Consider the following 72,089-nt stretch of genomic DNA (forward strand, 5'->3'; position numbering starts at 1 on the left):
ATTTGGTTTTTCTGTGTAAGTTATAACATCTTTCGGCTGTAAATGTTTTTTATAATGTGTCATTGTAGTGGAAAAGTCATGTTACTTCGTCATTGTTTTAAGTTGTTTTTTTTATCTGTGTCAAGACTTAGACCTAAACGTAATGAATCATTTAATCATTGTGTTAAATGTAGAACTAGACTTACAATAATGGATAATAGCACCAATATTTTTAAAAGGGATGTATCGAAAAACCGATATATCGATATTTTGAAAAGTTTTGCCATCACTACAACATCGTGTATCAATCTCAGTTTCTTCTTTATGTCGAGGACCATTGGAACCGGTTGTCCTTTCTCATCTTCTGTCAGATTAAAGAGCCATAATACCTCTGTATTCTGGTTGATTATGACAAACCGTTCATAATCATGTTATTGGCTTTACGACCCACTAACTACTGTTACGGTTTTCGGAGACGCCGAGGTGCCGGAATTTAGTCCCGCAGGAGTTCTTTTACGCGCCAGTAAACCTTCAAATACCACTGGACTAAGCCAGGATCGAACCTGCCAAGTTGGTGTCAGAAGGCCAGCGCCTCAACCGTCAGTCCCACTCAGCCCAGCGACAAACTGTTCAGACAGACATTTGGAATAGCTTCATTTTAGGAAGTAGGGACGTCATGCAACTCAAACCACATGCGTTAGTGCTTGTGAATTGTCATTTTGAAGTTCATTGTTACTGGAGAGGTATTGTTTTGATGATGATAATAATAATCATGTTATTGGTTTTGCGTTCTGCTATCTACTTTTATGGTTTTCGGAGAACCCGAAGTACAGGAAGTTTGTTACGCAGAAATTCTTTAACGCCCTGTTAAATCTACTGGCACGAGACTGGCGTCTTTGAGCACCCTCAGATATAACCGGACCGAATCAGGATCGTACTCGCCAACTTCAAGTCAGAAGGCCGGCGCTCTACGGTCTGAGCTACTCAGCCCAGCAGGTGTTATTTTCACTACAACTTAGCGTACTGTTTGTGCATGGATATTGATTTTAGTAAGTTAGTTGTAGGATTTTTTGACAATTTCCATTGTTTGCGATAGTCCGGGAATTATAAATTTTCGAGGCGTTTGGACTCCGAACAAGTCCTCATCCTCAAGGTCTTGCGCTAATATTATCTAAGAAAATCACGTTAAGTACCTCCTTCACCACATACTATTACTGTCTGTCACAGCACTCTCACTATTTTTTCAGGGAAGTATGCGTTCAATTTGTCACCAGTCTTCTCACGCTCCGAACATTTGAAATTTCTTCTTTCCAGGCGTTAAGAAAGAAAGCTTTACGATCTCCGCAGAAAGAGTTTGTTCTCGTCAACCGCTCTTACTCTTTTTCTCTCTCTCTACGACGAAGATGAATAACTCTTTGCAAGAATTTTTATGTTGCCTCATTCAAACTCTGTTTGATGGATAGGCCAGGGTGAGAGCAGAAATGGCGAACTTCTACAGCGCGTCCTCCATGAAGACAGCTCCATAAAGTGAAGCTTGTCTGATGCTCCTACATTGTACAGTGAAACAGCAATAGCAGTAGCAGTTTATTACAAAGTAACTATAGTCCAAACACCTATTGCCATGGCCGGACGAGCTAAGACGCGCACCATGATTCTACAAGGATATTTATAGGCGCACTATTCTCATAACGACCAGCAGGTTTTCAGTAACAGCAAGTAAAGATGTTAAGGGAGAAGCGGAATTTGTTTCTCCCCCCCCCCCGCCCCCGTAATTATAAGCTGCGTTAATGTGTATCATACTCCAACAGAAGTAATGGGGCAGCGTTCTGAAGTTTGCATGTCTACTACACGTGGAGAGAGCGTTGCAGTATTTCGGGGTCATTGGATAGCTTATAGCAGTGTTCGGGACTACTGCTCCTGGTATTTCATTATATCCTTTTAGATTTCTGGTTAACAACCGCATGACAACACGAGCGTATAAGCCATAAGGAAAAGTTCCAACGAGGCAGTCTTTGGATGACTTGAAGTGCCGCTTATTCACGAAGACAGCGCGCGAGTAATGTTGAAGTTGGAGACTTTTGTCGTGGGAGTGACTTTAGGCTCCTGTCCTACAAAGCACAGTTTACACCCTTGGGGGACGACCAACACTTTTTTTTTCTGAGTTGCCGTATTGTGAACCATATAATTTTGCCGTGGTGGGGATGTTTGTGCGTCTCGATGAAACATGTTGCATAGTCGTAAGTGCAGCCATATCGGATGGGATCTGTGGAGATATTGACGAAACGTTCATTAGGGATAGGTTTTAAGGGCTGTAGTCTGGTTGATTGGCGTTGTAATCATACCTAATATGGCTTAGCTATGTTGATATTACTGTAACAGGAACCCGCTTCCTCATGTCGAACCACAAAGGTTGAATGAAGTTCATATTGGGGCTATTTGGAACCACGGCATTAAAGCAAATTCACTAACATTTTACTTGAATCGGTCCTTCACAATCGTGGCAGTGTCGTATGGCGCAGTGTCTGTTTGGAAGTGGCCGTCACCACCAGGGAACACTGTTGACATAAACTGTTGGACTTGGTTCCCAATAATATCCAGATACCGGATAGCTGGTAGGGATTGGTGTACCGGAATAGTGGGCCTCAGTATGTCCCATACAAATATTGCCCAGATCATCACATCTCTTCCACTAACATGTCTCCGTGCGATCATGCAGCCACGTGCCATAGCCTCCAGTGGAAATCGGCGTACACGTCTTCGGCCGTCGACGTGATGAACCAGGAATCTGGATTCATGGAAGGATGTGACGTTTTTCCAGTCATCGACAGTCCAGTGGCGACGATTTTGTGATCACCTCATGCACTGCATTCGGTGGTGAGCAGTCGGCATTGGCGTACGAATCGGTCGTCGACTCTGCTGTTCCTTACAATGTGTTCGATGAAACATGTGCTGGGAAATAGATGCCTGGTCATCTCTGTTGTACGTATTTCGATCTGGGGCACCGCGGTCAATCCGGACAATGTGCGATAGCTTCTCCTGGCCTCTGACTTCATTACTTAGCCGCTGCCGACACACGCCTGGACGACGCGTCATTTTTTGCTCATCGTTGCTCCACTTCGAATACGTGCTCACAACACCGGCACGGGAGCAGCCCACAAACTCCGCAGTTTCATAAATACTGGTACCAAGGCGCCGTGGGCCGATGGCCTAGATGTTAGGGCCCTTTAAACAACAAGCATCATCGTCATCACCAAGGCGCCGTGCCAGCATGTGCCTTCTATCAAAGACGGAGAGATCAGCCGCTTTTCCCATTTTCACGCCGGAGACAATACTAACAGCAAGCTTGTAGATTGCCTTATATGTACCATGCTTCCAGCGTATCACGTGTTACTCTTCCTACTTCATTCGCGCTAAATATTCCTGGTTCGGGGTGGTCATAATGCAATGGTTCACAAATGTAAATGCCTACTAGTTCAGCCGATGGTGAAGAAATCTAAACAGTATACGAACAGGTACAAGATTTAATACAATACGTAATAGGAGACAAGAATCTAATTGTGGTGGGAGACTGGAATGCAGTGATAGGCCAAGAAAGAGAGGGTAATGTAGTAGAATAGCATGTACGTGGACAAAGGAATGAAAGAGGAAGTTGTCCTGTAGAACTCTGCACCGATTATAATTTAGTCTCAACTAATACTTGGTTCAAAACCCACAAACGGCAACTGTATACGTAGATAACAGATAGACACTGAAAGATATCTAATAAACTTCATTATGGTCAGGCAGAGATTCAGAAACCAGGTATTGGATTATAAGACATTCCCAGAGGCAGATGTGGACTGTGACCACAACTTGGTGATCGTGAAATGCCGTCTGAAGTTGAAGAAATTCAAGGAAGGAACACAGAGATGGGATGCGGACAAGTTGAGGGAGAGCGAGAGAGAAATTGTTTCATGAAACAATTTGCACAGAGACTAAATTAAAAGACTAAAAGAAACGCAATATATGAATGGTGGACAGTCCTAAAGAGTGAGATCAGTAGGGTTGCTGGAGAAAGGTTAGGACGAAAGGCAAGATCACGAAAGGTTCAATAGATAACTCGGATGATATTAGACCTGTTTGATGGACGGTAGAAATATAAGAATGCAAAAATGTGGAGGGGAGAAATTTAAGCGACTGAAGTAGATAGAAATTGCAAGACAGCTTGGGAAGAACGGCTGAAGGAGGAATGCAAGCGCAATGCATGTTGTTTGGTTGTAGGGTAGTTAGGGCCTAGATGCTGCATATAGAAAAATCAAATAATCCGAGTTCAGATGGAAAACCACTGGTGGAGAAAGGAGACTAGGCCGGAAGATGCCAGGATAATCTTCAACAGTTGTATCAGGGGAAAGAAGTTGACGATCTGGTTCTGGAAAAAGAAGCGTCTTTTGATGCTGGTGAAACAGGGCACCTAGTTGTGAGTTCAAAATTCGACAGAGCTTTGGCAGATCTATGTAGGAATAAGGCACTTGAATTTGATGATATACTATAAGACTTACTGTCTAAGGAGAAACCGACATAACGAGCTTATTCCATTTAGTGTGTAAGAAGTATAATACAGGAAGGGTTATCCGATTTAAATATGAATGCTGTTATACCTGTTCCAAACAAAGCAAGTGCCGACAAATGTGAAAACTACCGCACCATTATATTATCATGTCACGCTTGTTAAATTTCAATGCGTGTTATGTACAGAAGAACGGAGAGACAAGTTGAAGCTTAGGGGTAGTTGGGAAGATCAGTTTGACTTTAAAAGTACACACAAAGCCATATTGACTTTACGTCTGATCTTAAAGAATCGAATTAAGGAGGACAAAAGCTACATACACGGCATTCGTAGATCTACAAAACGTCATTCGGTAATGTTCATTGGACCAAGCTATTTGAGATTTTGGCTATTTAAGCAAGGTGCCTGTAAGAGTGGAATGAGTGATTGTGTGTGAAAATGATGTTATGAGATTATTGTACATAAAAATAAAATATTGGGTTAATATGATAATGGAAATTAAGTTTAGTTATCGGGTAGTAGTAAATCAGTTAAATTTAAAAAAAATCAGTGTTTACCAATTAGAAGTAAACATAGCTAGTAGTAATTACAGTATTTAATTTAGATCTAATACTACAAGAACAAAATTAGTTAAAGTTCATTTAATATTTTTATTAAGCTTATTAGTAGGTTTACTTTTGCATTTCTTTGAGTTGTTTTATTGAAATCAGTGTTTTCCAAATCTGTGTTATGTAGGCAGTTCCTTATTATTTCTTTCTTCTTTGTGTATGTTTATTCATATTTTTGTCGTAAACATGAGTGTTATTTGTAGTTCTTAGTATTTTAAGTTTGTCAGTTTCGTAGTATTAATAAGTAATAAGTTAATATGTGTGTGGTTAAGTGTAAGAAACGACCAGGATCGCTAACTTCGCCACAGATTATCTATCTATCTATCTATCTATCTATCTATCTATCTATCTATCTATCTATCTATCTATCTATCTATCTGTAGAAACATCGGTCAGCAGTGATAAGAATCAAACGCTATGAAAAGAACAGAAATCCAGAAAGGAGTGTGGCAACACTGCAGTTTACCCCTTTCTCCTTGTCGGAGTTTATATAGAACATGCGGCAAAGGAAATCGAGTAGGAATGTGAACGAGGATTCGGAATTCAAGGAGAGGAAATCAACACTGTGGGATTTGTCGATGATATTGTTCCTTTATCTTAGTCTGCAGAATGTCCGGCTCCTTAGCTGAATGGTCAGCGTACTGGCCTGTGGTTGAGGTGGCCCCGAGCTCGATTCCTGACTGGAGCGGAGATATTTTAAATTGCATATGGTTAATTCCTACACCTCGGGGACTGGGTATTTGTCTTTGTCCCGACACATTCGCCGTTCATATTTACACTACCAACCACTACACAAACACGCAGTAGTGAATATATCCCTCCACATTGGGTTGGCATTAGGAAGAGCAACCGGCCGTACAATCAGGCCCGATCCACATGTTCGCCTCCGTTCGCACCTGCGGCGCCACCACTGTAGTAGTAGTAGTAGTAGTAGTAGTAGTAGTAGTAATCTGAGCCTGCAGAAGATCTGGAGAAATTACTGAATGGTATCGAGAAGGGTACAAGATGAAAATACATTCAAAACGAAGGTAATGGAATGCAGTCGAACGAAGTCAGATGATGTAGGAAATATTAGCTTAGGAAATGAACTTTTAAAAGTATATTGTTACTTGGTTAGCCGGTCTGAATGGCGCAGACGGTTGAGACGTTGGATTTCTGACCCCTGCTTTGCAGGTTCGATCCTGGCTCAGTCCCATGGTATTTGAAGGTGCTCAAATACGCCAGTCTCATGTCGGTAGGTTTACTGGCACATACAAGAACTTCTGTAGGACTAAATTCCGGCACCTTGGCGTCTTCGAAAAACCGTATAAGTTGTTAGTGGGACGTAAAGCAAATATCATTGTTGCTTGGGTAGTAGAATGACTAACGATGTCAGAAGCAAGGACAAGTGCAAGCAAGGAAGGCCTTTCGAAGAACGGAAATATTGAAGACTTGTCTGTGGAACGTAGGCATTGTATGGAAGTGAAACGTAGGCAGAATAGCTAGCTCAGGAAGAAAGAGAATAGAATATTTTGAAATGTAGTGACACAGAAAAATGCTGAAGTTGAGGTGGGTAGATCGAAAAGAGATACTGAATCAGGTTACTGGGAGGAACGATTTGCCGACATGTGACCAGAAGATACGAAGATGAACCACATCTTGATACAACCAGAACTGGTTCAGTTCGTTTCTGAGGGATTATGTTGTAAGAACAGTAGTAGAGACCACGGCGTGAATATTACGAATAGATTAGTGTAGATGTATGATGTAGTCTGCGGACAGATGACACAAACAACAATGCTATATTTTTCATTCTTCTCATATGAGAATAAAACGACTTAATAGTGATACATACCATAGTTTTCTTCGTGTGCATACGTTTCTTTCTGAACTCTTAAAAACACGCGTCATGCTGTAAATGATCTCTTGCGATGCTTGGTTTCATTCATTAATAACTTCCCTTCAAGCTTGCAAACATTTTATCGTGAATGTATTGGGTCAGAGCCGTGGGTCGATGCTTAAGTTCGACGGTATTCTTTTGGGTTGGTAACAATGCGGCGTGAAGGGATTGCTTATCGTTATTCCGTTGTTGTAACTGAGTTTGGAGTTTGTGTGTTGTGAATCACTGGTTTTCTTAATTGTGAACGTATTATTCGGTATGGAATGTCAAGTTGAGAAAAGTGAGCATTTCCGACACATTGTACTGTTTGAGTTTAACAGAGGATCCAGTGCAGCAAAAGGTGCGAGAACAATTTGGGAGGTGTGCGGGAATTGAGCAATTGGTGAAAGAACAACACAAAAATGGTTTTCCCGCTTTCGAGCAGCACGGTTTGACTTGTCTGATGATCCACGTTCTGGAAGACCTTCAGATTTTGACGAAAATCGCTTGAATGAGTTGCTTCATGAGAATCCTCGTCAAACAACATGGGAAATGGCGTACATTTTTAAATGTGATCAGTCAACTATTGTACGCCATTTGCATTCGATGGGTAAAGTGCAGAAATTGGGTATATGGGTACCACATGTGCTAAGTGACACTAACAAAAATCAACGAGATAAACATCTGTTCGTCATCGCTTGCCCGACACTGGTTGGCTTGTGATAGGTACGAAGCATTCCTTTCGAACATTGTCACCGGTGACGAGAAATGGTGCCTGTATGTCAACATGAAGAAGAGGAAAGAGTGGCTCAGCCCATCAAAAAAAAAAAAAAAAAAAAAAAAAAACTACTACCCGTGCCAAGGATAGTGCCCATCCACAGAAAATCATGTTATGTGTTTGGAAGAAAGATGGCATTGTTCACCATTAACTTCTTCCGAAAAATGTAACGATTACCTCTGCTGTGTATAGTGACCAGCTAAAATTACTTGCCGTTGCTATTGACAACAAAAGACAAAGACAACAACCAGTCTTATTGCTCCATGATAACGCTCGTCCGCATACAGTGCAATTGACCAAAGGTGTGACTGCTGAACTTGGCTGGGAACCTCTTTCTCATCCTCCGTATAATCCTGACCTTGCTCCCTCACATTTCCGTATTTTCCGCTCTCTTTCAAATAACATTCAGGGGCAAGTGTTTCCTGACGAAGCTTCTCTTGACCAATGGCTAACAGATTTCTTCCAGTCAAAACCAAAACAGTTCTACAGGCGAGGCATTCAGCTGCAGGTCATAGAGCGTGTAGGTGAATTAATCACTGAGTGATTGTGAGTTACAGTGCGTGACAGTGACAGTAAAATAAAATACAATATAAGAACCGCGCAAACTTATGCATCGACCCAATACTTCATACACGTTGCTTTGGATCCATTTTGTCATTCTGTGTTGAAAGTTTCGTTGCGATTCTCGTGAGTAGCTGCGTGACAATCCCTTGTGAGTGGATGAGACTTCTATGGTCCAACTACATGAACTAGCTGGTTTGATGTATCTTGTGTGCTGTCCTTCCCTAGGTAGAAGCCAGATTTCCCGCCCGCGGCGCAAATCTGAACTTTACTGTAGTAGTCTACCACAAAGAATGAAGAGGAAGGGAAGAATAAAGAGACCATTCCACTGTCGGCTCATCTTCCTTGTGAAATTTTACGTTCACTTCTCGTAGTATTAGTATTAAAAATTCTAATAGAAGATATATGGCCAAACCTTCAAGATATATTTCTCACACGTAGAAGAAACTACGTTTTTATGGACATGTGTCCGGAAATGCTTTATTTTCATGTTAGAACTCGTTTCCTACAACTGTTCATATTACTTCAATCGCGGGCAACACACAGGAACGGAACGTATCAGCATGTCACATGAAATGTTCAAAATAGAATCACCCCAGTCCTTAGAGATAAATTCAGCAAGGAGTAAGCAGGTTCCAGAGCTGAAAAATATTGCTGCAGCCGAATTCTTAATCAAACACAGTACATCGAAGGTGGATTTGAGAATAAATTAACTGGAGTAGTATTTGTTGATTTATCTGCAGTTTGTGGCACTATAGAATATCGATTTCTTTTGCAGAAGATTTCTTAGCTAAGGACTTCCTCATTATGTCTCTTACTAAGATCTTTCTCCAGAACAGGCGTTTCATAGGCGCTCTTCAAGGCAAGAACAGTGATGGTGGACACAGAAGAACGGGCTTCCACAATGAAGTATATTATCACATGCATTCTATACAATTTAGATTTTCACAAACTACTAGCCAATCTTGGAATGCGCGCGGCACTTCATCTATGCCGATGACACGACTCTAACAGCGCAGGGAAAGAGTTTCAAGAAAGTGGAAGAGAAACTTGAAAATAATCTGAAATAACTTGCTTTCTTCTACAAAAGAAACTACCTGAAACCAAAGTCTTCCAAAACTCGTGTATGTACCTTTCATCTGCACAGCAGGGAAGCTAACAGGAAATAGGCTGTGCCATTGTGCAATCAAAAGCTTCTGCATAGTTCAACACCAGCCTACCATGATATCACGTTACACCGCACACAATCCTTCAAAGGCCACTGTTTCAAGATATAGCAAAACGTGTGCGCTCGTGATAACATTATTCACAAGCTGACAGGTAGTGGACGGGGTGCTCTGCCATCTACGCTCAGGCCATTTTCTCCTCAGTGACTGCTTTTCAGCGCGAAAATATGTAGCGCCTGTTTGGAATGCATTTTGCCATGCCAAACAAGTAGCTACTGCCTTCAATGAAACTGTCAGAATAGTAACTGGATGTCTGGAACCAACTTCTGTAAGCAAACGCTTTCTACTGTTAAGCGTGTCTCCGTAGGTGCGTGACTGCCGATGTAGAAGGAACAAAGCAGCACTACAACGATCATCTACTGGTGTACGGACACCAACCTGTTCCTCGGAGGCTTCGCTCATGTAACAGGTTCCTCAGAAGAACAATTCCATTGCCTTGCTGTCCAGAAAGAGCAACGCTTACGGGGCGGGAGGAAGAACTACATTGCCACCGACTGAGCTAAGGGAAGACCTGCCACCATGATCTGACTTGTATACCACTTCTTTTTCTCTCTCTCTCTCTCTCTCTCTCTTTCTCTCTCTCTCTCTCTCTCTCTCTCTCTCTCTCTCTCTCTCGCGCGCGCGCGTTCTTGAATAAAACAGAATATGCTGTTAAACAGTACAGGTAGCTCACGGCGGTGTAAAAATGCTTAGTTTTCTGTTGTTGAACGTCAACTAAAGGAATTTAAATACGGTTGTGTTTAAGTACTGCATGTTGTTTAAGAAGTGTTTAAACGGTATCAGGTTGTTACACGTGAAATGACGGATCGAGCTAATGGCCACACTGTACGGATAAGTTTACATTCGGAAAATGGCGGGATCGAACGCCACCATCGGTAGCCCTGAATATAGTTTTCCGCTGTTTTCTACTTTTCCAACCAGGCAAATGCCAGCCGGGCTATACCTTAATACTTCGCCCTTCGCAGTCCCTTCTCTTTAACACTTCAGTGTCGCGGGAAACCTTTGTATGCCACTGTGATAGTAAACCACTATCAGAATGATTTTTCGCTTAGGTATTTTCATATTAAAAATACCACAAGATAGTGCCGAATGTTTTCTGTCTACGGAGTACACTTAAGGATTATGTGTGTAACTTCAAACTGCCGCCCTCTTCCCGTCTCTTCCTCTTGCAGGGCACATCAAAGTAATTGAGTTCACGATGTGTGGTTATATTATATCTCAGATTAATCAAGTTCATAAGAAAATAGCATTTTGACCAGAAAATCGCTGTTGGTACATTTTGGCAGGACATAACTTGAGATATGAAAGAATCATTTACTTGGTTTTAAAAGAAATTGTGGACAAGAAAAGTAAGGGGAAGAATGTGTAAGGTGTGTAAGGTAGATACGTTGAGCAAATGGACCGAACTTCGGCTCCGCCCTTAAAGCGCTGGCTATGAGGGAACACATCACAATAATTTGCGAACTTTCCTTCTTGGCAATAAGTACTGACGACATCCAGAAGTCCTGCCACGTTCTTATAAATTTTTAACTATCTCTACTTCTGTCTTTCACCATCGATAATGATGTATTACAGCACGTTGGTTAAACTGAACCACGACTTACGAAAATATGGTAACTTGTTTGGTAACTTGAGTTAATCAAGAGTTACTTCTAACTTCCAGTGGCGCATGTCGAACTGTCTGCTGTAATTGGGAAGTGCAGTTTCTGTTCGACAGACACTTGCTGACAATGGTGGTTTCCCAGAGCGACCCAATCCAATTAGAGAAACTCCAACAGCAGATCTCTCTTCTATCACAGCAACTCACAGGAACACCGCATTCATCAACCGTAGGGAGGTGTGGACACGTCATCTCCTACTTGACTACTGGGTGCCAAAATATCACTTTGGAACGTACGTAGGCCTACTATACATTTTCGTTGTAAGCTGGCGGGTCTTGCTGCGTTCGATCAGCAGCCTCTAGTAAGTGAACTGAGTGCCTCTGCTCAGTACCCTGCTATACTCCGTTAACAACTGTCTGAAAGGCTTTTCTTTCTTCTGCACGTCTTACCCCGGAATAATTGTAACTGATTCACGGAGCGAGGTGGCTTCGCGGTTCGAGGAGATAGTGGGTTCGAATCCCACTGTTGACAGCCCTGAAGATAGTTTTCCGTAGCTTTCCCTGTCATATCCCATCGTCGCCAGAAGATTTATCGGAGTCGATGTGACGTGAAACAGTGAAACCAGCATGTCCTAGACTTCTTTCTTTGTCTCGAATGTTCAAACATATCAATTACAAACATGACCCTTGTATTAAAGTGAGCGACATGCTCATTTTCGAGGCCTACCGCTAGGCCTATGTACAGTTTTTTTTTCTGTTTTCAGGTACTGAATTTCAAATATGTGTTTATTTATAGATATTTTTGTTAGTAGTGTATTTTTCAGTCTGGTAAAGGTTCTCTATATTTCATTTTTTATGTGCGTCACCTGGAGACTATCCAAAAGATTTGTGTAGATTGTTCAGTACAGTGCAAAATGTGTTCAGTTTTATACATAGGCCTAAGTAGGCTATATTTTAATTTTACTACAATCTTGATATTATGCATGTTGATTGCCTCTGTATACGGTAATCGGTGTAGGCTGTCATTTATTTGCTAGGTCGGGTGTTTTCATAAGTGCGAAATATAAGTTAATGCTCGAATTCTACAACATGGCGGTACGCGTTTGGACATGTCTTCACCAGTCACACGCTTCTGTGCAGCCAGCGGTGTGGGGCCTTGGGTCCGACAGCACCGCACTCCGACTGGCCAACCGAGTAGAGGAGGGGTGGCCACTGCCAAGGCCGCACTAGATAGACAGGCCACAAGGCTTGGACCGTGACGTCACGAGAGTGGCTGGCGTTCAGCATGCCAGTGTAGGGCCCGCTCTGATTTTCACCATGATATTGTTCATTTATTCAACCTTAACGATATAATTGAACACTCCTTCAATTGTAGCTTTATTTAGGCTTGTATACTACACGATTTTTATGCGGGGAGAAAACTGACGGGGCAGTTTATGTACATTTCCTTACGTAAAATTAAGCTGACATCTATCATTTGTATCGGAACACGGTATCATATAAAAGATTGCAACCCATAATACGTATAAAAATAGTTCTAATGTTACTAGACAAATACATTATGGCAATTCACAACAATAGTCTGGAACCTTTCTTAGAAATTAAGCTTCAATTTAAAACTTACCTAACAATTCGTAAGGTTTCAGTTTATACATTTTTCTTTTCTTGAGGATTCCTTCTTCTTAGCCATGAGTTTGTCTACGATAACTTTTCTGGTGATATTCAATAATATATTACAGAAGATGTATAGGCTATACATTTTTCAACGAAATGTTTAAAACTACGGTACTTGTACAATCTTCACTTGTTTTAAACATGGCGTTTTCGTTTTCCAGAACATTGTTGACAAGCGAAATCAGAACATTCCTGTGAGAGTCCTCATGTAAAAACATTAGTATACCGGTACAGGTTTACATTTTGTAGCTCTAAAGGAGTTGGGTACTGGTACAACACGTTTTGGTTCAGGGCAGGAGCAAGCCAAGGCCACACTAAATAGACTCTGACATTTTTTTGTCTGACTCAGGGTTGTAAAAGTCAGGGTAAGTTGTCAGCTTGCTGAAGCCAGTTATTTCTTAAGCTTTTAAATAAATGAACAGTATCATACATTTATTTATTTTTTGTGTTTCGTCAAATGGGTTTTGAAAAGTCGTTTGTAAATTGCTTTTGCACAGCTTTTTCAAACATTTTCCTACTAACACTGTTATCAGAAATTATGCATGCTACCTTATAACCTATAGGCCTATCTGTTATTACTTTAAAGATTGCAAAGTAAGTTCTTCTAAGAAACGTCACGTTAGGTTCTTACATCGAAACAAATCAACAACGTCTTGTCCGGCTCCATGGCTAAATGGTTAGCCTGCTGGCCTTTGGTCACAGGGGTCCTGGGTTCGATTACCGGCAGGGTCGGGAATTTTAACCATTATTGGTTAATTCCGCTGACACTGGGGCTGGGTGTATATGTCGTCTTCATTTCATCCTCATCTCGACGCGCAGGTCGCCTACGTGTATCAAATCAAAAACCTGCATCTGGAGAGCCGAACTTGTCCTCGGACATTCCCGGCGCTAAAAGCCATACGCCATTTCATTTTTTTTTCAACAACGTCTTTTTTTTTAAAGACTGGATGACAACATAAAAGTTTGTGCGGTTGTAGCTAATGTAGTGTTATTTTCTCCACTTTTACTACTAAAATCAACTCCATGTACCTTTCCTTTTACCGGGCGATTTGCCCGTGCGGCTGTGAACTTGCATCGGGAGATAGTGGGTTCGAATCCCACTGTCGGCAGCCCTGAAGATGGTTTTCCTTGGTTTCCCATTTTCACACCAGGAAAATGCTGGGGCTGTACCTTAATTAAGGCCACGGCCGCTTCTTTCCAGCTCTTAGGCCTTTCCCCTCCCATCGTCGCCATAAGACCTATCTGTATCGGTGCGACGTAAAGCTACTAACAAAAAACCTTTCCTCCTTTATAGTTCACCTCAGGTTTTACGTAGACTCCATTCAAAAAGTTACAAAACCTTTCATGCTCATTTAACAATTTTAGTTTCTTTTTCAAGTAATTCCAGTGTGAATCATCATTACCCGAATTTCCCGTGCCTAGTTTTGCAGTAAAAGACTGTAAATACACCGGGTGAGGTGTAAGAAACGTTGACTGTCTTATCTTCTTTTACGCCCCAGAAAATGCGAAAAATATTGAAGCAGGACTAAACAGGAATTTACAAATACTTTTAAAATTTGTCCATTTTAAGATCTTGCCCCCGTCACTTAATGCACATATATCAAGATTATCATTCATGAAAATATCATGTTTAATGGCTCTAAAATCAAGAGCCTCGTTTAATGTTAAAGAAGTACCAATTTTCGGAATATTTTCCTCAGTCATATAAATTTTGATAATACAGAGACTTTGGCTGTTAAAATTGACAAAAACTTTGTCAAATTCTAATTTGCGTTTAATACTGAAATTACCCTGAACGTCATCGAAGTCCTTGATCCTGTCATCTTCTTCCTCAGCTTTCTTTCTTTTCTTTCTTTCTTTCTTTCTTTCTTTCTTTCTTTCTTTCTTTCTTTCTTCCCGTTTTTCAATTTCTTCTTGTCTTTGAATAGGAGTTTTGCTCGGTGTTGGACGATTTTTAGACAGATAGGCAGCCACATTTTCAAACTTAGGAATAGCGCCGTTTGAGAGTTTTAAATGGTTAGGTTTTACAGTTAAAATAGACTCATCAGGTCTTTTAACAGAATCCTTCCTAATTACGAAACGTTTGTAGAAGTGTTTTATGCACACAACTGAGCTTGCTGAAGGGACAAATTCGATTCGATGGATAGCTATGATCCACTTTTGTTTCCGAAACAAGTCAGTAGGAAATTTAAACACTGAAATATTATGCTGTTTTGAACTATAGTTGATTCTACAAACAGGTATACAACACGACGTGACCATAATTCACGATGTTCACACACGTTTAAATCATTCAACACCATCGATAGCTTCACTGCTGCGAGGTTCAGATCAGCCTACAAGTCACTGGCGAGAAGTGAAGCAGCCGGCGATTTGTGTGACGTAGCGCCCGAAGTGGAGGAAGAGCCTTATGACCTATCTATCTAGTTGGCCTTGCCACTGCTCTACCGTGGCTCTACCCCTCTGTATTCGGGAGACGGAGAGGGGCTGGTCCCCACCGTCGTCGGCTGTCCTGAGAATGGTTTTCCGTGGTTTTCCATTCTCTTGCACCAAGGCGAATGCCAGGACAGTTCCTAGTATAGGCCACGGCCGTGAACCCTCTCACCTTCTCCGCACATCTCCTTCACCGTGTCAAATCTCCTGGCCTGAGAGACGGCGTCACCGTCTAGAAGGCCCGCCTCCCCCTTCAGGGGAGGATTGAAAATATTTTGTTGTAGTAGTAGTAGTAGTTGGCTGTCCATATGAGTGTGAACTTGAGATTGTGATTATGAACCTCGGTACTTGAAATATGACAGGGTAAGCCTACACGTAGAGAAACATACGGAAAACACAGTCTATGTAATACTTAGACCTACTGTAAGTATTTAATACTATAAACTAACAGGGTGTGGAGTAATAAGCTTACTTTTGACAACATACCATATAAGTTCTGGGAAAAGGAGATTGGCGTTCGGTTTCCCCATTAATTTTTAGGTTAAGATATTTTACTGTCATTGAAATAAAACTATGAATTCGTTTGATAGAACAAAATATATTCTTTAAATAATATATAAAAAATAGTGAGTCTTGTTGCGATAAAACAGATGAGAATATGAAATTATGACATTGCAACTGAAAGAAACTAGGCATGAATTTGAATTCTTCTTGACCGGACATTTAACAATTTATACGAAATATTTCCCTCACTGATTCACTTGACTGTACCTTCAACACTTTGAGTGTAATTACGACGTATTCCTTTGATCTGGTGTTTACTGTAGATGTGTCACGCCTAACTTGGTGATACATCCTTGTGACTGCTGCTTCTCCATATCATCTGACTTCTTTGTAAGTCAATATGGTATTACCTCATGGCAGGTGGTATCCCTCTCTGACTCCATGGTAAGCCCTTGCGTCCGTGTCTTCAACTAAGTGACTGACCAACTTTGGCCTCACTCTCTCAATGACCAATAATTAATGGCTCACTGAGTCTTCTCCATCTCTCGTTCACACTCGTAGACTGACCGACTGAGGCCTCTTCATCTCGTAGACTTCTTCACTGTTCAGCTTCCGTTTAACTAATGACTGACGCTACAATATGCATCCACCTTTTATAGACGTTGCATGGCACAGCTACGTAATCTCCAGAAATAACAATGACCTACTCCCACAACGCCTCAAACCGTTGCATGTAATGGTGAAATCCCCCGGGGCGGCTGAGTCTCTGAGCGCATTGCTAAAAGCTCACGATGACGTAGCAATGACTTGGCAGAATCGCCAGCAGTTTTCCACAATGTAACGATGCCATATCCAACATCTGATATATAACAATTCTCACTGTACATGTATTGAGTGTTATTTTACACACACGTATATATGCATACATCTAAGTACAATCCTGCAAGCGACAAGCGTTGCAAAATTGAATTGAATAAGAATGATAATTACAAAAATAGTAATAATATCTCAGATAAAATAATAATAATAATAATACAGATAAGATAATAAAATAATAAAAATACAACTATCATCTTGTAACGGGATTTGAACCGTTACACTACATAATTTTCATATCCCGCTCATAGCACTGGGCTTGGTTTAGAGTGCGTGGCTGTGAGTTCGGATCCTAGAGCTTATCGTTCACGCTTCATTATCCCTCAAGGAACGTTGTGATATAATTGGAAATTTGAAATTAAATAGTAAGATATATATATCCTACAGTGGATTGGTTAACGTATCAGTATCTTGCCATGAGTTTCCTGGATCGATCCACTACCACTGAACATTTTAAAGAAGCAAAAGATTATCAACGCCCCATCACTTCGAACGGAAGTACCACTGAAAGTACGCCGGGCGCTGGAACGGGCACAGGATGTAGCAGTCAAAACAAGAATCAGCATCGCAAGGTGACTGTTAGTTGTCACCCGTGACCTCCCAGTCGAAACTCGCTGACGTGCCCAGAAGTGTTGTTACCGACGCTGCGAGGGATGCTCACTATAGACTCCGTCAGTGGATCGACTGCAGAACGCTTAAATGTGGATGTATTTTGTTAAAAATGCAGCCATACTTTCCAGTGTCGACTCAGTTAATGTAACTTCAAAAACGAAACATTCTATTCTTTGTTGAAGATCCCAATGGGTAGACCACGTCACCGACGAGGAGGTACTCCGTCGTATCGGGAAATAATGCGAGTCTTAACTCTTGCGCTAAAGAAGGAAAACAGCCTGTTTCAGTGACAGCTTCTGAAATTACAAAAACTGAGATCGATAGCTGCAGTCGCTTAAGCGCGGCCAGTATCCAGTAGGCCTATTCGAGAGATAGTTGGTCCGAACCCCACTGTTGGCAGCCCTGAATATGATTTTCTGTGGTTTCCTATTTCCACACCAGGCAAATGCTGGGGCTGTACCTTAAGGCCACGGCTGCTTCCTTTCCATTCCTAGCCCTTTCCTGTCCCATCGTCGCCATAAGACCTATCTGTGTCGGTGCGACGTAAAGCAACTTGTAAACAAAAGAAAGAAAAAAATTCAAATACTGGCCTGTTACAACTGATCATGGAAGGCAAGATATGTTGACGTGGGCGGAGATGATTATTCTGGGCGGGGAAACTTCGACAACGGTTTGATATGCACAATATGGCAATTCTGATACGTACATGCATACATCTTCATTATAGACCGTTGTGCCTTTCAGCGTTCGGTCTGCAAGCTTCTGTGAATTGTCTACTCGCCGCCACAATCCTCTATTTGTAACTAGTTCTGTGGCCTCGTGTAGTTCTGTACCTCTTATATTTAAATCATTTGAAAATGAGTCTAACCATCGTTGTCTTGGTCTCCCTCTATTTCTTTTACCCTCCATAAGAGTACATCATTCTCCTCGGTAACCTATCCTCGTACATTCACCTCACATGACCCCACCGCCGAAGCCGCTTTATGCGTACAGCTTCATCAGTTGAGTTCATCATTCCTAACTTAGCCTGTATCTCCTCATTCCGAGTACCCTCCTGCCATTGTCCCCACCTGTTTGTATCAGCAATCATTATCGCTGCTTTCATGTCTGTTACATCTAACTTATGAATAAGATATCCTGAGTCCACCCGGCTTGCACTCCCGTAAGGCAAATTCGATCTTTTAACAGACCGATATAAAGATAGTATCCTCCGGGAGCTGACTTCCTCCTTAACAGAATACTCTTGATCGCAACTGCAATTGAGAGCTCACTGCATTACTGCTTCTTGATTCAGTCTCACTTACTATACTACCATCCTGGAAGAACACGCATCCTAAATACTTGAAATTATCTACCTGTTCCAGCTTTGTATTCCCAATTTGACATTCAATTCTCTTGGATTTCTTACCTACTGACATCACTGTAGTTTAGGAAAGGCTAATTTTCATACCATACTCATTGCACCTATTTTCAAATTCCAAGATACATAGACTGCAGGCTTTCGGCACAATCTGTCTTTGAGACAAAGTCGTCAGCATAGGCCAGGCTGCGTACTATATTTTGATACGGGAAACACAAAATAAGAAAATTATTCCGTAATGTTCGCCAACCTTCTATGAGGAGATGGCATAAGAAGAATATGGTAAGAACTCTTCCCAGGAGTAGGTGGATTGATAAAAACAAATTGTTGTCACTGTTTCTACTTACCAGACATCGCTGTTTCCTGCTGTTAAACGTCTCTATGTAACTGTCCAATCATGCTAATGAAGCGGCATGCCACGGAACACTCCACTCGGCGTGTGAACACTAATCTTATTGCATTATTGCTATCCGCACGTCTTCCTTTCATTTAATTATGTATTAACCCGACACGCACGTCTTGCCCACGCAACACGAGGCTCTCGAGTGGGAAGCATTGCTCCATTTGCATTTGTTTTATAGGAAAAGGATTGAAAACAGGTGACTTGTTGGAACGGTAGCCCCGATTTATTGAATGTTTAAACATACCCTTTTTTTGGCGGTTCGTCGGGTTCTCAATAAATGGGGTACACTTTTCTAGATCTTCCCTGCCCAACACAATACACGGAAAACAGATTAGTAAGTTAGTTAATTGACAACCACACACCTATTCCCATGAGAAAAATTTGATTAGACATTTTAAAGATAATTACATCCTTTCCTTGCAAAGATTGAATAACCTCATTCATCCTCACATAAATATCTGTAGGGTAGGCGAGTTTCATTGGCCATGATGAATTTGTCAATGCCCTGAAACTGTCCTGAATAAACAGCCGGATAAGTATTTTGCCCCTAGATAACCACTTCACTTCCGTGTGCAGTAGAAGCTCTCCTCGCAGAATATTTTAAACAGCCTGGGCTGAAGTGGACGGATTTAGCAATTAACAATGTTAACTGCATCATCAAACACACTTTCAAGGGTTGCTGGCATCTTTTTTTCGTTGCAAGAGCTTGTCTGTATAAAGCACAATGGCTGTTAGTGCTTTGTGGAGCAGCATTCAGGATTCTCATTACAGTCCCTTTTATTTCCACCATCATTGCTTGTGCACCGTCACTGCAAACATCGCAGCATTTACCCCAACCACTGTCATGTTTCCTTTGGTGGATTTAAATAGGCTTATTTCTTCTCCAATATTTTCCCCCCAAATATTCACGTAGGAGTAAATCATCTTGTATACTGAAGTTCTTATGCACATATCCAACAAATACTAGCAGTACGTTCAGTCCGGAAATGTCACTATACCCGTAATATTAAAAGAAGCATTTTGACAGATAGGGCTGGAGGAAGGAGCATTGCACGGTGTGGCCACATTCCTGCATTTCTTTCTCCTTCCCTTCGCTTCCGGATCACTTGTTCGTTCGTTCAGACTGCTGTGTTCTGTTGTTCGTAACTCAGAAGTGAGAGGTTTGGCAACTCCCAGTAACACGAGCCGGTCAGCAGGCTTATCTCCATGGCAACCGCAGTGGGTCCGCCTTCGTTTCCATGGCAAATATACCCCCTACTCCCTTCTCTCCACCAACGCATCTTTCAGTATTACGATTATAGACTTTTTTCAATGAATTGCATACACGTCGGAACTTTTCGATCTGTGAACTAACTCTGTTTTAATGTAATCAGCAAGATCGGGAATTCGTTGTGAAACTGCATCGTTTGACAACTGTACATCGTCAGTTTTTTTGTTTCTTTCCCCGACTCTTCGTCCAACATGCAGGCCACAATGTCTTTAAGACACGACTTGACAATGTCTTTAAGACACGACTTGACAGTTATTTTTGCAACATTGTGCGCTTCCGTAGCACGCGCTATACGGTAACTTATACGGAAAGACGCTTCTGTTGCACTTTCGTTATCGGTTTAAGCACTTTTATTCATGCTAAATTTACCATTTTCAATTTGCCAGCGAATCGCGTTTTCTTTTAGAGAAATTTAAATCTTTGTCTTTGCATTCAGGGTAATTGGTTTTTAAATGCCTGCTTAATTTCTTGGGAACCATTGAGTTATTGGTCAGTATTTTCTTGTGCACAACACACTGGACATCAGGAGCATTTACGTTTCCAATACCTATAAAAACGTAAATGAAGCAACTGTCATAATGCTTACGGTTTGGTCTTCCATCTTGTTCGTGAATTGTGCGCTTTAAGTCTACACTTGGAATTATCTTATTACTACCGACTTTTTCTGCTCTTAATTCGGCCGCCTCAGAGGTACTAGTGGAATTGTCTTTTTTTTAATTCCCGTGTTTTAAGCACATATCCATAGCGAATTAATAATTATGTTCTTTCTTTTGTGATTTGTGTGCTAAACTACTTTCAAACTGGAAGGGCAACAACAAGCCGTCGAAGCTAGCTGTCTCAATCTAACCCTACAGGTTTTCAACTATAATGCCAGCAACACTACCGAGACAATCGCGGAACACTTATACTCGCTTCACGGAACACAGTCCGGAAGTGCTGCTATAAGAGCAACATGACTTACAAGCATCTATCTTTACAGATATCGTGATGATTCGGGGTGAATCTGAAACGGGTGTAGAAGTGAAGTTGCAGGGAAAGGAGTACAGCAGAGGGTTTGAAAGATATGGTTTAGATAATAGCAAGGCTAAGACGGTGATGATGAAGATACAGAATGGCGATGACGAACCAAACATCATGCTAAATGCCACAAATCTGGACTTTGGTTCATAATTTAAGTATTTGCGTAGTTGTTGTTTGGGTCATAAGTCTTGTTCTGCTCTTGTAATCCAACGTCTGGTTTCTGAATTTCTCTCTTATCATAATAAAGTCCATTTGATACTTCCCATTGTCTCCAGGTCTTGTCCACGCATACAGCTGTCATGTGTGGTGTTTGAACCGAGCATTAGCAAGGGTTAAGTTAAGATCGGTGCAGAATTCTACCAGCCGTCTTCCTCTTTCGTTCCTTAGTCCCAGCGCGAATTCTCCTACTACATTAGAGCATTGCAGTGTATGTTCTTCACTCGCTGGTATTCGTTCAAGCGCTTTTCCTCCGAGTGGGGAGCGCTTGAAACCATGTGGGAAGGACAATCGCGGGAAACAGCAGGCAGCTATTCGAATGCCATAACATTTACGTTTGTTCTCATTTGCCTTTTGATTCCGAATATTCTATGTTGAGTTGAAGGTTGCTACAATAACGAAACAATGAAATTTATAATTTCGTCATAAAATTATAATTTTGTTGAATACATAATGTCGTTAAAATACAAGACTTACAAAATATAGCAGTGATTTTTTAAGCATTGAAATTGTACCTTGGAAAGTTAACAATGAAATAGTTAGCAATAAAGAATATCTAAATAAGAATGTTTCCAAAAATTTACTATGAATCGAGGAAATAGTCCCTGTAACCCCTATCACTTAAATGTTTTTTAATTCAAATTATCTCTACTTTTCTCTATCAACGTTATCTGGTTAGTCTGTGGAGATTTCGAAGCGAATTGTTGTCTGTTATATATCCTACACCGTCTGATTTCTTGTAGGCTATAATGTTAGTTATCCTATTGCTACCGTTATCGGCTAGTCCGGATACTTCTTCGGTGGCTCTACAATTTTCCTTCTGAGGGAATTTATTAGTATCGAATCTTGTTATGCCTCGCGTTCCGCAGTATCTCTCCATGAGGGCAAGATCCTAAAACATAGGAAGAGTTTCTATCTCTCATCAGCATTACCAACAGAGGTTTTCATTGTGGGACCTGGTAGAAATAGATCGAACAGCACACACGCAGTAATTTTTATTCCTTCACGCCATTCGCTGACTGATAATAGAGTATGATTTTGAACCCAGTTATACCTTCAAGAAGTAAGTATAAATAACCTAATCGATTAGGTGGTTATTTATACTTACTTCTTGATTAAACATCGATACGGTCATGAAATGGACAACTTGTAATCCAGTTATACCTTCTCAAAAATATTATATCCGGGAGATCGTGGGTTCGAATCCCACTGTCGGCAGCCCTGAAGATGGTTTTCCGTGGTTTCCCATTTTCATACCAGGCAAATGCTGGGGCTGTACCTTAATTAAGGCCACGGCCGCTTCCTTCCCATTCCTAGGCCTTTCCTATCCCATCGTCGCCATAAGACCTATCTGAGTCGGTGCGACGTAAAGCCCGTAGCAAAAAAAAAAAAATATATTATATATGAATCAGAACTCCGTACAACGAAATAAAGTAGTAAATTATGTTCCTTCTGTTTATTTACTTCTATTTATTGTACTTCATTTTGTTTGTCATTGCCGTTTTTAAAATAAATACAGTATAATATGTATCTTCGTTTTGCACACTGGACCGAACTTAAATTATCATCTTATGCCTTGCGATCCAAAATAACAATGTTATAGGAAAAATAAGTAAACTGTGTATTTGGTTCTTAAATAAATGAGTGAAAACAAGATAATTAAACAACGATTTATACTCGTGGTAGTGTGGATTCTGTTGTTATATTTAGTGTTTTACATTCATTTACATTTCAGTTATTGTATCAATGAAAATTAAATTTTGAATTTTTCGAATGCTGCAAACTTAAATGTAAATCCCCCATACTTAAATGAGATCTTTCTATGCAACATGTATGTCCGACGCCCTACGGGGTCGGGTGTGAAGTGAGATGAGTCTTCGTAGCGAGTTTTTATTATTGGATGCCCGTCGTGATTTCAACCTTATCAGAGACGTTACTGAGACTAAATTAGTGTTGCGATGTACTTTTATGACAGTAGGAAAGGAGAGAATGACACCTGGTGCCAGCTCATAGCCTACTCCTGTCGAATAGCATCAAGGGGTCTACTTAAGGCATGACGTCTCCATCCGACGGAGAAACCACCATCAATAGCATCATATGCCCCCACTCCATATGAACACTGCGGAGAGGTTTGGAATTGAATTAAAGCTCTTGACACGAAGTCTCGATCAAAATCACAGTGAATGTTATATAACCTCTTGAATTCTGTAATTCAGATGTGTTTAGTAGTCTTATCCACACACAGTGGTCTTGAGCATAGTTTTGCAAATTTACTCCGATGATCTTTCGCATGTCCTTACCCCCCCCCCCCCCCTCCGATTTGGCGGTCTCGCTCTTGGTCTCTGTCTGTCTCTTGGGCTCCATTCAGACCAGGCTTGGTCCATCTATCGTCCTTACTTTGGGCTACGTGCTCTGCCTCCTGCCATTTCAAGCTGCACACGCAATCTAGTGAATATAAATTGTATACCACCACCTCTACTACCCTGCCGACCAACATTCTGATGGTGAACACTTCTCGACCAACGGGACTCGAATGGGGTAACCGTGGTGTCAGACCATAGACAGACTTGACACCGAGACGATCACGGCCACCAGGAAAGCTTCGTTCTATCAGATATAGAATAATACAATATTATTTCCAGCAACTGTTGTGAATCCGTAATAAGCCTTTGACTCTGTCTAGGTCAGAAGAGCTGCTTCTCTCTGACAACAGCAAACGAATTAGGACGACATAAAATGCAGACTAGCTTAAGCCTTTCTTAAGAAGATAAATTTGTACACTTCAAACATTGATGTTCGAACAGGGAGATGTTCTTGAAGATTTTTGACGGAAGTGAAACAAGGACAATAACTAGCTCAGAATTAAAGAGAATAGAAGCTTTTGAAATGTGTTACAAAATATGTTTTGTTTGTTTCTGTACAATTTGCTTTACGCCGCGCCGACGCAGATAGGTCTATGGCAGGGATGGCGAACCTATGCTACGCGTGTCACTGGGTGACACGTGAACACGTTTTCAGTGGCACGCCACATGAACATAATGTTTTTATATACGTCTTGTAGTACAGACAATACATATCTTATAGTTTCAAGTATAAGGAATAAATATCGAAAATCTAAATACTAGTTCCATTTGGACGTGCAATATAGCAATACTGCTACACTGATACGTCCGAAAGTCAAGTGAAATAGCGTCGTTTTCTGGTGGTTTTGTATACGGACATCGCAAACATGTTTTTGGTGCCGAAAAGAACATTAACTTAACAAAGGTGGTGACCGTATATTTCAAGAACTGTGGACAAGGGAATTCGGACTTGCAGAAAAATGTGTTGCCTGTGTTCGAAAACAATTGTATCCCCCACATTTAAATTAAAGCGCAGTTTTGGAGACTAATCATTCAAATGTTTGTTCCATATCAAACGAATGAAGAAGGGAGTTCGTTTCACAAAATATCGAACATTACACAAACTATTTTGTATCTTCTTTCCGGCCAAGAAATAATATCAGTGCAGCTGTTTCCATATGTCTCACTGCATAGTACAGCATACATGGGAAACTGATTTCTAATGGTGAGCTCTTGAAAGAAACTTTCTTATTGACGTCCGACACATTATTAGAAAACTACCCTAACAGCTAATATTTAACAGAATTAAAGGAATGCCAGCCAGCTGAACTGCTGTCAAGGATATCGTTATAAAATGAGAGAAGAAGTTTCGGAGCAGTTGAAAGCTAATTTGGATAACTCCCACATGTATGCAGCATGTTTTGATGAAAGCATGAATGTGATCTTACAGGCAAGGATAGCTGTTTCTTCTGGTTTCCTTGAGGAAATGTGATGAGTTAGAAATTAGTTAAATTGTTGAGCATACGAACTACGACAACATGAGGGAGGGGGGGGGGGTGGATGTATTGTAGGTTGTAGATTTTCCTTAAAGCAAAATAACAAGTGACACGGTCAACAGTTGAGAATAATAAACCAGACTTAAAATGACACGCTAGTTGGAAAAGGTTCGCCATCCCTGGTCTATGAAGACGATGGGACAGGAAAGGACTAGGAGTGGGAAGGAATCCGCCCTACCTTGATTAAGGTACAATCCCAGCATTTGCCTGGTGTAAAGTGGCCAACCTCGGAAAATTCTCTTCAGTGCTGCCGATAGTGGGGTTAGAACCCACTATCTCCCGAATGCAATGTGATAGCTACGTAACCCAAAGCGCGCAGCCACTCGCTCGATTACATAAGAATGCTGAAGGTAAGATGGGCAGATCGAATTACGAGTGAAGATGTACTGAGCCAAATTGGTAGGAGGATAACGATGTGGCGAAATCTGATGAGAAGAAGAGATAGGATGATAGGACGCTTCTTAAGGCAGCCAGGACGTGTGCACTTGGTTTCTGAGAGAAGTGTAGGCGGTAAGAACGATGTGGGTCGACCAAGACGTAGATATAACAAACATATTAGAGTAGATGCAAGATTTAGTAGTTACGAAGAAAACAAAACGTTTGCAGAGGATTAAGTGCCATGGAGAGCTGCATTAAACCAATCTATGGACTGATTATCGAAATAACAAGAACAATATAAACATGCTCTAGGTTCCTCTAGCAGTTTAACTTTGAAAATATATCATCATCACATTAGTCCAAGGACTGGTGTGTTGTCACAAAATGATTCCAGGTCGTACGGTCACTGGTAGTCCTCTTCATTGCTTCATAGCTGCTTGCTCCGGCATCTTGTAGGGCCTTTAGACCTGTCTGAGAAATGATATCCTTGGTCTTCCGTGAGGCCATTAGCCGTCATTATAACCCTCAATAACAGTTTTCTAATGGCGTAATATGGGACCTCGCCAAGTAAGACGTCTTCTGCGTATTCATTACTTCTGCAAAAATTAGAACAAGTGGTGGTAAATGGTAAAGATAAATACGAAGTAAACCGAAAAAAACTTTTCAGAGAGATTCTACAGCATGATGTTGATAAAATCTTACAATAATTTAAGCACAAGGGTAATGTAAATATTCAAGAATTTGTAGTATTTATATTGCATACTCTATTTAGTAGCAAAACTATACACATTTGTTTTCACGGGTTATAAGAAAAATGTGAACATGGTAATGAATAAATGATAAGCAGCAACATCTGTTTTAAGTAGCTTAAGTAGTTCAAGTTACAACTTTGCTTTTTACTAAAACTAAGCTCGACTGTTAGTCTCTTACGAGCATTTGAATGAATAAGATGTTGTGCGTTGTCTTTATGTATGGAAGGATATTGAAGGATTTATGCGAGGTTACAACTACTTTGTTCACTCGTGTGATTTGAGTAAAAAGATCTCGTGCTCTTACACTGCTGTTTTTCCACAGCCGCAGGCTAGAACTTGGAGGTAGTGTGACTGAAGAAAAATGTTTTAAATGAGGTAACGAAACCATATATTCAGCGTGGGGTTCTCCTATATCTTGACGATTTTCTGAACATGTTACCTAAGTCGAGTCTTTCAATGCACTTTCATCTACTATTGCAAGAAGACGTGACTCGAGCCACAATAATGCCGGCATTAAACCTGTTTTATAACGTATTATTTTCCTTATCTTGAGAATTCCCATTGTAGACTGCCAGCTAGGCCTACTTCTTAATTACACTGATATCAGCCACATACATTAGGCGATTTGCGCAGTCGACAAACAGACAACTACTTTGAAACTACGATATAAGAGCTCACATAAGTTATGGAACTGGAGTTAATAATAATCAATATGGTATTATGAAGACTAACAACTTTCAACTCTCAGAATATATTCAGTCAATGCTTGACCATCCTCCAGTTCGTTTCATCAAGAATTTCAATTTTGTACTTAAGAAAGTTTGAAATATTTTCTCATAAGTAGAGAATATGCAGTAATTTCTGAATTCATTATTGCATTTGTTGCTTCTTAATCATGGTCGCATTTACAGATTTCAACATGGGAGTTTATTATCGTAAAGCCCGCCTGGTGGCCATGATCGTTAAGGCGTCAAGACTATATGGTCTGACACTGCGGTTAGCCGGTTCAAGTTCCGTTGGTCGAAAAAATGTCACCATCAGAATGTTGGCTGGCAGGACAAGAGAGATGGTGGTATAGTTTCTAATCACTAGATTGCGTACCAAAAGCCTGGATTCAATTCAAACCTTTCCTGATTGTTCATATGGAGTGAGGGCATATGACGCTGTTGACGGTGATTCGTCCGCCGGATGGAAACGTTAAGCCTTGGTGTTCTTCGATAGGAGTAGGCTGTGCCGGTACCGGCTTTCATCCTCTCCCTTCCTACTATCATACATCGCGTCATTCATTTCATTTCACTAATTACTCTGATGGGGTTGTCATCAGAAAGGTCATCTGGTCTTAATAATTCGCTATAAAGGTTCGTGTAATTTCATACCCGACTCCGCAGAGGAACGGGACAAAGGTTGGACATACACCCAGTTATTCTATCGTACGCCTATTAGTGCCGGGAGTGGATGTGGGGTGATGATGTAGGGAGTAGGAATAGGAATTGCCAGGATTGAGATTAGAAACCCAGACTCGGGACATTCACTGCTATTGTCGGCATTCTAACTACAGATACTCCAGCGGATGGTAAGTATAATTTCACAATTTCACGGGAATTATCGTCCCAGTTTGGCCTCTCTCACACCCACTCAAAAATAGAACCCTCATAAACACTAACTATCTGATGAGATCTCATTTCCGAGCGAGTTGGCGTCACGTTTTGGGTCCCGTAGCTGTGAGCTTGCATCATCCGTGAGATGACGGGTTCGAACCCCAACCGCCGGCAGCCCTGATGATATTTTTCCGTGGTTTCCCATTTTCATACCAGGCAAATGCTGGGACTGTACCTTAATTGAGGCCACGGTCGCTTCTTTCCCAGTCCTAGCCCTTTCTCATCGCTGCATCGCCGAAAACCTTCGGTGTGTTAGTGCGACCTTAAACCATAACAAAATATCCCCCTCACTCACAGTAAATTGCTTTCTATTAGCCGTAAACAAAATAGCAAGTTAGACTGTTCTGGATTCTTCTGTTTGAAGTTCTTCGCTCCAAAGTAAATTCATTGTTGTGCGCTGTGACGAGTAATATCAAATTCTATCTACAACAGAATATTACTTAAGTTAAACGAAAGACAGTGAATTATTAATTGTAACTGTGATGCAAGAAGTAATAATATTTGCACTTTTGTAACTTCTGTTGCAGTACTTTGTAGGCTTACAACTTCTGAGCACGTTTCGTTTCTAAAGATTTCGTTCTTGTCACGTACGGTAAAATTCATGCCACCTTACCGTAACCTCTGTGTATAAATCTTGTGTTCCTCCCGTGGCTGTAACAACTTGCGGTTTACGGCACTGTCCTAAATGTCGGATGCTCCGTTCTGCTGGCACTTTCATTGTTCGCAAGCACATCAGGTATTGTCTTCTATGTTGACAGATATTGCGATAACTTGCTGCTAACTTTGGTCTGTTAGATTTAGTTACAACCCACAAACCCAGTGATTTAGTGGTTTTGTTTTTACAGGAGCTCGCCGCATTAATTTAGCAGTCGCCAAAAGAACTCGTTCTGGATGTCAGGAACGGCGTCCTCATGTTTCCATCATGTTTTTTAAAACATCTGAACGAGTTCCCTTTCGCAGCCATGATTTCGCATATGACTGTTTGTTAAACCTATGCACTGGAGGTTCAATGTTGCTTCTGCAGAACTTGGAATAAACAACCCATTTTCCTTTATGTTGTTGATCTCACACATTCTGCTGTTGAGATAGAAATTGTCTGAACATTCTTGATGAAAGGCACCAGCTCCATTGTAATTTTCTTGGTCTCTATATGTACTCAGACTTCCGTAACTCGAATTGCCGATATTGGAAGGAATTTTCGTTTCCCAGCGGAATCTAATAAATTTTACGTGTTATAAACGCTCTATAACTTGAAGTTCTATCACTAGAATTTTTCGATATCTAGATATATTTTTCTGTATCTTAAAGTTACGGAGAACATTACGCTAATTGGTACGGTTCATCCCATCATAAAACTGTTTCCTGTGGAAGAAATCTGAACTTAACGCCGTCTCTTTTTTGCAATTTTGTCATTCCCTACATTTTAGTCAACGTTTTTCTTATTAGCTGCATCCCATGGAATCTTAAAACCCTACTTTATCTACTACACAACCCTCAGCACTGTGATACACAGAAAATGGGCAGAGTAAAATGACTGTCCTTTCAATTATATTAATTTGTATCAAAAAATGAGATTATTATTAAGGCATAATAAAACTGGTTTAAAAACTCAAACTTTCCAACCGATAACTAATAATATTGAAATTGTAGATGTAGAAATGAGATGGTAACCTTCGGGACTAGTATTAGGAAGTTAACGGTATATTTAGTATTTTTTATGGAGCCGAAATACTCGTAGTATGCACGTTTTACAATACTTCGAATTTTTGATAAGTAGAATTATTTTCCGCCTCCACCAGCACTACGACATACCGAAGTTCAGCTGTACTTTCTAAGACCATTTATGTTTTTCTAAAATGTGGAAATAAAAATACAAAGGCTGTCAACACTCGTTACCATACCGGATTTCCAAAGTAGAAGTGCATTGCCAATTTTTTTAGCACTAACTTTGATGATTTTTGTTATTCTGTTGTCTTCTGCCCGGAATTGGTTCTTAGATTGGATGCTGTGAACACATTTTCCTCAAGCCTGTTACTTGAATTATTTATTCGCAATCTTCTGAAACATCGCTTGCTGTCATTTTATACAAAACAGGCAGGGTTGCCACCTTTTGCTAAACAAAATACGGTACATGTCATTGAAAATACGGGAAATTTAACGGATAGATGGATAGGATTAAATTAATTTCTACGTAGATTTGGTATTTGATTTCGCTGCCTATACAGTATACGTTTTGAGGTTTTACTGTATCTCTTCTACTTTTAAAAAATTGGGAAGCCAGTTCATTATTCATTAGAAAACTGTAGTGTTTTACCACTAAAGCATTTCAAATTGGTCAGTTTCTCATAAGACATTACATTTATCACAGTATTTATAGTTTTTATTTGTATTTTTAATAAGGTAACGCAGTAGAAAATACCGATTATTTTGTTAGCTTAAGCTCATTACCCACCTCTGAAGCACTAAGCTCTGTGATAAGTTATGTTCATATGCTATCTTGGAGAGTTAAGTATGCTTCATATATTGACGGAAACATACCGTTGCCTCACTCAAGCGTACTAGTTCTTGTATTTGGAAAGTTTTAAATTCTGTTTAAATTGCAATTAAATTGGAACTATTGCCCTAACAAGACTGAAAACGAGTTGTCTTGGGTAAATTTAGAACACATTTTACACTCTCCTTAGTGCTAAAATCAGATGGCAAGCTGAATCATGGAAATGTTTCTTGGACGAACGTTTAGGTTCTAGGTCATTTCATGGAATTCGAACGGGGTCTTAAACTTTTGACCTGTACTGTGTGTGTACACTCATGAGCAAGTGGCGTGTAGCACCCTCTTTCATCTGATGGCAGCGATGCGGTGCAGTTTATACTCCTCAAGGCACCGCAAGCATTTGGGAACCATACTGAGCCATGGCCCATAATCCACGAAGATTGATCGGAGCAGGGTCCACGGCACGCTTATCCCTCTCCACAGCATCCCAGATGTGTTCAGTGGGACTGAGACCGTGCTCCTCCGAGGCCAGGCAAGCGTCTTCACATCCATGGAGAGCTCAGTCAACCAGCCACATTTCGGGAGTGATGGGCTAAATCGTTGTCTTGTTGTCCGGAATGGGAAAGGAGAGTTAGCTGGCTTGGCAACAAGCTGTAAAAACTGCTAACGCCGAGATTCGAGCGGCGGTAAATAAATCGACATCCCATAGGGGCCAACGACTTCGGGCGGATGAGCCCCTTTGGGTGGAGTGATGGTCCCCTTAGTGCAGGAAGTGACAATGGAACCCATCATCTTTGTTTTTGGCCGTACGGCATAACGGACGGAGGAACCTCCATTTGTGGGTCTCAGCGGTCGTGGAGGCGGATGAGTTAATGCCAGACGGACTGGCTGTAAAGGCGCAACTCAATGGTATTTCGAGTCTGCGGCAATCCGTTACAGTCGTGGTACTAGAACTTGCATGTCGCATTTTATTTTTGCCGTAAGGTATAGTTCCGAGATCATAGTGTGTGGATCATTTCCTTGCAAGCTGCGATCCACCTTAAACAAAGTCCCGCTTGTGGCACTTTTTCCTGCTGTCGCCCTTCAACTCAAGTCCACCGGCGATGGGATACGGATGGTGGATGCAGGTTTTCGGGTTAAACTAGAAGCCTCTAGTTCGAACCTGCACGTTGGCAGTAGATGTGTGATGGTCGTCTCTCTGAGACCCCGTGACTACTCAGGAATTCGGGCCTAATTATAATCACCGCTGCCCGCCATGAATGGGGAAGGCCCTAGAAAATGTGGGCTAAACATTGGTAGTCACTCTCAGCCGACTGGGAGGCCGCATCCAGGGGGTCACCCCTTATGCGGTCGAAAGACGAAGATTACCAAAACATTGATTATAGGAATCTGGAATGTTCGAACCCTTCTTGATTTGAAAGACAATACCAGTCCTGAGAGAAGAATAGCGCTTGTCACCCATGAGCTTGGACGAATGAACATTGATACTGCTGCCTTAAGTGAAACCAGACTGTCCAGCGAAGGTAAACTTGCAGAGTTCAGCTCAGCTTACACGATCTTCTGGAAGGGAAAAGATGAGGGAGAACACCGCATTCATGGTGTTGGATTCGCTGTGAAGACCACATTGGTGAATGTTTTTCAGCTAACTCCAACCGCTGTCAGCGAAACAATTATGACTCTCCGAATCGTACTCTCTGGAGTTAAATCTAATTAATCTTTGACCCTCATCTCCGCATATGCTCCCAGCTTGGATGCTGAGATAGAAGTTAAAGACCAATTCTACAACCTTCTGAGCACTTACTACTTGGAGATTTCAACGCCAGATTTGGTAAAAATCACCAATTATGGAGCAATGTGATGAGAAAACATGGACTTGGCAATTGTAATGCCACTGGTCTGCTGCTCCTTCGTTTATGTACTGAACATGAACTCTTTATTACTAATACTCAGTTCCGCCGGCCTAATCGCTACAAGACCACTTGGATGCATCCTCGCTGAAATCACTGGCACATCCTTGACTATGTCATCACCAAGCAATGTGATAAAAAAGCTGTCCTTGGTATAAGAACAGCAAGAAACGTCGATGACTAGTGGACAGATCATACGCTCCTTTCTTGCCGGTTGAGAATCTCAATCTGTCGCAAACCAAAAAGATCCATCCACAACCTGCCCAGAAAGAAATTTGATACTTCTAAACTTCGAATTGAATCCGTTGCTACAGAAACCAACTGACTAGTCATCCAGTCACAGTGATAGTACACATCAGGAGTGGTCTCTACTTCAGAAGGTCATCACTGATTCAGCTGAGGAAACAATTGGTTCCGTGAGGAAAAAAGATAAGACTGGTTTGATGAAAATAATGAAGAAATTAAGTGTCTGATCAATGCCAAACGGGAAGCCCATCTATCCGATCTTCAAGATACGTCTTCCAATGTGAAGGAATCATATTTCTTGCAACTTAAAGGAAAATATCAGGCACAAATTAGGGAAATCAAGAAAAACTGGTGGCAACAAAAAGCTGAAAAACTGCAAAGGCTGTCTTATACCCGTGACCTGCAAAACTTCTATGCTGGCATAAAAGAGATACATGGTCCAGTTCGATCTTCGTCGGGGTCATTGAAGACTGCTGACAACTCCATAATTTTAACTGATAATGGAGAAATTTTAGAGCGTTCGAAGGAACATTTCTCTGCGCTTCTAAATCGTGCCTCCAATGTCGCTGAGTACTTTCTTCGTAATGTTCCTCAGCAGCCCCAACAACCATGGATGGCAGTTCCAACTACATAGAGATTTCACCAAAGCACTCGATCAACTAAAACCGAGAAAGGACATACTTCTCACACCGAGCTTGCTACGCGGTTTACTTCATATTGCTGTGAGTTTACACTCGAGAGGTGCTGGGCTAGAACCCCACTGTCGGCAGCTCTTAAGATAGTTTTCCACGTTTTCAACATTTTCATACAAGGCAAGGGCTGAGGCTATACCGTAATTAATGCCACGGTCATTTCCTTTCGTCGCCGTAAGACCCGTCTCTGTTTAGCAAAAACAAAAGCATACTTTCCAGAAAATTCATCTGACATGTTTGTATTTGACCCTTCCTTTGTCTTTAGCCATATTAGTCTTAAAATACATTTTAAACGTTGGTAGAAACATGTATTCGACTGTTTATATCAGTGCATTCTTCAAATTAAGATTTTTTATGTAGTTTTTATTTTGGTTGTTGAGTTATCGCTGGGGGAATTTCAGACACATTTATATTCTTCTATGTCTACATATTCATGAGTTGTTTATTCCCCAAAGTAAATATTTCATGTTGTTAACAGGCTAATGGAAAGGGAATGTAGAATTTGAAATGCAGCCGGTTGCTACCAATTAAAGCCAACATGCCAGTTGACAGGAGGGCGGGGACCGGAACAGAGGAATACACACTGAACCCACCTGCTTCTACTCTTCATGTTTTGATCTTTGAACATTTGCTTCTACTGGGAAGTACAGGTAGTTCGCTTTCATTTAATTACTTAATGAATTCTTGTTTTATTATAACGAATAACAACAATGGAGTTTTTTTCGTTTAAAAAATTATAACTTCACAATTATTCCTTTGCTGGCGGGATGTAGTGTTTGCAGTGCATTATGTCTTCTGGTATGGGCTAGAATATGTTACTGTCAGTGACCTGTCTCAGTCTCAACCTTGGGATCGGTTGGTGCATGCTTTTCAGTGGACTTATCAGACTGATATGTAATAGCAACTTCCAGTCCGGTGGGGAAAACAACGGGAAACTACCTCACTCCTCATTTCCCTTGTATGCCTCTTCAGTGACACCTAGACTATCTAAGACAGCTGTTGGTGGAGCTCTGGAGGATAAAAGCAGCCTTCGGGCTAAATACCCAACAAACACATACATTTATTGTCGAGCAACACTAAATTCAGGACATAGAGAAAACAATTATCCTACCACTTCTACTCTGTGGCTACGAAAATTGTCTGTTAACTAAAAAGAAGCTATGGGTCACTCATTACGTTTAGAAACTCAATTCTCAGGAAATCTTGGAACATCTTACAGAAAGCACCTGAACACTACGTAACAGTGAGAACATACTAACGACCTACTGTGACTGTTATAAATGCCATAATCCAGAGCAGTCGCCTGCGTTGGTTAGGACATATTCGATTAAATGATGGCCTAGGACATCATTGGACAGCGAGGTGGGAAGAGACCTCTCGGTATACCGTGCAAAAAGCTGTACAGGAAATTGAGGATGTCATTGGAGAAGAGAAACAAGTTTGCGAGGCTTAAAGCTTGCATGATTTAAATGGTCATGGTTGTAATAATTCATCTTAACGTGTTAACAAACGTCATGGTTATCGGCTCTGTGTATGCAACTGTGTGCGCATAATTGTTTGGTACGGACTGGGTAGCACACGAGAGATCTGTATGTAGCTTCATTTGGATATTAATCCTCGAACTAATCTTTTACTTGCATGTTTAAGCAGAGCAAAAAATTACCCACTTTGTAATTGAATGCATTTTGTATTAATCCAGAACGAGATTCAACTAACAAAATGATTCATTATTGCCACGTAAGATAACCGAAGAGGAGAACTGATAAGTACAAGAATAAATCGCCAGAAAAATATAAAACACTGACACTCAGAAGCCTCTGCAGTCTAGAAACAGTTCATTCTCATTTATAGCTTTCATTCACTTACGTTATCACTTTCACACTGTCTGTGGCAGACATATTTAGATAATTTTTAATGGACCATATCATCTTCTGACACGTATGTGGTACATATTGTATGAGCCATTTTCATGCACTAATGCATAACTAGAATAATAACGCTTCTGTTTCAAAGCAACAATCAGGAAATAATTTGACTGAAATTTAGTTCTTCCAGGAGTGCCGATGTGATTCAGTAAATTTCTATAAATGTTTATAAAATTAGTGAGCTTTTGAAAATTAAAATTAACTTCGTTCGCAATTCAAAAATATTAAAATGGTTTATAAGACAAGTTTTCATGTAATATGTTAGTCACATCAATGTCTAAGAGAAGGGAGAGTGTTACTAATAAACGTTGTATAACTTTTATACAAGGTTTATACACCGTTTATGTGAAATTCGTTACTAATAAACCGCGTATAAGCCTCCTGTGTATACATCTGTTACAGTTATTCATTTAATTGCTTATACAGACCAGGAGCCTTGTATAAGCGCTGTATAGCAGCGAGTAGCGGAGAAAGAAACCAGTGAGCAGTTTATTTTCGTGGTATTTATTGTCTACAGTAATATTATCGTGCTGATATATTCGACTTATCCATTTAACATTGAACACACATTGAAAGAATGGACGATGACGTTGATGATCTTCACGGTATTTTAAACATACAAGACATACACCATTCAGAGGTTATGGAGGCTATAGATCTCCGTAAAGTAAAACACCTTAAAGATACGGAATGACAATGAATGACGGCGTATTTGTGTGTAATAATGTGTTACTGCTTAATAGACTTTTGAAATTGCGAGTTTATTATACATTATCTCCCTCTACAAAGATCTTTATCAAATATTCCTGGACATAAAAAAATGGTGCCTATAACTTGAAAACCGTACGTAATATGATCTCCATACTTTGTAGTTGAATACGCAGAAATATGATGTATAAATGCCTAAAGGAAACTTTTTTGATCGAACCTTTCTTTTGGCTACAAAATAGGTTTTCCTTTTTCCTGAAAAGTAAGGATTCTGGAATTTGTACACTTCAACTCGCCGATGCAATTACGATTGCTTACGTTTTCCGTACTATCCCACTTAGGAGCTATTGATCTTTTTTAAGCTTTTCCATTTATTTTTTGGCGTTCATTACACAAGCAAGCTGAAGAAATGTTGATATCAGTATAAGCCAATTTCCAGCTGTCTCACTTTGTGTTGCCACTGCCTTTTCGAGATGCCGTGCTACTGTGCGACTTTCCGGAAAGTTTTGCTCGTAGATAACCAGCAGAAGCGATCATAAAGGCGGTGAACGTGCGAAAAATGCCAGTGAACTCCAGGAAGAGATTCCTACGCCTTGGAACGAGTGTATACGTACTGTATAGTAATACAATGCGTATACCACGTTTATTAGTAAGAAAAATATAAAACGCTTATACAGGGTTTATTCACTGTATAACTATACAAGTGTTAAACAAGTGTATAAGGACTTTTTATTAGTAAGACGGTAAGAGTACAACCTTACTCGGTCTCCCCTGTTAATACTGAAGGTACCGTAGTGATTTCTAGTGTTTTGAACTGTTGGGTTCGATTCATTGTCGCTAACTATACCGTTTAGGGACTCCAGTTGCTGATACGACGTCTTACTGTTAATCTGGCACGTTGGCACTGTGCAGTTATAATTTATTTCGTGAGTTACGAGAATTACATATTGCTACTGCCGTATTGTTAAAGTCACTAGTTTTACATTTGCGGGTGTAGGTAAAGCATATTTTCCTTTTCTGTGGGATTGTAAATCTATTTGGGTAATACCAGGTATGTAAAATTGTGGTATGTTGGAATGATGCATTTAATAACGTAGTTCGTGTTAAATGACGAACGCAACATTTTATTAATACGGTCTTATTTCGTTCAATTATTAATAGAATTCAGTTACTATGTATAAGAAGCAAAACAATCTGCAAGAACTCATCCGAGAGGAAAGCAAGGTTACCTCCTCCATAAAGACCAATTCAGTTGAAATGGAAGGAAATTTCGTCATTCAACCTAACCTAACCTTGTCATGTCACGACTTTACGTTTTGCAGACTTAGCCTGCGTGTATTCTTATCGATTTACGTCATATCGTCGCTGCAATGCTAAAACCGCGAATGTGACAATGCTCTTTCTATCCGTTATTTCCCTTGAGACTGGTCACGCCTCCCAGCTACATATTGTTATGCAGTCCATCAGAACGATTATTTTCGTTGAATTCATTTTTCTATGCGGATGTACCCAGGAAAACGGACCTTACTGTATCGTACTGTAGGAATATATATTTGCGTGGCCACGGCCGCTTCCTTCCTACTCCTAGGCCTTTTGTGTGCTAGATTAAGGAACGTAGGTGTGTTTATACATCTTGTAACCGTCCAGGCTTCTCCAGCCATATTAAATTAGTGTACAATCCTTTTACGCGATATCACTCGATATCAAGATTATCCGCCATCGGAAATTATTCATAAAGACATATTTATTTAATTACAATCATTTGTAAATAAGGCTTTTGGAATCATATTGTATATATTAGAACATCATTTATTATTTCAATTATTATATTATGTAGGATATGAATTCATTATGTTCTATATATATGGTCAATGCTGAGACAGAGTTGGTGTCATTTCATCTCATACTTGTGTACACGGAAAATTATTCTTGAAGCGGGGAAGTTGGATGACTGACGGGTTTAACTCATGAGAAAAGGCAGTATACAGCGACTCGCGCGCGAGGCTAACAAGCCAGGCATCTACATCATCGCCACGCCTACTGGTTATTTGTGAAGAATGAAGAGAGGGAGATGATAATACGATCTACGAATCAGATGCTTCCTTGTATTGAGATTTGGTGTTGAGCTGCTACCAAGAGTGGGGAGAGCCCGGGGATGTATTATCTAGCGCGGAGCAACACTCGACTCACGACACTATCAGAACCACAACTACTTTATTATTCTTCAGACAGTGAGTGGTCGCTTCGAGACACAGTACTTAGCTGCTGTGATGCTGTCGGATCAGGGTGAGACGAAACAACTTACGGCTTGTGACATGTTCAGTAATTATTCTGGATGAAGAACTACGTTTAGTTCAAGTCCACGGAATTTGGTACAAGTCTGTATTGTATCAGTAGAATAGCTAAATTAGATTGATATTTCTGATAACATGGAAAAATTCATATCTCTGAATTTTCTCCTCCTACGATCAACGGTGATCAATTTTCACAAGTACAGGGCCAATGTCTAATTTATAGACTAGGCAATTAGGGAGTGCTAGTCCAGATAGCCCAAACCATATCACAGTAGGAAGGAAGGATGTCCAGGGAGCCAATTCTACAAATTAGAAGAGGGGAACGAGTAACCACGGAAGATAGATGATCTCCACGGAAGCTGTAATTAGCGAGCTTCAATTAGATAAAGCAAGCAACAGTTCATTTCAGTAACGTAAATTCTAAAATCCCTCCAAGCTTTAAGGAACTTTTCCGATTCTTCTCATTTTTGTATAATAAATTCATTTTATTTAATATTGCGTTAATTTTCTTTCTCAAGCGATACTTAATGATTAATATTTAAAACCTACCCCTGTGATTTAAGTATAAGTCTCTATGCTAGTAAATATAAATTTTGCTTTACAGTTTTGTTTTGGCGCCCAGACATTACATAGAGATTAAAGTATGAAGGCTTTCACGGCCGGTGTCAATATAATAAAATTCTTCCGGGCTGTTATGCCGTGGTCCACTCCTCTCGCTTCTCCCAGACGTTTCGACTACTGCTGCGGTAGTCATCTTCTGTGGCATCGTGTAGATACGCTCTCCTACTGCGGGATACAGGAGAGCGTATCTACACGATGCCACAGAAGATGACTACCGCAGCAGTAGTCGAAACGTCTGGGAGAAGCGAGAGGAGTGGACCACGGCATAACAGCCCGGAAGAATTTTTATTATATATATTACATAGAGAAATCGGAAACCATGATATGATAATTAATTCTATTTGCGTGGCAATTTGCGGGCAAGCTACGCATAGTTTATATTAATGTGTCCCCAGGTATTAACTTTCGTCTCCTCTAATGACAAGCTTAGGAGAGTGAACAGCTACAATCTGAAACATGACGTTGACTCGCATTTCCCGCACATCGCATTAGCGTGGCCCTAATAGCGGCCGTATGACGTTGCACGTCCGGTTTGCTTTAAATATGGGCTGTACTGCGCGAGAGCGTTAGTTACCTGTGAGAATGGACGGAGTGACTGTGAGTGGGTCAAGACTGTCTTTACGACGATGAAGAGGCCAATGTCAACGAGGCCTTGGAATCGGGCTACGTGAAGGTGGATTTTCCTTCCGTGCTATTGCAGAACGACTTGACAGGAATGTCTCCACTGTGCATGTTGGAGATTCATAGAAAAGGACTCGTACACACTCTAACGGCGTTATGTGATTTGGATATGCAATCTCCCTGTACATAGTTTAGTATTTCAAGTATGAGCTCCTGCTATCTAGCGGAGCTACTGGGAACTGCCATATCGTTTGTATTTATGCTTTTGTTTTGTACTGGTTTGTAGTAAGTAAGAATAAAGATGGCAGCCATGACGAAGTAAAGTGATTCAGTGTTTTATTTATTAGTGATATCCCCAACATTTATGGTGCCGAAATAACCCATCTGTTCAAGTTACGATGTTTCATCACGAACTTTCAAGATTTGGAGAACTTTCACGCCAAGTAACCACGGATCTCCTGTAAAGGGAATGTTTCATCACGCCACTCGACCCAGGATCACGATGAGGAGAACCGTTATTTATTCTGAGAAACAATGTACTGAATCACTAATGTAGCATGCTGTACGGGGATTATACGGCATTATTGCATTGGTGTAGATATTATTTCTGCATGCTTCAAGAATATCGTTATTTCTAAAACAAATCCATGCCGGTCTGTGTGACTAGTGCTGCCACCTACTGGAAACAAGGCGGACTATTACCGACCAACTACCTACTGTCACGGGAACAAAGCCCTGGCTGCAGCACGTTCGATTTGCACCCCCATTTCAGCTGTCATAAACTGCCCGTTTGTCACACCGTCAGCGATGTCTATACAAGACCTGTCCCTTCTGAAAAGAAAGCGAACTACTCTGCGAGCAAATTTAACGCGCTTTGTCAATCTTTTAAAAGAAAAAACAAGTACACCAGACTATGACGAAATAGAATCTTCGTGATAGACTTCAGAACACTTTGCAATTATTAGTTTCCTCAGACGATGTTATACACGACCAGTTACCCGACACAGATTATGAAACAGATGTACAGGCATGTGAAAACTATGTCGACAGTGCAACAAGAGCTATACAGCATGCCAACAAAGTTCTTACACGGAAACCAGCAGAGACAAATGCGTTAGCATCCATTCCCAGTTCTAGCTATTATGTTCCACCCCCAGTTGTTCCAGAATTTAAACTCCTGACAATACACATTGAGCCATTCTCAGGTGACATAGAGTCCTGGTCTCGTTTCTGGGAACAGTTCGAGACAGCAGTTGACAACAACACCACGATTCCAGACATTAGCAAGCACGTGTTACTACGAGGATATCTACGAGGGGAACCCAAGCAACTCGTCGATGGTATAGCACTTAGTTCAGAAACGTACGCCGAGGTCAAGACTTTACTTACTGAACGTTATGGCGACAAGGATAAAATAATTCAGGCTCATCTGAACTACCTGGAGAATTTACCACCCACATTATCAGATAATCCTGATGATCTCAACGTGACATACCTGGAGTGCCACCCTAGAGTTCAAGCCCTCAAGGCGCTCGGCGAAGACATTAATGTATACGGACGCGTGATTGCCCCGAAGATTTTACGGGCTTTTCCGGCGGCAATCTGCACACGTTGGCTAATTCACGCAAAGCGCAACAAAATCTCCGAAGGTCATATGATGTCTCTGATACAATTTCTTCGTGAGGAGGTAGAAGCGGCCCTTAGCACTCAGAAACTCAGGGGGGAGACCAGCATCGCACTTCCATCAAATGCCAACCTACAGCAGCTGCTCTCCAAGTCAGTACTAGGCCACAAAAGTTAAGGAGGGAGCAGAACAAGCCCGCAATAACACCATTCTGTACCTTCTGCGAAAGCAGAGGTCACTGGGCACAAGGATGCACACAAGTAGTCCTACCCCAAGCTAGGGTGGAGAAGCTGAAACTCTCCAAAAGATGCTTTATGTACCTTAATCGAGGTCACAAAGTCCAGAACTGCAACAAGAAGGGCAGAGTGTCATGCTCTAAATGCAAAAAACTTCACCACGTATCCATCTGCAACCAGAGCCAATCCCAGTCAACTTCTGTCGGAAAGATTGAAATTGGGCCACCCAGTTTTTCATTTCTGCAGACAGCCCGTGTTCAGATACAAGGACCAACAGGGACATACAAAATCACACGATGCCTCCTAGATGCTGGAAGTCAATCAAGTTTTATTGCCACGTCATTATTGGACACTCTACAGCTACCAGTAATCTATACTCGAGACCTAGCAGTCATAGCCTTGGAAACAACTAGCAATAGCTTTCAGCCACGACGACTCACCCAATTTGAAATTGTCGGATTTTCGACAAAAAAACCGCCGTCACTATCACAGCTTTCGAAAGTGCCAGCACTTATTCATCTCACCCAGCAGTCACTCTTAACCACAGCAATCTGCCACTCGCTGATCCAAAACCGACGACGCAGATGACTTGCCGATTGAAATCCTTATCGGTGCAGACAATTATTGGAAAGTCGTGAAACTAGATCCACCACAGCCCATCACACCCTCCTTAGTCCTACTTCCAACAATCTTCGGTTGGGTCCTCACAGGCAACCGTTCTGGTACCACTGTCAATCATGTCATGACGAACCACGTCTCCGTCAACAATGACCTGCTATCTGACGACTCCATGCGACGTTTCTGGGACCTCGAGACAATCGGCATTCGAGAGATGAAACACGGACAACTAGACGACACGGATGCTGCTATTCTTCAAGAGTTCTACGACAATTACCGCATCCATGACGGACGAAGAGTCGTATCCCTTCCTCGCAAACGGGATATAGTCTTATCCGATAATTTGGCAACAACCGAGACAAGGTTTCGAACACTACAGAGACGGCTACATCAAGACGCAACTTTCAAGAACACGTATCAGACGCTAATGTTGGACTACGTGCTTCGAGAGCAAGTGGAACTAGCCCCCGATACCGCAATCCCTGGAAATATGTTTTATCTGCCACACCATGCCGTCAAGAAGGAGAAACGAGATGCCACTAAATGGAGGATAGTGTACGACGCTTCCTCTCACGAACCAGGATTCCCATCCCTCAACGATACCCTCCAGATGGGTCCAAATCTCCTACCCGAAATTTTTGCCACCCTCTTAAGGTTTCGATTGCATCGAAAGGCCATCGCATGTGACGGTACCCAGGCGTTCCTCCAGCTAGCCCTCGACGAAAAAGACAGAGATCTCACCAGATTTCTTTGGTACCGCATCGACACTACTACAGACGGAATCTACACGACAACAGAGGACGTCGTAACGTACCGATTCACCCGCCTACACTTTGGCCTCACCTGTAGCCCGTTCCTCCTCTCAGCCACTCTCCGTGAACTAGCTACCCTACACTACAACACTTATCCCACGGCAGCGCCTCTCCTAGATGCTTGCACATTTATGGATGACTTCACTGCCAGCGTAGAAGACGACAATACGGCCGTTACTCTTTATTATGAACTGACAGCCCTCCTGCGCCACATTCGACTCCCACTCTCCATATGGGTCACGAATTCCTTGCCATTAATGAACATTTGGAAAGCAGAAACTCGAGAAGTCGTACTGCAGACAAGAGTATTAGGTATCGACTGGAATGCGGAATCAGACCAACTCTTTACAACCCCAGGTGACGTCACTACAAAACTATCCACACAGCCAGCAACTAAACGACAGTTACTGAAAGCCACCGCACGCTTCTACGACCCACTTGGACTATTTTCACCCGTGTCAGTCACTGCCAAAATCCTTTTCCGAGACACCTGGTGCCAAGGACTGGCATGGGAAGGAATTTTACCACCTAATCTCGCCCATCGATGGAATGATTGGCTCCCACACCTACAGTACCTCTCTCCAATCCGGATACCACGATGGATTGCCATTTCAAATTCCGGTATAGACATATCACTGCACGTGTTTTGCGACGCCTCCGAAAGAGCATACGGCGCCGCATTGTACATCCGGTCACTTGTCGACGACGCTTACACCGTTCGTTTAGTTTGCAGCAAGGCCAGACTGTCCCCTGTGAAGAAAGTGACTCTTCCCAGCCTCGAATTGTTAGCAGCCTTGGTCGGATCCCGACTTCTCCATTATTTTTACGAAGCCACTGGAGTAACGTCCATCCCTGCCACGTTATGGAGCGATTCTGCAGTCACACTGGGGTGGATAAGAAGTAATCCCAACCGTTGGAAGACATTTGTCTGTAACCGAGTGACTGAAATTTTGACTCATACCACGTCCAGTCAGTGGAGACACTGCCCCGGAATCAACAACCCAGCTGACCTCTTTTCTAGAGGACTTCAAGCACACCAACTGGAGTCCTTGGACTCATGGTGGCACGGACCTTCGTGGTTGAATGGACCTTCCTACTCATGGCCCAGAGATGTCACCCCCAGTAATATGAGTCTACCTGAGGAAAGGAAGACCACTCAAGTTCTTGCAACCACCACCCCAGAACCATTGTTTGCTGCCTCACTATTTAGTACATACTGGAAACTTTTACGAGTTACCGCGTGGATTCTACGATTCGTGAAATGTTTGAAGGAGAAAACCAAGTATTGTCACAACTTCACACCCTCAGAAATGGAAGAAGCAAGAACGTGCTGGATAAAGCAAGTTCAACAGGAATGCTTTGCTTCTGAACTGCAAGCCCTGAAGAATAATCTTCCACTAGCACGAGCTTCGAAGATCTTTCGCTACAATCCATTTCTACAACATGGTATCCTCCGACTAGGCGGACGGCTACAACACGCAGACATCTCGAGCAACGAAAAGCACCCAATACTTCTGGATGGCTCACACGCTTTCTGTAAACTTCTGATAAAACAAACTCACATAAGACTTCACCATCTAGGTGTTCCCGCTATCCTAACCGAACTACGCACAGAATTCTGGATCTTGCGAGCACGCCAAACAATCAAGAAGGTCTTACACACTTGCCTTCCGTGTCAAGTTGTTCACCGGAGGAGACCGACGGAATTAGAAGCACCACTTCGCAGGACCACTGTACGTTACTTCTGGCAACCTCATGAAGAAAGCCTACATTGCATTATTCATCTGTGCAACAACGCGTGCCTTACACTTGGAACTGTGTGGTGACATGTCGACAGACAAATTCCTACAGGCCTTGCAGAGGTTTATAGGCCGACGTGGTATACCACACACGATCTACAGCGACAACGCTCAGCCATTCCATTCAGCGAACGCAGAGTTAACAGACTTGTGGAGAGAACTGACAGCGGCACGGACACACCACTATATGGCTCAGCAAGGTATCACATGGAAGTTCATTGCCCCACGTGCCGCTTGGTGGGGAGGATGGTGGGAAAGACTAATCGGCTTCACCAAGCGATGTCTACGGAAAATACTTGGACGTTCCACTATTGATGATGAAGGGCTACGGACTGTTTTGACCAGCACAGAAGCCGTATTAGACACAAGACCCTTGACGCAACATGATGACAATGGTGGTGTATTGACTCCAGCCCACTTCCTCGTTGGCGATCGACTCACCACGATACCTACTGGACCAGAACCACCTAGGCGAGACCTTGTTAGAACCTTCAGACTACTCCAGGGAATGACTGACGACTTCTGGAAGCGTTGGAGTAAAGAGTATTTGCTACTATTACGGAATTTTCACGAAGTTTGCCAGCCCAGAGACCACGGGTCAAGAATCAGGGTCGGTGACGTAGTTTTACTACAAGAGGATACACGCCCAAGACACACGTGGAATAAAGCACGGGTCGAAGAATTACGCGAAGGACGTGACGGGAGAACTAGAACGGTTATTCTTCGCACCTCGAAGGAAACGATGTGACACGACCTGTCCAGCTGGCCATTCCACTCGAGATAGACCAGGGTGGGGAGGATGTTGGAGATTCATAGAAAAGGACTCGTACACACTCTAACGGCGTTATGTGATTTGGATATGCAATCTCCCTGTACATAGTTTAGTATTTCAAGTATGAGCTCCTGCTATCTAGCGGAGCTACTGGGAACTGCCATATCGCTTGTATTTATGCTTTTGTTTTGTACTGGTTTGTAGTAAGTAAGAATAAATATGGCAGCCATGACGAAGTAAAGTGATTCAGTGTTTTATTTATTGGTGATATCCCCAACATGTGTGCTGGCAGCAATAGTCACGAAAAGGTACGCTCGCAAGAAGACCGGGCTCCGGACGTCCCCGTGGCACCAGCGAGAGGGAGGACCGTCGTATTCAGCGTATGGCTCTGACACAGCGGACTGCGTCTGCAGCAGCAATTTGAGCGGCAGTTGGCACCACAGTGTCCCAACGAACTGTTCCAAATCGATTACTTGGACAGGACAGCAACGACCCGGACGCCCTGCGGCGTGCATTCCACTTACCACAAACCACCGCCGCCTGCGACTTCAGGGGTGTCAAGCGAGAGTTCATTGGAGGATGGAGTGAAGAACCGCTGTGTTTTCCGATGAAAGCCGGTTCTGTCTTGGGGCCAGTGATGGCCGTATGCTGGTTAGGAAGAGGCCATGCGAGTGCCTGCATTCCCCTGTCAGCGGCGTCGACTTACTGGGCCTGCACCGGGAGTTCTGATCTGGGGAGCAATTTCCTATGACAGCAGGAGCACTCTCGTGGTTATCCCACGCACCCTGACTACAGATGTATACGTCCGTTTGGTGATTCGACCTATTTTGCTGCCATTCATGAACAACATTCGCGGGGGTGTTTTATAACAGGATAGTGCACGCCCCCATGCCGCTGTTGTAATCCAACGTGCTCTACAGAGTGCCAACATGTTGCCTTGGCCTGCTCGGTCGTCCGGCATTAACTATCCCTGTATTGACCGACGAAGTGCAACAGGCATGGAACTGCATCCCACAAGCTGACATCCGGCACCTCTACGACACACTGCATGCACCTTTCCATGCCTGCATTCAACAGTCGGGCGAGTACACCGATTATTAATGGACCGGCATGGCACATTTGCGATGGCTTTTCTCGCGCGGATATTAACCTGTAGTCTTGTACCTTTAATCAGTTAAATATGTTACCTCGACAAATATATGGCCAAAAGTCCATATTCTACATTCCTTATTTCATGGTATTTGTATTTTTTTCCGCCATTGTATATGTGCTGCGGTTCAGTATTTCTCACACATTATTATCACAGGGTGGTTTTCGCAGGCGCAACGGCGATTTGTATCTGCAGGTATAAACCCAGTTATAAGAAACGTCCACGCATGTTTTTTTTACTCATTGCTACTACTACTAAACGTTTTGATTCCTACCCTGAAAGGGGAGGTGGGCCTCTTAGACTGTTACGCCGTCTCTCAGGCCGGGAGGTTTGTTACGGTGAAGGAGATGTGCGGAGAAGGTGAGGGGGTGGGCGGCCATGGCCTACACTACGAACTGTCCCGGCATTCGCCTTAGTGCAGGAGAATGGAAAACCACGGAAAACCATTCTCAGGACAGCCGACGGGTGGGGCCAGGTGTGAAGTCCAGCCCTGTGCCCCTGTCCCGTCTCCCGAATGCAGAGGCGTAGAGCCACGGTAGAGCCGCGGCCACCTTTCATCTGCTCGGTTGGCTGGTCAGAGTACAGAGCTGTTGGACCATGGGCAAGCTGTGGCCTCTTAAGGGACGAAACACACTCATTGTTATATTAATGGCATTTACCGCTACAGGCACAAGCTACTTACTAAAGGTGCTGAAGTTTTATACATGCCGTATATAGGATATACAAACAATATATACCGAGCAATTCCGTCAAATAGCAGAGAAATGGAAGCTCTACTGGGCGACCTATTAAGGAGTTAATTACTTTTTCTGAAAGGTATAAAATGGCAGCGAGGGATTTAGTTAGGTGGAAATGTAGTAAGCAGTCTGGCCTATGCTGACGACTTGGTCTTAATGGCAGATTGTGCCGAAAGCTTGCAGTCTAATATCTTGCAACTTGAAAATAGATGCAGTGAGTAGCCTATGGTATGAAAATGAGCCTTTCGAAGACTAAATTGATGTCAGTAGGTAAAAAATTCAACAGAATTGAATCCAGGTTGGTGATATAATTTCAAGTATATAGGTGTGTGTTCTCCCAGGGTGGGAGTGTAGTAAGTGAGATTGAATCGAGATGTAGTAAAGCTCGCAGTGAGCTCGCAGTTGCGATCAACAGTATTCTGTAAGAAGGAAGTCAGCTCCCAGACGAAACTATCTTTACGTCGGTCTATTTTCAGACCAACTTTGCTTTACGGGAGTGAAAGCTGGGTGTACTCGGGATATCTTATTCATAAGTTAGAAGTAACAGACATGAAAGTAGCGAGAATGATTGCTGGTACAAACAGGTGGGAACAATGGCAGGAGGGTACTCGGAATGAGGAGGTAAAGGCTAAGTTAGGAATGAACTCGATGGATGAAGCTGTACGCATAAACCGGCTTCGGTGGTGGGGGTCATGTGAGGCGAATGGAGGAGGATAAGATACCTAGGAGAATAATGGACTCTGTTATGGAGTGTAAGAGAAGTAGGAGAAGACCAAGACGACGATGGTTAAACTCAGTTTCTAACGATTTAAAGATAAGTGGTATAGAACTAAATGAGGCCACAGCAGTAGTTGCAAATAGAGGATTGTGGCGACGTTCAGTAATTTACAGAGGCTTGCAGACTGAACGCTGAAAGGCATAACAGTCTTTAATGATTATGTATGTACACCTATGTGCCACCTAAGATGTTTTAGAGGCAGACATTCGACCCTGGGAGGACCTTTACAGTCATTGGCAGGAGAACTATTTATTAAGAAAAGAATTACATTCTTGAATCAGAAGTTACCCATAAATCATCGAAAGAATTCACTCAACTGAGATGGGTCTTTATAAATTGATTTAGCATGTAGTTCAAGGCCACTGCGCGAGAACCTTGGCAGCGTTTTAGCGTCGTGTGGCTATCGACAGCTCTCGCCATTCACTTCAATGCAGTAACTGAGAGATACTGTTGTTTTATAGCTTGTTTCGTTCAAAATGATATACGTTAAGTGTGTGGATATGCCTAGACTTTGTGTTCTGCCCGACGATAAGAGCAATTACGCCTCTTTATTTGAAGCAGGAGGCTATGTAACGCCATTTTAATTTTCTAAAGATGTAGCACGTCGAGAAGAATGGATTGACGTTATTCCGCAAGCCATATGCCAACCAGATAACATGTGAAACATTTTCGTGATTCAGACTTGCTCACCGTGCAAAATATATAGATAACGAAGGCAAACGATGGGAATAGGTACTTCAAGTCCCCGTCTTAAGTGGCAGCACAGTGCCAAACATACTCCTTACAAAATATTGCATACATGATATTGAAAGAACAAAGCTACACGCAATGCGGTTAGAACCTGTTTAACGACGCACGTCTGAAAATTCGGCGTCTCCTACGACAACTGAGAAGCGGTCGTTAAATTTCCATTTGTTTAAATCACTTAAGAAAAGACTAGATAAACACTGGTGACAGCCCTAAATGCAGATCAGTGCTGATTGAATGATCGATTGGTGGGCTGAGTTGCTCAGACTGTAGAGCGCTGGCCTTCTGACCCCAACTTGGTTTGGCTTAGTGCGGTGGTATTTGAAGGTATCGGTAGATTTACTAGCACGTAAAAGAACTCCTGCGAGACAAACTTCCCGCACCTCGCCGTCTCTAGAAACCGTAAAAGTAATTAATGGGACGTAAAAACCAATAACATTTTGATTAGTAAACATATTCCCGATGTTGTCTTCCTATCTTAGCAGTGAGGGGAGTGTAGAAGAGAGAAGTGGAAAAGCGACAGAGAAATGCCGAAGAGGATGAGAAAAGAACTGAAGAGGAAAAGTAAGATTGCTTCCTTTGACATTGTACATTGAATGTGTTTTCGAAAGCTCACCGGAGTGATTTGTATATAGTACTGAAACGACCTGTAACTCACGTGTTTAGATAAACGAACCTCAGAAGCCATTGTGTAACAACCAGGGGAGAAATGGTTTTACGTCCCACTAACTACTTTTACGATTTCCGGAGACGCCGACGTTCCGGCATTTAGTCCCGCAGGGGTTATTTTACATGCCAATAAATCTATCGACACGAGACTGACGTATTTGAGCTCCTTTAAATACCACCGAACTGGGCCAGGATCGAATCTGCCAAGTTGGGGTCATCAACCGTCTGAGCCACTCAGACCAGCTGCAGGTTAAAAAGCTTATATTCTTGTCTAACGTCCTCTGGTGGATTATACATTGGGAGCAGCTTTCTGCAGAAAATTGTCTGTCAGGCTTTTTGACATCGAATACTTCAGTTGCACTCTTCCTTTGCACTGCCTTTTTTCTGTTCTGCTTTGGATGAAATAATTGTTTATCGTCTTAGCCAGCTTAATGTCTCGTATGTACTAGCAGGGGAATTTGAAGTCAGTGTGGAATAGAGGTTTGGACGGTATAGACAACTAGCCGGAGGTAATAATTTACAATATCATTAAGTCTATTAATAAATTCTCGAATCGGAAATGAATATAAGGACTTCCTAGTCTTCGTTCTACGAGCTATGGAGCTGTTAACTTTTTAGTAGATAGTATCGAATCCACTGAGCATAATGATGCTAGATGTGAAAATGTAACCATAAATTAGAGAGAGAGAGAGAGAGAGAGAGAGAGAGAGAGAGAGAGAGTGTGTAACGTTCTTAGGGGTTTGGCAAGAAAATTACCTACAAAATATTGATGAACCTAGTTGTATGTATATTTTTGGTTATGCAAATTTTAAACTTGCTTTAGATGAAAATTTTACATACTGTTGTGAATTTATAATGAATAAAAAATGCCAGTCAAAATGACAGTTTTTAGAGACTGGACGGGGGAGGACTATCGATGCTGTCTGATATTATTTTGTTATTCGGAAAGCATGTACTGGGAATTGCACAAACTCTCGTATCAGCAAAGTACGAACGCATGTTTTTGGCTGTATTTAACTGGGCATTCTTCGCCATTTAGGTGAAATGTAAGTCTAGAATGACGAAATAATAAAACGTTTACTCCAAGAATCGTGTTGCTGTTGCGGCGATAGCTTCCATTTTGTACAGAATGAAATAGAATCGATCAGCAGTGTGTTGCTAAAGATTACTCTAAGAAAAGAACAGTCTGAGTCTGTTGAAACATATAACAACAAAAAGAAAACGCTGATTGTAGCGTAAAATAGCAATGTTGAAGTTTGGAACAGATGTTATTTGCATTCATAGGCATAGCAGTATTGCATCGTTTAGTGGTTTACCATTTCTTTAAAGTTCAATGATGAAATACGCGCGTATCTTCCCTTCATCTTATCACTCTCCACGTTTGAATGAGGAGTTGGAGGAGTGTCCTGATCAGATAGAAAATTAAAAATCAATTTAACAGACATTGGAACATTAATAAATAAATAAATAATAGTAACTGTTATACTAAAAATAATTGAATGCCAGTAATTAATGTGTTTAAATCAATAAACACATACCTCAACATTGAGAAGTACCAAAACTTAGCCTTGTACAGAGAATCAGCAGATGCTCCCAACTTCAGCGATTCCTTAAATTTTTATTTCCTTTTCTTTTCGGAGAGCGCATCTCATATTGTTTATTTTTTAATAACGTCATATTTTGTTGCCTTTGAGTCCACTTCTTTGACTTTCTGTAATACTATCGCGTACGCGGTTTCTTTTTTATTTCTATCGTGGTAATGATTTGAACTCACTTGCCGCAAGCAAGGTTCATTCTCGTACGTTTGTACAAATTCTGTTAAAAAAGTTCTCGAGACATGAAGACATAAGATACTTCCGACACTCACTTGGCATATCCTCAAGGCGGACTGTCGTCAACACATACACGCAGCAAGTGACTAGAAAAATCCGGTCTCTCAAGGCGGAAAAAGAATTTATTTTTGTTCGGGATTTTTGGGTCTCTCCCACCCACCCCGGCCTCAAGGACGCCGCCTCACACGGTAGATAATTCCCCGAGGCTTGGACTGTTCAGGCCGAACCTCGAGGAAATCCCGCTCGTGTATGGCCACGTTTATATAGAAGCTTATCGTGCTTTGCCTGAACTACAGGACACGGTGGATCGGTATTACTCAAAGTTAAAAAGCCAGTAACGTACGATATGCCTGTTAAGGAATTACAAGTATTGGAGCCAGATGTTTAGCGTGAAAATGTCGTCAAAATAAGAACCTGCGTTCGGCGTTTCGGAAGGAGTTGAAAAATGAGAATAACACAAAACTGTCTGGCACTTCAGCGACCACCTGCACGTCCTTTCGCTTTGATATTACAATGAACCACTCTTTCTTGTTGACCAGGAAACTGTCAACAACTCACTGACAACTATACGGAAAGATTCGTAGGTGGCATGGACAGAATCTGTAACTAACTTAAACTGAAAATGTTACCTGAGCTTTATTTTGGAAACTGCAATTCTTATCACTCGTAATATAGTTGCTGAGATTAGAAAAAAATCTTTCCGATTTTTAAATCCAAAGGTAGAATCAGTACCCAGCAACAGTCTAGTAAACAGCTGCGTTCTTCTACTTTTTACAACTTATTTGCTTGAACGTGGGCCTTATCTCTTGTGTATTTGAAGTTTTTTTTTCACAACTTACTTTACGTCGCACGGACTCAGATAGGTCTTATGGCGACGATGGGATAGGAAAGGCCTAGGAGTGAAAAGGAATAGGCCGTGGCCTTAATTAAGGAACAGGTGTGAAAATGGGAAACCACGGAAAACCATCTTCAAGGCTGCCGACAAGGGGGCTCGAACCCACTATCTCCCGGATGCAAGCTTACAGCTGCGCGCCCTCTATTTGAAGAATAAATACAGAAAGTGATTGTACAGATATCCTCAAAGCGGACTGTCGTCAACACATACACGCAGCAAGTGATTAAAAATCCGGTCTCTCAAGGGATGGGTAAATATTTATTATCCGCACACTTTATCTTGCTGCATTTGTGTACAGGGGTGAGGAGTAAGGAGGGAGCTGTCTCGGTATCGATAGTGCTGTCTGGTGCTGCCAACTGAATGAAAATGAAATCTGAATTGAATCGAGAATATGATCGATCGATATGAAATTTCTGAACCGTTATCATCTTAAGCCAACAACTATGTCACATACACATTATATAACATTATAAAACATTTCTCGATGCGAATCTTGTTCCTAGCATGGATTCTATACTTTGGCTTTGTTGTGTAAACAACAACAGTACTAGTACGTAAAGTGTACACCAGATGTCGCACAACGATGCTTAAGCGATTCATAGTTTGTGTTTCAAAGGTTGCCAGTACGAATCTCGAAGATCGCCGAGGTCGACCGATTCAGCACTAGGGTGTAAATGCACTAAGATAAAGTGCGCGGATAATACATAGGCCTATGCAAAAAGTAGTTTTTATGGCTAATGGGTCCCTACATATACTGTAGGTGTAGCATTTCGGTCTTACCTTCAGCAACCCGTCCGGATATTGTGATGTTTGGGACATCACTGAATGTTTTTAATTATTGAACTATATATTTAATTGATAAGATGTATATATTTAATCACTGATAGGTCATTTTTAAATTAATATGTGTATGGATATATAGGGTTTTATCATCCATTTCAATCATCATTTCATTTCTTTGTATCGCGGCTATAACGTATTCTGAACGAACAAATTATTGGGTAAAGTATTTCAACATCATGCATATTTATAACTTGCAGTAAATTTTCCAATAGCCGTTGTGAGGTGACCAGAGTCAGCAGGCTAATTTCAGCCCAATTTCAGGAAAAGTACGTCATCTAGATTACGAGAGACCTTACCCTCTCTACCTCATGAAGAGACAGTTGATACATTATTAACACCCACTTTTCAAACTCCGCTTCGGGACGCTTTATTTCAGCGGGAAAGTTCAGCCTATGTGAATGAACGTAATGAAGCAACGTGATGGATTCACAGCAATACATAGGAGAAGGGATGAGACCTCGAATCTTACTGGACCATGTGATATGGCTGATGGAAGGAGACTTTTGAACCGATATATACCACCGACAAGAGCTGGAGAGGACATTCGGACTTTCGGACATTCTGATTCTCACTCTTGGAAGATACTCTTACTACGATTCTACGTCTACACATCGGAGAAGATTTTAACTTAGTTCACTTCGCATCTGAGTATATTCTACTCAAAAGTTACTCTCATTGGGACTTGTTATCTCAATGACGAGAGGTAGTCAACGGGAGACCGGCTTTGACTAGTATAGGGCAGGAGAGCTTTTATTATGAATTTAGCTACGCTACTGTTCCGTAATACGGAAGAATACAAGTGCATTCTCTCCATGAACATAACCCATGGTGGTTTTGCATTTAAAATTAGGACTCATTACGACTTTATGTAAGGACTACAGTAGGAAGTGTTAAGGACAGGAAAAGTAGAAGTAGGAATGGAATCCAACAACAGAGAAGGCAGCCGTTACGAGATCCACACATCATCAGCTTCAAGACAACAGAGTCTACATATGGTGAGCTTATGGCATAAGTTACTGCAAGTCTTCGCGCAACAGTTCATTTTTAAAATTAATTTCATTCAATTTTTCTTTGGCTTCCGTAAGTTCAGATGTCGTTAAAACGCCGTTACGTCACGTTTTTCATCTTAATAAATAGCTGTTTTAATTTGTATTTTATGAAATGATTATTAATGATCCTTAAATTCCAAGTTAGTGTACTTAATGGTTTGTGTTCCGTTCACCTCACCCCTGGGAGTTTTTTGAGTCTCATTACGTATTATTATTATTATTATTATTATTATTATTATTATTATTATTATTATTAATTATCTACTTTTGTTTTCAAGCCATAAGCTTGAAGACTGGCGCCCTTGGGATACTGTTTATGGAGAAACAATGACATATCTTTTATTTATTTTAATATTAAAGTGACCCGCCACGATATAATTTTGTCTAACATCTGTGGGCCAAGTGGGTTATAATATTAAAAGTCTAATATCAATATGCAGGCTCATCCATATCACTAGTTTTAAAATATCTGAACAGAGATACATAACTGTAAACGAGAAGAGTAAACTTTCACGTTGTCTTATTTAAAGATGCTGATGATGCGTAAATCTTTACATAGGTCTATGCGAGAAGTAGTTTTCTCATACTGTTGTATGTCCGGCGCTCTCTTCTCGCTACGCCAGCCAGCTGCACGCGCGCCTGTGTATCATTCTGCTAGCTTCGACGCGCAGCCCTCAGTGCGCGTGCCTGACCATCGAGTGTACTATAAATAGGAGCTCCCGGCCTGCCCACTTGCCCCGGTGTCCAGCTCCAGAATACACCCTACGTCGAGCACGGAGGCTACTCCTCTTGAAAATGTGCTTCGACCAGGTGGACTGAATTTCTGGCAGTACGAGGTTTCACCTCTGGTCACCGCTCCCTTACCTGTTTCCGCTGCCTATGTTCCGTAATTCTTTTACAAGCCATTGTCATTCCCTAATTTATGCAAGCTCCCTTAGTTTCGCTAGGTGGAATTTCTTCAATCAATTGAACTTGCTTTTTAGGAATTCAGGCACTTCAACAAACAAGGACTCTCATGAACATTTATGTTAGTGTGCCAGATAGTTCTCGACTATCAACGTGTCAATTCACAAAGACTATCTTTTCAAGATAGAAGTGTATATAAAGACTGCAAACCTGTACATATTGTATAAAGACAGACTTTTCTCAAGATTCAATATTCCTTTTTGCTTCAAAATAAATTTCAGTTATTTGTGTAAATATTATAAAGTGAAGCAAATGAAAGTTGTGTTCTGTAAACTTCAACCTTGGTTACAACACAACTCTATGGCGACGAGGTAAAAAAGTGACACTCCAATTCATCGGCCCCAGTCGCCAACTCTATGGCGACGAGGTAAACAAGCGACACTACAATTCATCGGCCCCAGTCGCCAACTCTATAGCGACGAGGTACACACGAAACCAACACTACAATTCAACGGGCCCAGTTGTCAACTCTACGGCGACGTACTAAACAACAACGACACTCCAACCAGTCCTGACACACAGCTTACTTTACTATTTCTTGCACGCATCTCGCAATGGCTACTGCGGAACAACTCGCTACGGTCTTCCAAGCCTTACAGCAGCAACAACAACAGTTTATGCAACAACAACAGGCAGCATTAATTCAGGCTATTCAAGCTATTTCTGTCTCTACACAGCCATCAGCTATTCCTCCGTTCTCTGCTTTTGATCCGGCTAAGGAAGAATGGTCAGTTTATTTAGCCCGCTTGCAACAGCATTTCATCTGCCATTCTGTCACGGATGATCAACGCCGCCGCGCACTATTTCTTAGTTCGGTTGGCAATGCTACGTGTGAATTACTACGTAAATTAAGTCCAGAAGAACACTTATCTGAGGTACCCTTCACGCAGCTCTTGGCCCGTCTCACGGAACACTATGCCAAAGCTCCTCACATAGTGGCTGCTCGCTATAAATTTTTTCAGAGCAGAAAGCAACCCCATCAGACACATACTGAATGGATAACTGAATTGCGTGGTCTAGCTAAACCCTGCCAGTTCATCTGCTCCAAGGACGGTTGTGGTTCATCCTACACTGATTCTCTCATTCGGGACATGATAATTTTACATACTCCTGAAGATAAAATACGTTTTGACGCTGTCAAGCAGAGTAACCCTTCTTTAGAAGACGTCCAGCGTATTGCTACGGTTTATGAGCTTACTACCAAGACTGCCGCAGCCATAGCTTCTCCACACGAAGTTGCACAAGTCTCGCCTCAGGCCCGCAAGTCCTCTGCTACAGTGAACCGTATGGATAAGGCGCTCTCCACCAAGCATTCTCGCCAGGTTCCCTCTCGTAATGCTACACGGAAGCCCAATTCTAAAAACGCCTCGAAACTCCTGCCTTCCTGCCGAGGTTGTTTCAAGCATCATGAACGTCGTGACTGTCGTTTTTTCAAAGCTACTTGTCAACGATGTAATAAACTTGGACACATTCAGACTGTCTGTCAAAGTTCGCCCCGCCCTGCTACGACTACTGCAGCGCGCCGGAAGCATATACAGCCCCGCCAAGACATGGAAGTTGATCAGATCAATCTTATTCTTCCCACAAAGGATTCTCACAAAATCCTCATTCCTCTCTCATTCTCTGATAGATCTGTCGATTTTCAATTAGACACTGGATCACCGGTCTCTATTATTAACCTGACTACCTACCACGACTTAGGTTCACCTTCATGCTCTCCAGCTGACATCCAGCTCGTGACATTTAACAAGAAGAAAATTGACATCAAGGGTCAAATTCAGCTTCAGGCTAGTTATAAAGGAATTCAGAAGGCCATTCCTCTTCTCGTAGTTAACAACTACACTGCATCAAACATTATGGGCATGGATCTATTTAACTTATTTGGTTTCCAGATACATGACAACATTAACGTCGTATCTACATTGCATCCTACTTCTGACGTTACCGCTCTCCTAGCGCAGTTTCCTGAAGTCTTCGACTCTCAGCTCGGAACAGCAAAAGACTATACAGCTCACATACAGCTGAAATCTGGAGCTAAGCCTCGCTTCCTCAAAGCACGTCCAGTACCCCTAGCACTTCAAGACCAGGTCACGAAAGAATTAGAAAGATGGATACAAACTGGAATTGTAGTACCAGTTACTTCTAGTCAATGGACTACTCCACTCGTGGTAATCAAGAAACCTGATGGTAATGTTCGACTTTGTGGCGATTTTCGATCCACAGTCAACGCACAACTCGAAACCGATATCTTTCCTATTCCACGTCCAGAAGACTTATTCCGTCGTCTCTCTGGTGGACAATTCTTCTCTCGAGTTGATCTTAAAGAAGCATATCTCCAGCTACTTTTAGACGAAGAATCTAAGAAATTTCTCACACTCAACACTCCTCTAGGACTGCTCCAGCTCCAGCGGCTCCCATTCGGTGTTTCATCCTCAGCGGCTATTTTTCAGCGCTATTTGGCTCAACTCACCGCCTCAATTCCCGGTTGTGCTAACTACCTGGATGATATTATTGTTACTGGAAAAGATCATCAGGAACATCTAACCAATCTCCGCCTTCTTCTCCAGAAATTGAAAGACAATGGCCTACGAGCGAATCTCGCTAAATGTACCTTCTTTCAGCCTCAAGTTCACTACCTCGGACATATACTTGATAAGAATGGAATTCGTCCTAGTATGCAGAATGTCTCCGCGATAGTAAACATGCCAGCACCTCAGAACCTCAAGCAGCTTCAGTCCTTCATAGGCAAAGCGAACTATTATAATAAGTTCATTCCACGCTTCGCTACAGTAGCAGCTCCATTAAACGCTCTACGTAAAAAAGGTGTTAAGTTTCAGTGGACTCCGCAATGCCAACAGGCATGGAAAACAATCAACAACGCCTTAATTCAAGCTATACAACTCACTCATTTTCAGCCCGACAAGATCATCACGCTAGCTACTGACGCTTCAGACTACGGTGTCGGTGCCGTTCTCTCCCAGAAGGATCGTCATGGACAAGAACGCCCCATCGCCTTCGCTTCGAAAACACTTAATGACCATCAACGTCGATACTCACAGATAGAGAAAGAAGCTTTAGCCATCATCTTTGGTATTCGCCGTTTCAATGAATATCTTTATGGCAACCATTTCCTGATCATTACCGATCATAAGCCTCTCGTACACTTATTCCATCCTGGTAATAAGATCCCAGAGAATTCCCTCAGAAAGCTTCAAAGATGGTCCATGTTCCTTTCTGATTATTCCTATCAGATTGTATATCGAGCCACATCCCAGCATTGTAATGCCGATGCCCTCTCCCGCTTACCCGTTGGTCCTGATACTGCCTTCGATTCTCAAGAATCTGAATGTCTTCAGTTGGACATAGAACTTGAAGATACTGTATCCAGTTTTCCTATTGATGCTACCTGCATAGCTAAAGCTACGGATAAGGACAGTACACTTGCTACTGTACGTACTTACATCCGCAACGGTTGGCCTCTTCAGAGCACACTTCCTGCACACCTGGCACCTTATCATCGTATGCAGCATCGTCTCACGACTCGTGCCGGAGTTGTACTACTAGAAGCAGGCACCATCTTCCGAGTGGTTATCCCACTTAGCCTACAGAAAAAAGTTCTCGAGTTATTACACCAAAGCCATTGGGGTATCTCCAGAACAAAGCAACTCGCCCGTCAACACTGCTACTGGCCCGGTATTGATGCCGCCATCGAAAAGCTAATACGTCATTGTGAGCAATGTCAAACGAATCAGAACGCCCCGTCTTCTGATCTTGCTTCATGGCCTCCTGCTACTACTCCATGGGAACGAGTTCACATCGATTTCGCAGGTCCTTTCCTCAATTCCATGTGGTTAATAGTCATCGATTCACTGTCAAACTTTCCATATGTAGTGGATATGCATTCGACTACTACAACCGAAGCTACCATTCGTGCTCTCCAGAAAATCTTTACTACAGAAGGTTTACCGCAAGTACTCATTTCGGACAACGGACCTCAATTTACAGCTACTGCTTTTCAGAACTTTTGTACACATAATGGCATTCGTCATATCCTAGCACCACCTTTTCACCCTCAATCTAATGGTGAAGCTGAACGCTTCGTACAAACATTTAAAAGGAGTATGAAGAAAGCTGTCTCTTCAGGCTTAACTAAAGACCAAGCCTTGCTCCAACTCTTAAACAACTACAGAACTCTACCCGGCGCTGATAATATCACTCCTGCACAGAAGCTCCATGGACGACCTCACAGAACTTTACTTTCTCTGTTACAGCCTCTTCCGGCCCAGCATAAGACCTCACCAACGAAGTTCTCCCTCAACGACAAGGTCTACACCAGGACATTCAAATCCAACCCACTCTGGATACCTGGAGTCATCTGCAGATCTTTGGGTCATCGTCTCTACGAGATACAGACTACGGAGAAACGTATCTGCCGCCATCAAGATCAGATACGTCTGCGCTACCGCCCCTGTCCAGCTATTGATGCTATTGCTAAACCAGATAAATCTATTGCTGAACGCGCTTTAGATCATTTAATAACAATGGGTTCCTTTCAGGACGAGACAGCGCCACTCCGCCCAGTTCCAGCTCCGGACAATACAACAGAGATATCAGCAGCTCCGCCCCAGCATCGCAGTCGCCGCCAGCGCCGCCGCCGTTTCACGCCGTACCGGCGCATTTAGGAGGGGAGGGTGTTGTATGTCCGGCGCTCTCTTCTCGCTACGCCAGCCAGCTGCACGCGCGCCTGTGTATCATTCTGCTAGCTTCGACGCGCAGCCCTCAGTGCGCGTGCCTGACCATCGAGTGTACTATAAATAGGAGCTCCCGGCCTGCCCACTTGCCCCGGTGTCCAGCTCCAGAATACACCCTACGTCGAGCACGGAGGCTACTCCTCTTGAAAATGTGCTTCGACCAGGTGGACTGAATTTCTGGCAGTACGAGGTTTCACCTCTGGTCACCGCTCCCTTACCTGTTTCCGCTGCCTATGTTCCGTAATTCTTTTACAAGCCATTGTCATTCCCTAATTTATGCAAGCTCCCTTAGTTTCGCTAGGTGGAATTTCTTCAATCAATTGAACTTGCTTTTTAGGAATTCAGGCACTTCAACAAACAAGGACTCTCATGAACATTTATGTTAGTGTGCCAGATAGTTCTCGACTATCAACGTGTCAATTCACAAAGACTATCTTTTCAAGATAGAAGTGTATATAAAGACTGCAAACCTGTACATATTGTATAAAGACAGACTTTTCTCAAGATTCAATATTCCTTTTTGCTTCAAAATAAATTTCAGTTATTTGTGTAAATATTATAAAGTGAAGCAAATAAAAGTTGTGTTCTGTAAACTTCAACCTTGGTTACAACACATACCATATTAAAACTCTTTGTTCTTGTTTTATTCGTTTGCTTTTAAAAGTCTTACTAATTTGTTTAAAATTTATAAGTTGACATTAACAAAAACCTACAACCTATTTTCCATTCAATTACAAGGTCAGAGATGGGATGAATGAAGCCCCCAACTTGCGGCGAGGATAGGAATTGTGCCGACTGGCGAGGCCTGTCTCTCTCCTCTGGGGCAATGATTAATGGCTGATAGATGAAATGAAATTATATTGGAGAGTGTTACTGGAATGACAGGAAAAACCGGAGTACCCGGAGAAAAGCCTGTCCCGCCTCCGCTTTGCCCAGCACAAATCTCACGTGGAGTGACCGGGATTTGAATCAAGGAATCCAGCGGTGAGAGGCCGGCGCACTGCCGCCTGAGTCACGGAGGCACCTTCAGTTAATTTTTATATTTTGTAAATAGGCAAGTTTTTAGTGTTCTTTATAAATCAGTACGGGATTAAGCCAGAAGTAAGGAAAAATAATTGTTGTTGGTTTTCTAACCCACTAACTGCTTAGGGTTTCGGAGACGCCAATGTACCGGAATTTTGTCCTACATGAGTTGTTTTACGTGCTGGCGTATCTGAGCACTTTCAAATACCGCCGGAGTGCGTTAGTATCTAGCCTGTCAACTTTGAGTCAGAAGGTCAGCGCTCAACCATTTGAGCTACTCAGTCTGGCGAAATAAAAACATTGTACTGGCTTTCAGTATGGTGTAAAGTATATTTTTCTCCCTGATTAGTTGGTACTTCTGACAGTGCACTTGCTCACTCGAGGAAAAACGTTTAGAAAAAAAGATACTCTGGGGGATTACCACCTTTCCCTGGACAGCCTTAGTAGACCACCTGACATCATAATTGCAGACACATAACTGACAAGAAAAAGTACGCAAACAGCTGCAGATCTTCTGTTCCGTTGATACTTCAGTTTGTTGTTCAGTTCTTCTCGATCGACGATAAACTGCGCAGTTTAATAGAATGTATGAAGGCCTTAATGACCATTTAAAAATCTAAGGACTGTGGTGAGATATTCTCCGACAATGTCAAATAAGACTTCACTTCCAAGTTTGTGACTGCACATTTAAAAACTTCCGTTCCCTCTAAATATGATGAATGCTGTAGTTGGGTAGTATTTCTGTCCTCTGTTGGGAGCCGAGAAGCGTGCTGCATGACGCAAAATTAATTTGACCGGTTGAAAATGAGCTCATGTAATGAAGACCTAGTGTAATTAAAAATGGGCGGAATGTAGTACAAGTTGTTAACGAACAGAATGTAGGTGTTAGGTGAGCTTGTCTAACTTTGGTAACGGCGAACACCGCTTGGGGGCAGATTAAAGCTCTCAACGTGGGTAGAGCTACCAGCTAAATTAGTTCGATAACGAAATTTAGGTAGCAGCAACGTCGACGGCATAAAATAAATGATAAACTTTCAAAGGGCTCCCAAATTGAGTCTCATGCCCTTAATGACAGGGAGAGAAGCTCCCCTTTCATACGTCTATTGTTACCGGGAACGACCGGAACGCGCTCAGCCCTCAAAATGGATAGCCCCGCTCTCGTCAGCTGTCACTGTGATTCTCTCAGCCTCTTGTGGACTGGCGTTCGAACATCCACAATCACAATTCCACAAATGGAAACCTTCGGATACAGTTCCATATCCTCGTTGCGCCTGCGAAAGCCGCTATGTGATACTATTGTCGGAGAAATACTGACCCACAGTATACGCGTATTATGGTTTTCAGAATACATAAGAGATTCATTCATTATATGTCTCTAGATAAAACTCGGCATGCTTGTTACTTCTCATTTCAAATAAATTTTGAAATAAGATTTCACGGTACAAACAGCGCGTGACTAGGTCTCGCATAGCACGTCAGGCGACTTCTAAGGCGACGTTGCCGATTCGAAAGCCGCGACCTATTCTGTAGACGGCTATGAAAAATGAAATGAAATGGCGTATGGCTTTTAGTGCCGGGAGTGTCCGAGGAAAAGTTCGGCTCGCCAGATGCAGATGTTTTGATTTGACTCCCGTAGGTGACATGCGCGTCTTGATGTGAATGAAATTATGATGAAGACGACACATACACCCAGCCGCCATGCCAGGGAAATCGACTAATTATGGTGAAAGTTCCCGGCCCTGCCGGGAATCGAACCCGAGACCCCTGTGACCAAAGGCCAAAACCATTTAGCCATGGAGCCTGACATAGACGGCTAAAATATATATATACAGAGAGAGAGAGAGAGAGAGAGAGAGAGAGAGAGAGAGAGAGAGAGAGAGAGAGAGAGAGAGAGAGAGAATTTTTTGTCCGAGGAGTTTGGCCTCGAATCTTGTTTAGGTAGGCCTTCAGTCTCCTGCTATTTTTGAAAATCTTTCTACAGAATCGGAATGAAACCTTAAAAACCAAGAATATTCGGTAAAAAAGATGACGCCTTAAGTGCCCGCGCACGTGGAAGCTGCATGCTTGAAGGTCTATTTTATAGTTTCCTGATCCTAGTCCTTTCCCATCTTTGCGTCGCTGAAAACCTTGCATGTGTCAGGGGAACATTAAACCACTAGCAGAAAAAAAAACCAGTGGATGAAGACTGCAGGTTAAAAGTGTGGTTCTACGACTGGCGAAAAAGTCGTGGAGACGTCTGGCTTTCCAGGAAGGTCTTGATGTGTTGTATTTAACGATGGCCAAAAGGGCCATGGCATGTATCCCTGAATAAAGCGACATACCTGAAAACTAGACGGACTTACGTAGCTTATCGACAACATGGAGACAGTCTAGGGAGAACCAGTAGCGTACGATAACGGATATTGTCTGTTTATTGCGTGAAAGAAACACGAGTACTGAGCATAGACTACTGTTTCGCCGCCAGTGCTCTATAAATTCCTTCAAGCGGCAATCGGCGACTAAGGTTGTCATCAGTCCTGAAGTGTTTTAACTCCTCAGTGCAGTATAGATTGGTACGCTGCCTAGCACGCTCTGTGTTTTCCCCATTAAAAAATTGTCAGCCGGGTGGCAGGAATGAGCAGCAGGGCGTGGAATACTGCGTAAAACTGAATATGATAAATTGTCAATTATTCCCCTCAGGGCATTAACAATATCAGACAGGTATACATCAACCGCAAAACTGAATTATTTTAGTGTTATTACCACGAACAAGACATACCAGAGTAATTTGAACTTCAGGTGTTCTACTCGTTCATTGTCATATAACACCAGGAACATTCGGTTGCTGTGCAGTGCCATACGGGTTTGTAACGTCATGCGGAATCTAATGCTCGCATGTGATTCCACGCTAATAAAGACAGCGCTCGTGCACGACACTACGCGATAGTTAAGCTAAACACTTAAACTCAGATGTAATAGACGCAATTATGCTGGCAATAATGAAGATTTATCATTTAAATAAGCAGCATTACAGTATTTACAGTATTTACGTTTTAATTCAGAGCACCCAGTGACTCGAATATGTATTGATATTATGTCCTTTGCACATGTCTAGGTTATGTTAGCCGGGTGGTCTGTAAAAACGTAAGGGCGGTGCGCACATTTAAAAGGTCCTAGGGAGAACACTGGTGCCGCCTCTATTGTGCTTGGATACAACCATCATCTGTGTCTGTATTCACTAGTTTGCAGCCGCAACAACAGCGCATTGGAAATCCGCCGATGGCAAGTTGGTAATGATAGTCGTCGTAATGAGCACGAGACTGTAACCATGCAGGGCGGACAAAGGTAAAGATCCTGTTACATACATTAGGAGAGTGGGCAGACTTTAGTGGCTGCTGGGCAGCATATGACCCTCTCTTCCGGTAGAGAGTAGGGCTGTAGTTCTCCCAGATCATCCTTGTGGCGCGCGAGTATCCTCACGTTCTCACTGGCCCTAAGGCGTACCACAGTTTCACACAGGAGGAATGCGAAGTGTTCCGAATATTCGGAAAAAGAATAAGATGTCGGCCAAAGAAAAGGAAGGGCCATGCAATTCTCTGAGCATGGCACACCTCAGATCGTCGAAACTAGAAAGAGAGTGGATCCAGGATTCGGATAGGGTAGATCGAAGAAAGGAAACTGTGCCAAACTCATCTGGCCTACTTGCCACGACCACAAATTGTGAGCCCCTGGGAAACCCTTACTGCGAATTCATTTCGTGAAACCATACATATTTAGGGATGGAGGACACTTGCGTGTATGTAGGACCTGCCCTTTCTCCATCGACCACCCCTAGATAATACATGTACAATTTAAAGAAATTAAATAAACAATAATAATCCTGCATAAACCTATGATTACATTGTTTACTATGAAATGAGACAGGAGCAAATTGTTTACACCTTCCTGATATTTCGTCAGCTACCTATTGTACGTGTTATGGTTGACGACATTATTACGAATAGATTGAGATACGGAGATGGAAAGCTACACCAACAAGACAAGCGTGTGATTTAACCTAAACCTCCTCGAAAGAAGAGATGCTGACTTGCAGCGTAATTAGGTCATTCGTTTATTGTACTTTTGGTCGTCTTGTGCCATTCTGAACCATCTTATAACTCTCCTTACTTCTTTCCGCTATTCTTTCCCACACGTTTTGATGCATATTCTGTCGTCATCCAATCGCCACATCTCATTTTTATCTCTTAACTAGCTGATGTACCCGTGCTTCGCTACGGGATTCTCAGGAAGACTGACTTTGTGGATTTCCTAACTAAAGTCAACATAGGTCATTACAAAAACGTCAGCAGGAATGTAGCAATCAAAAGCAATGTTATCATATACAATACTCGATCAAATGAAAAACCGCACATTTTCTCACGTTTAACGAACCGTACCACGGTGCCGATCTAACAGTCCAAAGTTCCTGGGCTGGAATGACCGGGCCGCAGACAGCCGTGAACACTCCTATGCTATTATTCCTTTAAATGTGCACACTCCTCATTCCAATCAGGGCTTCAGAGCAGGGATTGAATAGCTCGAATGCTATTATGAACCAGTATGTTACGTACCGATAGTATCAGAAAATTTATGAACCAGGGGAATGGCATGCTAAAGAAGAAAGTTATCTAACTCCCCAGCTACTTCCCGCCAATATTCAGGCAGGCTGTTACACTCGGTACGACTGGGCGAGTTGGCCATGTGGTTAGGGGCGCGCAGCTGTGAGCTTGCACGCGGGAGATAGTGGATTCGAACCCCACTGTCGGCAGCCGTGAAGATGGTATTCCTTGGTTTCCCATTTTCACACCAGGCAAATGCTGGGGCTATACCTTTTTTTTTTGGTAGTTGTTTTACGTCGCACCGACACAGATAGGTCTTATGGCGACGAAGGGACAGGGAAGGGCTAGGAGTGGGAAAGAAGCGGCCGTGGCATTAATTAAGGTACAGCCCCAGCATTTGCCTGGTGTGAAAATGGGAAACCACGGAAAACCATTTTCAGGGCTGCCGACAGTGGGGTTCGAACCTACTATCTCCCGAATACTGGACACTGGCCGCACTTAAGCGACTGCAGCTATCGAGCTCGGTATACCTTATTTAAGACCAAGGCCGCTTCCTTCACACTCTTAGCCTTTTCCTATCCTATCGTCGCCATAAGACCTATCTGTGTCGGTACGAGGTAAAGCAAATAAAAAAATTACTCGGTATGCAGCAGTAATCCTATATATCGGAGATGAGATGAGTGGCAACAGAAGGCACAGAGCACATCACAACAAACAGTGGTCAATGTAATTTTATTGTTGATCAATTGTATGAGCTGTCTATATAGTAGCACTGCACATTTAGTTTTCTATCGACTCTGTGATATTAGGACGTCTTATAAAATATTTACAGCATATACTGTAGTTCCTTATTCCTTGCACTTTCTTGCCATATTTCATTCACCATCATTCATTTAATCATTAGCTCCACAGCTGAGGTAGCCGCCAGGAAGGGCATCCGGCTGTAAGAAAAAACATGCCACATACATTCATCTTGCCTCATCCCCGACCCCGTATCAAAAAACTGGACTAAGGGTATTACACACACACACACACTCTCTCTCTCTCTCTCTCTCTCTCTCTCTCTCTCTCTCTCTCTGCTTCATATAGGAACAGGGGTCTGGAATTGTTATAATATGCCCTCAGAATTACCGACTGCCGCGGGAGAAGCCGTCACGATTTCGTTTAATGTGAAAGGTGTATGAGACAGTAAAAGTGCCATCCGTTTTGTTAACCGAATACCCAAGATCGCAGATGCTGGGAAATGTGGGAACTACCGTATCGTTAGTTTAGTATTTCGCGCTTGTATATTTTTAACACTAGACTAATTATTTACAGGGAAACGGATAAGTTGGAGAAAATGTACTTTTGGATTCCGGAGATGTGAAGGAACACATGAAGCACTACTGGCTCTACTGACGCTGATATCAGAGGTCGAATTAAGAAGGGCAAGGGAAAATACCTATGAGAATGCTCATTGGAACAAGCTGTTTGATATTCTGAAGGTAATCTGGATCAACCACTGAGAAAGGAGGACGTATAATATTAGTATTAATAATCATAATAATAATAAGAATGTTACGAATAAAACAGCGTCTGTTCTGTTACTCTAATTTAGTTCAGAATGAAGCAGTAAATGCGCGCACACACACACGCGCGCGCACACACACAATTCTATTCATCCATGAATTGTCACACTTACTAATTGCTGTCTATTTACAAGTCTCTAATCTTCTCGCAGAGCGGGTGGTCCGGCTCGTTACTACCTGAAAGTGCTTTAATCCTGATGGACGGGTCTTCCACGTACGCTCACAAGTCAGTCACCCCATGTGTGCAGACCGCTGGGTTTGAACACAGTGCTACTGGCTACACAGCATACGGCGATTATTCCTTGGTTCGACTCCAGAACCAGTCCACTAATTCACACAGTCACATGCAGTGAACAGCTAAATAGCAACAGCTCAACAGTATTCAGCTGCAGGACGATACACAGCGACCAATTACACTCCAATTACACTCACGATAGCTGCTTCAGTCGCTGATTCACGACGATTCTCACTCCATGGAAGTTCTCTCTCTCTCTCTCTCTCTCTCTCTCTCTCTTTCTCTCTCTCACACACACACAGAGAGAGAGAGAGAGAGAGAGAGAGAGAGAGAGAGAGAGAGAGAGAGAGAGAGAGAGAGAGAGAGCTGTTGACTGTCGCAGGTGTCCCAACGAGTCTGAACGAGTTGTTGTTCCGTCGGAGAGAAATGAGTAGCTGCAATGAAGACGGCGTACGGAAAGGAAGATGGACTGAACAACGTAAAAAGAAACACAGCGAGATTATGAAGAGATATTGGGAAGAGAAGACGAAAACCGAAAAAGTGCTAATAAGTTCAAACGCGCGCCTTAGTTGGGCATAACGAATAATAAAAAAAAGAAAAACCACTACAGAATGACAAGAGTGTTGAAATACATTCGAATGTCATCACGTGATGCAGTATATACAATTTTAGCAATTGATGTATCAAAGGAAGTAGATGAATATTAATGTTTGGGTTGTAAAACAACCAGTGATGGCAGAAGCAAAGAGGACAAAACATTCACTAGCCCAAGAAAGGAAGCCTTTCTTAAGACGTTTTTTTTTCAATATTTGTTAATCTCAAATATAGGCATGGGTATTCAAAAATATGTACCTGTTGAATTCTGTGTTGAGCGTTAAACTGTATGGCAGCCTCGAGTAGACCCCTTGATGGGATTTGACAGGAGTACGCTATGTGCCAGCAGCGGGTTTCACCCTCTCTCTCTTCCTACTATGATATATCATTTCATCCCATTCTCCTCTGATAAGCTTGACGTCAGGAAGGGGATCCTGTCGTAAAATCGCGCTACGTACCTGACCCCATAGAGAAACGGGACAAGGGCTGGACGTACAATTATAATAAAACGAATCAATCCGAAAATTCCCTGCGCAAAACGCAAAATAAGGATAAAAATGACCTGAAAATCAGCGAACTCGAAATACCTGCACCAGATTTTCTGGTAGCACACATCATTATTATTAATACTAGTATTAATTTGAATAAATCATTTCCACAATTATTACATTCATTTTTAATTGTTGTTGTTGTTGTTGTTGGTGGTGGTGGTGGGAGAGGTTCGGAAATCAATTGGATAAAACATTTGTTTATACATTTCTACACCATTGTTTTAAAACGAAATGTCTTTCTGTGGTATAAATAATTAAAGTATGGTTTCAAAGCACTTCACCTTCTTCAACTGCCATATCCTGTCCCCCAGGCGTTGGCGATCACCCTGGAGAAAGTTCCCCTTTCTTTAGATAATCGTAAGAGTTGATGCCAGTCCAGTCTTTGATGTTGTGGAGCCATGACATCGGTGGTCTACCAGCTCCTCGCTTGTAAATAAGCTGTTTTATTGGCTTTGACGTTTGCCAGCTCTCGCTCTGCTGTAGTTCTCCTTAACATTTCATTATTTGTAATGACATCTGTACAGGGTATTCTGAGCATTCCCCTATGTAGCCACATTTCAAAGATCTCTAATCTGTTCATAGGATAAATATTGACAGTCCAGGTCTGTACTCCATAAAACAGTGTTGACCAGATGTAACATTTTAACAGATTTTGCCTGAGTTTGGGCTTTAGATTATCATCACAAAAGAATGACGTCATAGTTTGGAATGATCTAGAAATCTCAGTACAGCGTATAATCTCGTTTCGTTTGTTGTGATACTCCCAAAGCACATGCACTTAGTCGTTCTGTGTATTGATTATTTAATGAAACTGTAACGGTTCAAATCCCGTTACAAGATGATATCTGTATTTTATTATTGTATGATTTTATCTGTATTTTATTATTGTTATTATTATTATTATTATTATTATTATTACTATTATGTCAGTATCATTAATATTTTATCTGTGATATTGTTACTATTATTGTAATTATCCGTCTTATTTAATTCAATTTTGCAGTGCCTGTTGCTTGCAAGATTGTACTTAGATGTATGCATATATACGTATGTGTAGAATAACACTCAATACCTGTACAGTGAGAATTGTTGTATATATCAGAGATTGGAAGTGACGTTGTTATATTGCTATACCACTGGCGATTCTGCCAAGTCATCGCCAAGCCATGGCTACGTCATCGTATTTAGTTAGGACTGAGCTCACTGTCTTTGAGAAACCCAACGAGCCGGCGGCGGTTTCACAACTGTATGTAATATCTGTCGCGTAGGTGGGAGTATGTCATTGTTATTTCTGGAGATTACGTAGCTGTGTCAACCAACGTCTATAAAAGGTGGGTGCATATTGTAGCGTCAGTCATTACTTATACGGATGCAGTACAGTGAAGAAGTCTACTAGATCAAGAGGCCTTAGTTGGTCAGTAAACGAGTGTGAACGAGAGATGGTGAAGTCTCAGTGAGCCATTAATTATTGGTCATTGAGAGAGTGAGACCAAAAGGTTGGTCGCTCACTCAGTTGAAGACACGGACGCAAGGGCTTACCATGAAGTCAGGGAGGGCAACCCTGGACCTGCCAAGAGGTCATACCATATTGACTTACAAAGAAGTCAGATGATATGGAGAAGAAGCAGTCACAAGGATGTATCACCAAGTTAGGCGTGACACATCTACAGTAAACACCAGATCAAAGGAATACGTCGTAATTACACTAAAAGTGTTGAAGGTACAGTCAAGTGAATCAGTGAGGGAAATATTTCGTATAAATTGTTAAATGTCCGGTCAAGAAGAATTCAAATTCATGCCTAGTTTCTTTCAGTTGCAATGTCATAATTTCATATTCTCATCTGTTTTATCGCAACAAGACTCACTATTTTTTGATATATTATTTAAAGAATATATATTGTTCTATCAAACGAATTCATAGTTTTATTTCAATGAAAGTAAAATATCTTAACCTCAAAATTAATGGGGAAACCGAACGCCAATCTCCTTTTCCCAGAACTTACATGGTATGTTGTCAAAAGTAAGCTTATTACCCCACACCCTAGAGATAGTCAAGAGTCTCATTCTATTATTGCTGCACTGAGTGGCAGCTGGCGCCCTTCAAATAACGTATGTGTAAGTAAGCAGGTAACAAGTAAGTGTGAGTACAAGGTTCGACGAGTGTGTATTTTATTTAATGAATGTTAATTTTCATAATTTCCATTTTAAATGCAGATATTCAGATTTCTCAAGTTAAATGCAGTTTTATAATATATATGTTTGTAAAATTAGTCAGCGTGTTAGGAAACTCTCAAAACGGAGACACTTTCATTTCGTGCTTGAATCTGTCGAATGTCCTTCCATAGTCATTGAAGCGTGCAAGCTCATGCTCAGAGCAAATATTAGTCCTCCGAAATGTAGTTGAACAATGTATCGAGGTCAGCCGTTCATCGTGCCTAGATTTTAACGATTTTCAAAGTGTTTGACAATATACATCGCGAATCGCTGAGGAATATCTTAGGTCTTCATCAAAGATTGCGTCATAACTGGCTGGTCCAGTGAGTACAGTAATCAGGGTGAAAAAGGGAATACAGCTTATTTCTTCAACATCTTCGGAAATCTTTACCTAGGTTCAAATTGTTGGATAAAACCAGACATAGGTAGCACTTGAACTCGTGCATGTTTTATCCGCTGAAAACCAAAATAGTCAGCGAATGGTTAGTCCTATCACAAAATAAAGCGCAATTTTCTATATAAAAATGTAATATCTCATTTTCTTTGTAACCCTAATGGTTGTACGCTTTTACATGTTAAAGTAAGCGTTCCAGAGCATAAGCCTATCGAACACTGTACAGGTGGGTCGATCAGTGTGAAATTAATGTGTTTATTTTGCTGTCCTTCTTTTGACTTCACTGAGGCGTCTGTTTCCAGCCTCAGTGACACTTCCTAAATAACAGAAATCCTTCATCTTTACTAAATTTGGCCTAGTTTTGTATTTACTTCAATCTTATTTTTCTGCTTTTGACTACCATGACTTTTGTCTTTGCATTTGTTTTCAGTTGGAGTTTCTCTAAAATTGTACTTAGTGTGTCGAGCATCCTATTCATTTCCTGTTCGGTGTCTGCTAGTGTAGCAATATCATCAGCAAAACGAATACAATTAATTTGCTCACTGTTAACTTTAATTCCTTTTGATTTCTCCTTCAGTACCGTGATCACATTTTCGGTGAACAAATTGAAAGGTAGGGAGATAGGGGACAACCTTGTCTCACCTCTCTTCTTATTTTTGCTTCTCTTTTCTGCAGACTTTCGTAGGCGGTCGTTTGGTAGGCCATGGTCCTTCGGGGCTGTTGCGCCATGGTGTTTGGTCCGGTTTGGTTCCATTCACTACTATTTATGTGCTTCGGAATTTGTATAAAATGAGAATGAGACGCCATACTTTCCAGTCAAGTAAGTCCCACCTTCTTCTGGGTTTGAAAGATGAATTCCCAATTAATTTTATCGAAAGCCTTTTCTAAATCAATAACTGCTATGTACAGTACGTTACGTTGACTTCTGATCTGTCCTGAC

This window comes from Anabrus simplex, chromosome 3 (genome assembly GCF_040414725.1).
Source record: "Anabrus simplex isolate iqAnaSimp1 chromosome 3, ASM4041472v1, whole genome shotgun sequence".
NCBI lineage: Eukaryota > Metazoa > Arthropoda > Insecta > Orthoptera > Tettigoniidae > Anabrus > Anabrus simplex.